Genomic DNA, 72,089 nt, shown 5'->3' with positions numbered 1-72,089 from the left:
TCAGAATCAGTTTGGTTCGTCACAACACCAATAAGACCGTAGAGAAAACCATAAAAATGAATATTGGTATCGGAACCGATGTTATAGATGGTGTAGGCTCAGTTTGTCACGATAAAGAACAAAAAAATCAATTATATTTTACATGTATGGTTTTGAGCAAAACTTTTATCGAAACACGACAGTATATTCAGAATTCTACAAAACATTACATTATATTATTAGAATAACAAAAACGGTAAACGACATCACTTTATAGAAAATAAACTAAATGTGATGTAACTTTGGTAACATGTATTTTCTGTTTTAATTACTTGTACATTACCACTTACAACTCGGTTTCAAAATAGAACTATATCAAGACGTAGATAAAAAATGGGCACGTCGTAACGATATACACGGAATTTTATAGAATATTGTATGTTGAAAGTTATAATAGAAAACAATATACACTTAAAGTTGAGGGAATGACTGGTAACGACAAAGTCAAACTGATATGGGATGAGTAGATGATGCATGATTTGTTAGAATTTCATCTGTAAGAAGATATGGTCGAAGATAGAAGTTGAATAAACTTTTAGTGGAAGGTAAAGATTTTATCATAGGTTTGTCTTTGGACTCTAGTTTTTGCCTACAGTTAGGTTTACTTATAGTTTTGTTTGTCTTAGCCTTCGTTTTGCTTTGGATAATATAGTTTTTTTTTTTTTTTTTTTTGTAATTTTTATTTTATTGATAATTACTACTAAATTAATCGACAAAATCGATCTGAAAAAACCGAAAGTAGCAGGTCGGTTAATTGTTTTTTGAAAATCAAAAGTAGCAGGTCGGTTATGGTTACCAAAGTTTCCATACTCACCATAATCGAACCAACATGTTGTAAAATCGTTGTCGGATTTTCGACTTTTCACCATCTTTTAATAGTTGATGCTTTTGGTTAAATGTTTGTTAGAATTTACGAGTTATATCATATCATTTTGGTTGAATTTGTTTGAATTTATTATTTATATTATATTTTTTTGTTTGAATATTCGGTATTAATATTATAGATTATAGTATATTTTTTAATACTATGTAATACATTAATATATACAAAAGTGTAATAATAATTTATTTCTTAGTCAAAATTTTCTTTGAATTATTTTTAGCTAGTCGTAAATTTATTGTTAACCACTCGTTATAAACATCAAAACCGATTAACCATAACTACCATAACCGACCGGTTATGGTTATGATTATCAATTAACCAACATCATGGTTATGGTTATGGTTTTTGGCTAAAACCTACCCATGTATATCCCTAAGTAGTATTGTCATTTGTTTGTTTTGATTTCCCTTAGCCAAATTTTGTGTTATTTGGTTTAATACACTATACATGAAAAAAAAAAAATTGGTTTTTAGAATGGTAGGTCTTGATGCAAGAAACCTCTCTGCCTAGATGTCTGCCTTTGTCTCACATTCCTTGTATCTTATGTAGTTTTTTCATTGAGATTTTACCGGATATGTTTATTTTTTTTTATGAACAAGAAAATATGTTAGTAAAACGAAAAACCATTGAAATTCTGGGACTGTTTAGTGTTTATGTACCAATTTCTGGGAAAAAAAAGGAGCTGCTCAACTCGGGAGTCCAGCGTATAGACTTTGAAAGTGGTCAAACCTGGTTGGTCAAATTATTCATAATTTTCAAAATTCGGACTTAATATCCGTACTTCATTTTTGAGCCTTAACTAAAGTAAACAAATTTTATATTTTTAAGCCTTAACTATTTTACAAACACAATAATATTTAACATCACAGATCATTTTTTATGATAGTATCTAAAATATGTGTGTTGAAATCACATTATAAACCTACTTTTCGTCGGATAAGTATTTTTGATATTCACATAAAACAAAAGAAAATTGATCTTTCAAGAAGACCGACCAAATTTGTTCAACATATGACCCGTTCATAAATGCAAGACATTTTCAAAAACCATAGCTTCACACGTTGCCTTGAAATAGGAAAAAAAAAAAAAAAAAAGAAAGAAAGAGAGAGAGAGGTGTTTACATAAAAGGAGATAGCAACAACTCTCAAAAAGAAAGGGACTAGGTTCACAAGCCTTTAAAATAGGATCATGCTAATTACACACGGCCAAAATAATTTTCACACCCTTAAGCGTCGCGCTATGGCCAAAGCGGGGCGCTTAGGGCGACAAAAGTTGATACGAGGTTTCGAATGACTGATTGACTGACAGACTGACAGACATAAAGGTGATACGAGGTTTCAGTCGCCCCGTGAACCCTAAGCGCCGCGCTTTGGCCATAGCGCGGCGCTTCGACCGCAAATGTTGCCTTTAAATCCCTGGACAGACTCGACATTCATAATTCGGATTGTTTTTTGTCGATCTTCTTTGCTCTATTAGTTACATGTTTTGAAAAAACGATGTCGTGGTTAAGTAATTATCTTTTCGGTCAATATTCTGACGAGTCAGTTGTTCCTGATTCTTACGAGGGGACCGCTATTTCTGACTCGTTTGAGAAACCGGTGTCGTCCAACTTGAGGGAGACAGAGGTTGTATCTGGCATTCATTATCGTGATAACACGGTGCAGCTGGATTTGAATACCCCTGTGGAGGACCCTTACGCACAACAAGGTTATTCGAATTTCGGTTACGGTGGCGACTATAGCTTTGTACAGCAGGAGTGTTATCCAAACGACAGTTACGGTTGCCAACAGAGCTTACAAGGTTATTCGAATTTCGGTTACGGTGGCGAGCAAAGCTTTGTACAGCAGGAGTGTTATCCAAACCAGAGTTACGGTTGTGAACAGAGCTTTGTACATCAAGTCTATTCGAACCTCGGTGACGATGGTGAGCCGGAGGATGTGTCTGTTGACGAGGAAGGTTGTTACCCGGTTACATTTTCGTTTGATACAACGCAGACCTTTTCGTCACGTAAAGAGTTGGTGCGTTGGGTACAAGACACGGCAAAAGACAATGGTTACCTCATTGTGACTAAGAGGTCGAATAAAAGAGGAGAGAATTACAAGATTTGGTTTCAATGTACTTTTGGTGGGGAGCATAAGAGTGTAGCTACACAGAGGAAAACGGGTAGCAAGAAAATAGGCTGCCCGTTCGAGATGATCGGGTTTTCGGAATCATCCGGAAGTGTTTGGAGGATCGAGGTGACGAAGGCGAAGCATAACCACACTCCTATTGAAAACTTCGAGGGTCACGCGTATGCGAGAAGGCTTTCTTCGGAGGATAAAAAACTGGTTAAGGAGTTGGCAGAGCAAGATATTCCCAACCAAAGTATCTGGCGAACGCTGACAAAAAACAATCCGGCTAGAAAGCTTATTCCGAAAGATATACACAACGTTGTTCAGAAGATCAACGCCGAAAAAAATGTCGGTAAGTCTCCGATGCAAAAACTTGAAAACATTCTTATCGAAAAAAATTACACTTATTACATGCGCACGAATGAGATATCGAACGAAGTTGAAGACGTCTTCTTTGTTCACGAAAAATCATTCACTATGTGGTGTGCCTTCCCGCATGTGCTATTGATTGACGCCACATACAAAACGAACATGTACAACCTGCCATTTGTTCAGGTCGTAGGCATGACGTCGACAAACAAATCGTTTACGGCTGCTTGTGCGGTAATTTCCGCTGAGAAGTCAGAGAACTACCTATGGGTGTTGCAGAGGATCAAGTCTATGCTGGCAGGATGTATGGAACCGCGCGTGATTTTAACAGACAGGGATTTTGCGCTAATGAACGCGTGTGAACAAGTTTTTCCAAAAGCGCATAAGTATCTTTGTCCGTTCCATATTCAACAAAATATTAATAAGAACAGCAAGAAGAAATTCTCTGACAAGGAGTGGAAAGAATTCGTACGTACATTTTGGACATTGTGCGAGTCTACGACCGAGGAAATATACAGGTATAACTTGGAAAACCTTGAAGCACAGTTGAAAGAAGCTGACCGTGAACGTGAGTATTTCTTACATAATTATGTTCAAATTTTATATAATAACAAAAACTGACTATTTACGTTTTTTAATTGTAGAGGTTTTTGATTATTTGAAGAAATCCTGGTTGGATCCGTACCGTGAAAAGTTTGTATCTTGCTGGATTAACCAAACTATCAACTTTCACCAAACTACGACCAACAGGGTTGAGGGCATGCATGCAACATTAAAAAGTCACTTTCCAAGTCATCGCAACACACTGGATAAACTTGTACTGTATGTTGATCATGTTGTTGATAGACAATACGCCGAGATTAGAAGTAGCTTTGAAACAAGCCTCCGAAAAGTGATGACGCACCACAAGAAGCAACCCATGCTTGCATATATTCTCAGAAAGGTTTCAATATATGCGATTGAGCTTTTGAGTATGGAACTAAAACGTAAGGAAGACGGGTTGAGAGCCTACGGTGCAAGCTGTGGTTGCCAACTTTTTACCAGCTGTGGTTTGCCATGTGCCTGTCGTTTGGAAAAGTTGGAAAATAAAGGTAATTAATATTTTTGACCTTTCTCGTTATGATTTTGCCACCTAATTTGTTTTCATCCACAGGTCAGCAAATCCGGATCACACACATAGACGTGTTTTGGAAGAAGCTTGACTTCAAGCCTGCAAGGAATAACATAGAGGATATCGATGTAGACGCGGAATTTGAAAAATTGAAAAAACAGATCGATCCAACACCCCCTCAAGTGAAAAGGAGCTTCTTTGAAAAGTTTCAGCAAATCCTCAATCCAGGGAACAATAACAAAAAACCTCCTGCTGTTCTGAAGAAAACTCGTGGTCGCCCGACATTGAAAACGCAGGAAGAAAGAAAGGTTGAAACCGCTAGACAAAGCTCTTACATTTCGTCAGAAGAAACTTGGGTCGATGCCTCAGACGATCTTCCCCGTCACAGCTCGTACATATCAGCCGAAGATTCTAGAAGAGAAAAGAATACCAAACCGCTCAACCTACACCCTGATTTCCCGAATATCAAGCTCGGTCCTAAGACGGATATAGCGATCCGCAACTACGCATCTCAGATTCCCAAAGTGATCCATCCATACATCGTTAGAATAAAGGACGTGAAACCAGATGGTCATTGTGGATTTCGATCGGTGGCTGTTGGGTTAGGAGTGAAACAAAATTCATATTTGAAGATCCGGGAACAACTTCTAAAGGAGTTACGTATGAACGAATCGCTTTGGAGGCAGGTTTTCGATCCGGAAAACATAGGACATTATGATGCGCTGGTTAAACGGATCGATTTCAAGGGGGTGGGACGAGCAGGTATCGAAAATTACATGTCAATGCCTGAGACGAGGTTTCTTATTGCCCAACGATACGGTGTGATTGTTCACAACTTCGACATTCGTGGGAGCGATACAATTTTCCCTCTGTTGGGCGGGCCAAACGAAGCTGAGGAACCTCACCTGGTAGTTGCGGTTGTGTTCGTCGACAATGGGCATTTCATACATGTAGAGCTTGGAGGTTGTTATCCAATGCCTCCCCCAAACCTACTCTGGACAGCGAACAGAACAGAGCGCGCAGCAGCCTGGCATACATTATACAGGGATCAGATCAACACGTACGAAATGCTTACGTATCGTGCCCCTGACCTTAATGTAACCCCATATGTTCACGATGTATCTTAAATGTGTTTAATAATAATCACGTTTGTGTTTGTTCAATATACGCGTTACATCACGTTAAAAACCGAATGTCACCGACACGACCCAATCAGATTCAATACGCACTTGTACGACCTGAAATAACAATATACATCATAATACTACAATTAATGAAAAAATACGTCATGTTCATGTACGGTAGGCGGCTGATACACATAAAACTTCTCACAGGAGTACTTGTGCTTTCAAACCTAAATGATACGAGATAACGGAATAAGACATCACACGTAACCGATTTGATTCGGAACTTACAGTATAGTCCATATATATTAAAAAATGATGTATAATGGAAAAAACGGAAAATTTAGACTATTTATCGACGCGTTTGTGAATTAAAAACAATTTTAAAAAATTTTAAAAATGCCCAAAACGCCCCGCTATGGTCATAACGCAGCGTTTTGGGTCCAAAGTGCCGCGCTATGGCCATAGCGGGGAGCTTTGGTCCCTCGTTATACACTGAAGCGGGGTGTCTTCTCCCCCACTTCACCCAAACACAAAAAACACACACTAAGGTGCGATCTCACACACTCGAGCCGTTTTCGAAGATTTTTCGAGCTTTTCAACCGCTAAAAGGTGCGAGGTAAAACCCTTAATCTTTGCTTTCACACATGTTGATTGTTGATTTGTGTTGATAGTTGGGCTCGATCGGTGGCTGTTTGGGTTCTGTTCTTCAGAATGAAGAACCAAAGCGCCGCGCCGAGGCCAAAGCGGGGCGCTTTGGTTCATGTTTATTTTTTTTTTGTTATTTGTTTAATTATTATTAATTGTTTATTAATATTTGTTTAATAATTATTATTTCTTTAATATTAATTGTTTATTAATATTTGTTTAATAATTATTATTTTAATTATTATTAATTGTTTATTGATATTTGTTTAATATTATTATTTGTTTATTAATATTTGTTTAATATTATTATTTATTTAATATTATTATTTATTTAATATTATTTATTTTATATTATTAATTGTTTATTAATAGTTGTTTAATAATTATTATTTGTTTAATATTAATTGTTTATTAATATTTGTTTAATATTAATTGTTTATTAATATTTGTTTAATAATTATTATTTTAATTATTATTAATTGTTTATTAATATTTGTTTAATATTATTATTTGTTTATTAATATTTGTTTAATATTATTATTTATTTAACATTATTTTTTTAATATTATTATTTATTTAATATTATTATTTATTTAATATTATTTATTTAATATTATTAATTGTTTATTAATATTTGTTTAATAATTATTATTTGTTTAGTATTAATTGTTTATTAATATTTGTTTAATAATTATTATTTTAATTATTATTAATTGTTTATTAATATTTGTTTAATATTATTATTTGTTTATTAATATTTGTTTAATATTATTATTTATTTAATATTATTATTTATTTAATATTATTTATTTAATATTATTATTTGTTTAATATTATTATTTATTTAATATTATTTGTTTAATATTATTGTTTATTTAATATTATTTATTTAATATTATTTGTTTAATATAATTTATTTAATATTATTTATTTAATATTATTATTTATTTAACATTATTTGTTTAATTAATATTATTATTTGATCAACGTGCAGGGATGGATTTATCCGATGAGGAGATTGAGCATATGGAGGCTGAGGGATTGGTGGGGGACGAGGAGGAGCCGGCATGTCCGTATCTTCAGTTTCCGATGGGGTCACGGGCGAGGGGGAGATGCGCTAGGTTGCGCACCATAGAGATTGGGGAGCATGTAGGCATAGACTTGGAGCTGCTGACTACCCTGGGAGAGGTCGAGCGGGCGCGTGAGATAGTTGGGCTAGATACTCCTTGGTCGCGCCTATTTGAGTTAGCGATTGAGGACTTGTACCCTGAGCTTACGGTCGAGTTTTGCTCTACGTTTACATACGCGCCGCATCCGGCGGATTACGTGGAGGACCCTGATTTTCCAGTCCACGAGGTTACATTCCGTCTCGCCGGTCAGCAGTTTGAGATGAGTGTGCGGGAGTTTGCTGTCCACACAGGTTTGTACATTGAGCCTGAGCTGGATACTGATTTATATACGCAGGCGGTTACGATGATGGACAGGCAGACGCTTATCAGTTTCTGGAGGGTCATTTCCAGGGCTCCCTTTGGGAAATCCTGGCAAAAGGCCACCACCATTAGAGACCCCTTGTACCGATACCTGCACCATGTTATCGCGTCGACTATTGTGCCGCGGGGTTCCAGCAAGGAGAAGGTCAACCTCAGTGACCTTTTCTTTCTATACTGCCTACTACGCCGCCAGCCCTGCGATCTAGCAGCCAGCCTGGTAGAGTACTTTTCTACTGCATACCACCGGCAGCTCCGCGGGTTTCTTCACATTGGCTCATTTATCACCGCCATTGCACGCTCGCTAGGGATCGTGCCCGAGCATGATCCGCTGTTGTCCGATCCGGTCCCGTCATCGAGGTTGGGCCGCGCGTCAGTAGTCGCTATGCAGATCACCCGTACCTTTGATGTCGGTCTGAGGTTCAGGGGTGCTGACGGGCTGATTTGGCAGCCGAGGGTGTTGCCGGAGGTCATCCCGGTTGTTATTGAGGCGAGGCCTGGAGTGTTAGCCCCTCCTGATGTTCAGCGGGCCGCTCGGCGGGCTCAGCTACAGGCTCTGGGCATCGATGAGCCTGAGGCTCAGGCTCAGGAGGATCCGGCGCAGGAGGAGCGGGTCGAGGAGGTCCCGGTACCACCAGTTCAGCCAGCTCCTGAGCCGCCACAGTACCCGCAGCACGTTTACGCTGACCTGCCTCCGGCAGCACGTGAGGTGGCTCGGGACTTCGACCGGCGCCTCAGACGTCAGGGCGCACGCATTGACTGGATCGTCCAGACGCTCGTTGATCTACGAGAGCTCGCTGGGTTGCCTCCACTTCCCCTCCCACCGTCCCCACCGCACGAGGATTAGTACATTACTTTGTTTGTTCAGTGTTTTGTTATATATTATGTACTTAGTTGTACCTTTTTGTTGTGTATTGTATGTACAAACTGATATATATATATATATATATATATATATATATATATTGCAGTTAATCTTCTATTTACATCACGTTGGTTCTGGATTGTTTACGTTTAATTCTTATGGCTTTCTGTACATTTTATTTAACGTGTTCGTTTTAATTTAACAAAATAAACAACGTTAAGAACTTATATTATACACATTCTATAAAAATAATGACGTAATGACGTAATTATAAAACAATGTTAATTTAACAAAATAAACAACGTTTTAATTCAAAAAGGCAACATTCAATCATTCAAAAACAAATTCCCATTCACAACGGCAACTCTCACATAAAAATAAACAACGTTAATTTAACAAAATAAACAATGTTTTAATTCAAAAAGGCAACATTCAACCAAAAATCCCTACCAAACTAACCCACATCAACCCCAAATCAACCCCAACCAATCTGTTTAAAAATGCACATCCAAAGCGCCTCGCTATGGCCAAAGCGGGGCGCTTTGGCTTTGGTCAACAGACAAGGACTGACTGCGGGGCGCTTTGGCTTGGTCAACAGACAAGGACTGACTTCTGTCAGTCCTTGTCTGTTGACCAAAGCCAAAGCGCCCCGCTTTGGCCATAGCGAGGCGCTTTGGATGTGCAAAAAGACAACAGCCGTGTGCGAATAGACCAAGCCTTAAAATATGAAGGTGGTTTTTATTTCAATAAAATAATTTTACCCTTATTAAATTTATACTTTTACCTTCCTTTTGTATGTTACTAGTTTTTGCCTCGTCTGCGTTGCAGATGCTAAACTGATATAAAAATACACATAGAAATTAGTTTTTTTAAGTAAAAGTATGTAAAGGGGTAACTTTAGAACTTTAAAAACTTGAGGGGATCAAAATGAGATTTTACAAAAAAATAGCGAACGAATGGAAACTTATTATATTTTATGTTAATTAAGAGATATAATAAAAAGATGAACATATAAAAAATAGAAATGTAATATTTATTTAAACTTAAATAAAATTAGATGTTAGTACCCAAATTTGTTACATTGATAAAACTAAAAAGAATGGAAGCGTATTTTAGTCATTATATTGATAATTTTGGTGTTGGTACCAAAAGGTGTTACAAAATTAAAACCATAAAACCTAAACCTGTTAAAAAAAGTTAATACCTAAAAGACGAAACTAACTATAAACCACATAATTAATTTGTGTAATTAAGGGGCTGTTTGGTAGCCTCTTGATGACCATTCAGATGCTACATTTTAATGGTTTAAAACCTCTGAATGAATAAGAGATAACCTCAAGTCTGAATGGTAATGGTTAAGAGGTAACATCTGAATGGTAAATCATCACATGTCACATTCTTCTATATTCTCAATGGTAAAATTCATAATGGTTCCATTAAGAGGTAGCCCTTAATAACCATTTAGAGGCTAGCAAAGAGCCCTAACTCTAAAATTCAAAGAATGAAGAATTCGAGTTTAACTGTATTTGGGTGGGGGAGCAATTATGGGAGGTGTGTTAAGAGTGTTGATTTTTATTTATTTTTAATTAATAAATTAATAAATAACCTACTCATATAAACCCATCTCAACCTTGGGTTCCTCCACCATTGATCTAATGTTTTGCAGTTTATCATGTTTAGCCAATGCCGACTTTTTTGGTTCCAGCAATGATTTGTTCAGAGATGAAAATGGGTGGGGTTGTCTCAAACGAAGATCGGTGATGTAGTTTAAGTGGTTTTGTTTGTTTTAATTTCAAAATAAAGAATAATTTTATTGTAACAAAAAGACACCAATTTTGATAAACATTTTATAAAACATTCAGTTTGATAAATATTTTTCTTCACAACACCTATTTGGAAGAAAAAAAACTCCGTTTTCATATCGATCATAAACTGATTATCTCAAAAAAAAAAAAAAAAAGCAAATCATCAATTGACCCATTTGGCCATTTTGACCGTATTTTGGAGACCCATTTTACAAAGAATAGTTACAAATTATAAATTATAAAGAGTAATAATATATCTTTTTACTAAACTATTATTTTATTAAAAGATTATTACACCTGATAAAATCAAAAGTCATAAGAATAATTAGATCTTTATTATAAAAACACCTGATAAAATCAAAAGTCATAAGAATAATTAGATCTTTATTATAAAAACTTCAATAGTAAATGCTAAGTAACAATATCATTATTTCTAGCGAAACAGGAGAAAGAAGGACAAACGATATCAATTAGAAGACATTTATCATCGGGGTTGGTGGTCCTTTGGTAAGACAAAGCCTATTAAAACACATAAGTATGAACTCTTGAGTTCAAGTCTCATAAAAACAAAAAAATCGATCGTTAAAAAAAACTAGAAGACATTTAACTACAATTAAATATATGTTTTGTTTAAAAGGAAACAATTATTATTGAGCAAGCCAAAATTATTAAGAGCTCAAAAGACAAAAGGTATGAAAGAACAATATATAATCAAGTACTTTGAGCCCACTTTAGTTAGGGTAGTAACGCATGGCATGACTGGGTCCGGTCTACGAAAGCGTATTTGGTTACCCTTTTCATATCTTCTCGAACCTTTTATTTTCTGTAATTTCCCTAAAATTATATATGAAATTAAGAAGGTATATATTGTAAAATAAAAAAAAATGTATTATGATTTCTTGTAAAAATTAAAAAACCATTTGAACTTGATAATGATATATTTTATACCGCTAAGTAAAAGTCAGAACGTACTAACATATTAAGTCAGAAAAGAAATTTCCTAAGGATTTGAATGTTTAAACTTTAAATATATAGACTTGGAATATAACATTAAAAAAAAACTTATTCTTTTCATAAATACAGAATAATTGGTTGACCCTAAATCAGGACTAATTGCATAGTTTGGTATAAATTAAGGGCCTTGTTGGTAGACTGTTCTGCCAAGAATCGATCAATCCTGTGTATGTTCGCTTGTGTCAAGTGTCAACAAGTGATTAGTGTTGCAGTTAAAAATTTTAGAGCATCTCACATGTAGTGGAAGAAATAAATAATGTCTACACCCTTGCGCGTTTTGTGTTATGTGGCAGTTCAGTCAATAATGGGGCATTATGTGGCGTTTTTCTATAATGAGTGTAGTGGAAATGTAGACATTGTGGGGCATTATGTTAAAAAGGGTGTAATAAAATCAAATAAAAAAAACCATCAAAAAATGTTATTGGACAAACAAAAAGATCATGGTGATTGGCCAAAACCATTGAAGCAAGACGCGGAAAAAAGCATGCCAAAAACATTTTTTTTATAAAAAAACACCCCCGGGGACGGAAGATGGGCGTTGTGGGACGTTTTTTTAGGGAAAAAACGCTCAAAACCCCCCATTGGGGGTGTTCTTACAAACTCAATTAGTCAAAGTGATTTCAAAGATTTGTATTTAATAATTGACTAGAATTGTTTTAAACTAGTGTTTAAAACCCGCGTTGCTGGCACGTGAGTCGTAAAACGCTAAGTAGCAAGCAAACGAAGGTCAAAATTGGAGAAAATTATAAAACAAAAACATTAATCTATACTGGCATGTGAATTTATACCGTTACGTGCCATAAAACGTAGACAAATATAAACACAAACTTATACTGCGAGTTGGAATAAAATGTAGAGAAACTCGAATATATATAAAAAAAGCTTTAACCTGAAGAAAAAAAAAGATAAAACTTGAAGACTATATAAACCACTTTAACTAAATTAACTAAAAAACAATTAAAATAAACTTTGTTACATGATAAAAACCATTAAAAACAAAAGAGGCACTGTTCCTGTTGGTGCACTTGTGTCTGTACTTTGTCTGTATTTTGTAATGTATAAAACGATGTCTTTTGTCTGTTGTGTTTACGTCTTTTGTTATGTTGTTTATGTGTTGGAATGTGTGTTTGACCAAGTCAACCATCCTCCTGGTTTGACTTGGCCAAACAGTCAACACTTAGTGTGTAAAACTTGTATGCTTCGAAAGATGTCATCGAAGGATGGATTGTATCCTTCGATGACCTCGAAAGATGATCTTTCGATGGATACTTATGGACCTCGAAGGATATACCATCCTTCGAGGTATGTTTGGATCCTTCGATATCTTTCGATAGTAATTCTGGTCGATAGATGATCCTTCGACCAGAATGCCTGATCCTTCGTGCATGTCTGTCTGATATGGGTATATATATCACATGAGGCTTTTCACTTCATAGTGAGTTCTTGGCAGACACTTAGAAAGATATTGAGAGCATTTGTGAGTGAACCCAAGGTCTTGTAAGAGAGCATTTCAGTTTGGTCAAGGTCTGTAACCGTGTCCACTGAAATACAAGAGAAAACTTTGATACTTTGCTTGTCTACTCTTTCTCTTTGTAATCTTTGCTTTCATCTAAACTACGGTTTGCACTCTAGCTTGGATTCCGCACTTGCTAGAGTGTTAAACATAACAAGGAATAGGTTTATCCTCAACCTTCGAGGGACCTACAAGTGGTATCAGAGCCGTGGCTCTTTTCCTTGTTAAAACCGGGTTTGTGCAAGACTTTGGTTGTGTTTGGACAAAAACTTTCTTGGTTTAGCACCCGTTTTTAGTGTGTTTCTTGCATTTTTTACCATAAAAACGTGTTCTAAACTAACCGGGTGTGTTACGGGAAGGTTTGGGTAACTTAAAATCTTGTTTTGAAAGGGTTGCTATTTTTCCGGCCAAAATTCCGGTTGAATTCCGGTACTGGTTGTGGATAAGAAGCTTCCTTTTTGGGCAACTTTTTCAAAGTTGGTGAAAAGTTGGTGCAGAAACATCCCTTCTGCCGAAAGTTGGCTCACCAACCACATCAACCTGTCACCAACTTGTCAACGTCTGTGTCAGTGTGTCAGACGTAGTCGAAAGATACCTTTCGAACTCGAAAGATCATCCTTCGATCAAGGAGGTTCGATAGATAACCATCCTTCGAGCATCCTTCGAAGTCAGTGAGTTGTCTTTCGAGCCAAGGAATCTTTTCGAAAGATATATCCTTCGAGTTACTGTTTTCCTTCGAAAGATAAGGATCCTTCGTGTAGGAGGATCTTTCGAAGTGATTGTTCGAAACTCAACAGTGATCCTTCGAACACTGTTGATCCTTCGAACAAGTGTCATCTTTCGAGCATCTTTCGAGTCTTATCTGTTTAGACTTAACAGTTTGTGATTTTCAGGTCCTTCGATCCTAGATCCTTCGACAGTTTGTTATCCTTCAAAGTTTTAACATAGTTTGTGAAAATTTATTTTTTTTTAAATCAATTTTCACCTAATATATTAAATATAAAATGGGAACAAACGGTCAATGGGATCCATCTGCGTGGACTACAACAACTTTGACTCCACAGTCATCATCTACGCAATCATCAACCACGCAATCTGCGCCAGAGTTCAACAAAACTGCATGGATGCAAGCTATTGCCCCAACTCAAGCTGCAATGATAACTGCAAATCAATGGGCATTGGTCACTAATCAAAGCAGCAGCATTCAAGCAATGATGCAGAACGATAGTGAAACTGGTACAAGCACAAAACCGCCAAAACTTAATCACATCAATGATTGGGGATGGTGGAAAGAAAGGCTGAGAACTTATGTTCAGGGGCAAGGTCAAGATCTATGGATGTGTTTCTTCACTCCATTTGAAAATGAGTTGGAAGTTGCAGGATCAAATCCAGAAACTTACAGCACAATGTCTGACGAAGATAAGAAGAAGTTTGAATTGGAAAAGAAAGCATTTATGATTCTCACGCAGGCTCTTCACAGAGACATATACCACCAGTTCGTCTACTGTACGACTACCAAAAATTTGTGGGATATGCTCACGTTAAGGTGTGAAGGAAATGCTCAATCAAGGAAGATCAAGCAGGAGCTGCTAAAGAAAGAGTTTGAAGGTTTTACCTGCATGGAGAATGAAGGTCTAGCAGAGTTGTCTACAAGATTTCACCATCTGTTGAGTGAAATGTTTGCCTTCAGAGTCTCTGCCACTCCACAAGAAATGGTGAAGAGATTTGCTGATGGCTTACCAGCAAAGTGGAGCAGTTATCTTGAAATCCTAAAGGAAAACGGTGTTCTGGACACAATCACCGTTTATGAGCTAATACAGAAATTGGAAAACAAAGATGTGGAAGAAAAGCTCAAGGCGAAAAGAACAATCACTCCTCAGAATCCAGAGATGTATTTTGGGATTGCAGGTGGTATTACTGGAGAAAAGCCAGCTTCTCAGCATGCTAAGCTTCAAACAACGTTCATCTCCAACACCGGACCTTCAACAGCAAATCAATTTGATCCTTCAGCATACACAATGATGTATTCAAGACCAGATTCATCTTCTCAACAACAACAACAACAGACAGCTCAACAATTCACTCCACCGCCTTTCCTGGATCCTAACAGAGCTCAACAGCAACAACCACAACAGCAGGGATTTTATGGAAGTTCTTCAAGCTTTCAAGCTACTTCCAATCCGAACACTGTCAGATTGGATACTTCCAATTTTTCAAAAGTCAGTGTTGAGATAGCCAAGGAACATATGGAGATGTTGAACACCTTGGTTAGCGCCTACTGTGGGTTGGTTGCGGGTCAGATTGGAAATATCAACCTAACCAACGAAGATTATCAGCAGGTTGATAAAGAAGAGTTTGAGATGATGGATATAAAGTGGGCTCTTGCTAGTGCTATCCGTAGAGCTAAAGAGTTTATGGAGAGAACGGGGAGAACCAACTTGGAAAGCAACAACAACACCAAGTATGGTTTTGATAAGAATGCTGTCACCTGCTTCAACTGTGGTGAAAAGGGTCATTTCAAGCGGGAATGTCAGAAACCACCCAAGCAAGGCAATCAGAATCCTTTCAGGAATCAAAGACAGCCTCAGCAACAACAGAACAATTCTGACAGACAAATAGTTCCCGTGGGAGGAAATACATCTGGAACCACAAACTCTAACTCTAATCCCCACAGAGGATTAGTTGTTCAAGCTGATGAGATTTGCAACTGGAATCTTCAGCTTGGTGAAGGAGGAAATGGTGGAACAGCATGTTATGCTAAGGTGGTTGAAAAGGTTGAAGAACCCGTGTCTGCTGGTGAATCTTCAGAAGATGAAGATAGCTCGGGTTACAGTGGAAGTATGGATGGAGAATCACTTGATGCTGGTGATTTATCAAGTGAGGCTTTAGATCTGGAGGTTGATGAGCTATTGGCTGATGCTGAAGCTTTATGCAAGAGAAGATCTATTCTTTGCCAGAAAGCTGCTGGAACTTCTGAGAAGCTTTCTCAATTTTTCTCTGAAGATGGATCTTTTTCTTTTCATACAGCCTTCATGGCTCATGTTGAAGGACAAACCTCTCAGGTATGTGATTCTAAACCTGACTCTATTTCTGCTGCTGTTGAATGTGCTAAATGTCTTGAATATGCAGAAAAGGAAAGTCTTTTTGAAATCACACACAAACACAATCAAGAATTGATTGTTGATCTTTCTAAAGCAACTGAGGCTAACTTGTTTTTAACAAGAAATGAAAAAGAGTTTAAAGCAACAATTGCGTCATTAAAACATGATGTTTCTGAACTTCAAAAGGCTGTTTTGAGAAAACAACATGCTAATAATAATTGGATTGACACAATTGAAAAACAAATGGTAGAGTTAGCTACAGCTCGATGCGAATGTGAAACAATCAAGCAGAAATTGGAAAGCTATTCCAATTCCCGCTATGTTTTGGATCACATTATTGATGTTCAAAGGAAAAAGGGGGATGCAAAATGTATTGGTTACAAATCATGCCCTCCCCCGATGAATCACAATTATTCCAAATTGCCTAATGACGAGGATATGCCCCGTTTTGAACCTACTGTGCCACTCGGTCTAGATGACTTTGCAGCAGGCCTCGGGTTCACAACTGGTACATCATCCTCGGGGCAATCTGAATCTGAGAATGTGAAAAATTCATCGTCTGTTAAGGAACAGAGTTCTCCGATTATTGAGGATGCTGATTCTTCGGACGATGAATCTGAAGAAAATGAGAAACCACAGTCTAACTCAGTTACACCAGACATTCCAATTGAGAATCACATCCTGTGTGATCTACCAGTGAAACCGAGTAAGGCTGAAACACCAAAGGCAATGAAGCCCAGGGTACCTAGCATTGAAAAGAATAACTTGTTGTATACGCTCAAGGGAGACAGCAAAATTTATTCTGACAGAGATTTTCCAATCAAAAATGTAAATCAAGATTTAATTGAGAAAATTTTTGAAGGACGAACTGATAAGTTTTTGGGAAACAAAGGTAACAAAGTGACGGTCACTCAATGTGAACCAATTCCGTGTGAGCTAATTAGAAAACAATACGGAAACCAAAAACTGCCAGTTGAGCGAAAACAACAAGTGAATTCTGGAAAGGGTAAGGGCCAGGTACAGGAAAAGAGGGCTCAAAACAAGAATGCTCAAGCACCAAAGGCTCAGCAGCCTAAGACTGAACAACCAAGGGTTCAACAACCTAAAGTTGAGCAGTCTAAGGCTCCTCAACCTAAGGCTGCACAACCTAAAATTCAACAATCTAAGGTTGAGCAACCTAAGGTTCAAAGGGTGCAAAACAAAAGAGCTCCAGCTAAGAAAAGAGAACAGAAAGTGAACTTTGTTGGATCAAAGGGTACGGACAAACTTGAAACATTTCAAAATAAATCTAACATTGATTTTGTAAAACAAGTTAGAATTTTAAAGAGAAATGATGAGAACAATTATACCCAACACACCAATGGATGTGACTTAGGTCCAAGCACATCTAGATCACAAAGTTCAGTATCTGGTTTTTCGTCTGGTCATCAACACGTTTCTCCGAGGTTTGTAGAGCGGAGAATGTGTTTTGAATGTGGAACAGTTGGGCACATTGTAAGATATTGCCCATACTTGCAAAAATTGAAGGGAAAAACAAGTGCTCCCCAAGAAACCAATTACCAAAAACAACCGATTTCCCCGAAACAAGACCCACGTGTCTTGAAAGAAAGGGAAAAGAAGGTAAAACAAAAGGACAAAAAGGTAATTGAGAAGGCCTTAAAATCAGAGGTCAAGGATGAAAAACCTGTACAAGCCAAACCTACAAGTGTAAAACCAGTAAATGCAAAAACAATTAAATCAAATACTGGTAAGGGACAACAAGCTTGGAAACAAAAACAGGTAATTCAGTCAGGGGGAGCACCAGAGGTTTTATTTCCTAATCATCAAGTGATTGAGATCACTTTCCTTGATGATCAAGGACGACCCAAGTCAACAAAGGCTTGGGTCCCCCTCTCAAACTGATGTGTTAATTGCATGTGCAGGCGGCTCCAGGAGGAACTATTAATAGTCTTTGGATTGTTGATAGTGGGGCTTCCAGGCACATGACTGGCGACTATTGTCTTCTTTTCGATGTGCGAAGTATAAGAGGAGGATATGTTGCGTTTGCTGGAGACAAAGGAGGGTATATCACCGGCGAGGGAATGATCTCAAATGGAATTGTGAGTTTCGACAAAATCAATTATGTGCAACAGTTGGATCACAATCTCCTGAGTGTTTCTCAAATCTGCGACAAGAAGTTCACCGTGCATTTTGATGATGCCGGTTGTTATGTGCTGAAGCCAGGATTCAAGATTCCCGCTGAATGGATTCTCTTATCAGCACCAAGAGTTAATGATTTGTATGTTCTTGATATGAGCCAAGCAATAACTCAGTCAAAACAAGTTACTTGCTTTATTTCAAAAGCCACTGAAAAGGAGACGATCTCTTGGCACAGACGAATGGGTCATATTCACCTCAGAAAAATGAATCACCTTGTCAAAAACAACTTGGTGAGAGGTGTCAATGTGAAGAACTTTCAACTTCAAGATGTCTGTGTGCCATGTCAGAAAGGGAAGCAGACCAAGAAATCACATCCATTGAAGAAGGTTAACACTGTCAACATGCCACTCGAGCGTTTGCATATGGACCTTTTCGGCCCAGTCAAACACAAGAGTGTGCACGGAGAAGTTTTCTGCTTGGTAGTTACTGATGACTATTCAAGATTTTCATGGGTTGACTTCATGGTTCACAAGAGCGAGACTCCAGAAATTCTGAAGAATTTGATCACCTTGTTGGAAAATCTGTATAATCTAAAGGTGAGGCGAATTCGAATCGACAACGGTACCGAGTTCAAAAACAGGGTTATGGATGAGTTTTGCACTGCAAAAGGAATCCTTCATGAATACAGCTCTCGGTACACGCCACAACAAAATGGAGTCGCTGAAAGAAAGAACAGAACCTTAATTGAGACTGCAAGAACCATGTTGGTTGAGTCTCAGCTTCCAGTTCGATTCTAGACTGAAGCTGTTGCCTCGGCTTGCTACACGTTAAACATGGTTCTAACAGTGAAAAGACATGGAAAAACGTGCTTCGAACTCCTACACAAGAAGACTCCTGACTTGGAATATCTAGAACCTTTTGGTGCACCATGTACCATGATTGAACCTGATGGGAAGTTTGGTGCCAAGGCTATCGAAGGTTACTTCCTTGGGTATGCTACTCCTAATCTGCGAGTATGGAACCTGACTACCAAAAGGATTGAAGAATGGGGTGAAGTAAGAGTTCAAAGATATTCTAATCCTCCGAAGCCTTCTGGAGATCCATGGATGTTCGATTATGATGGTCTTTTCGACTCATTTAATCTGCCGACATTTGATGATGATAATGCAATTGCTCAAATGTTGTCTGAAAGCGAGAATGCGACTGGCTCTCAGTTAGCTCGTCCAATCATTGTTGACTCACAAGCGTCTTCTTCTGTCAACAATCTCGTTTCAAATGAGGTGTTTAATGATGCTGTCGATTACAATTTGTCATCGGAAGATGAGGAGTATGTTGATACAAATGATGGTGAAGCACTGCGTCCAGTTCAAGGTACTTCAGAAGCAACGGATCCAGTGTCTGCGCCAATTATCCAAGAAGAAAATGCATCATCTTCTACAACTCACCAGCTTCAGAATGATATCGGGAATTTAAATATCACTAACTTGAGGTCAAATGTTGACGTTCCTCCAGTTACTGAAACCCGAATTCATAACATTCATCCTCAGCAGAATATAATAGGTGATGTTCTCAGTGGTGTAAGGACAAGAAATCAAATCAGAAACAACGAAAATGCTGGCTTGTATGCTGAGATACGAGAATCGGGACAACAAAATGATTGGTCTTTCGCCTGCTATGTTAGCCAAGAAGAGCCTAAATCTTGGAAGGAGGCATTGAAAGATGATTCCTGGGTGGAAGCAATGCAAGAAGAACTTCAGCAGTTCGAGAAGTTGGGCGTATGGAAATTGGTTGATAGGCCCGACAACTACAAGAAGATCGGAACTCGCTGGGTGTTTAAGTGCAAAAAGGACGACCGTGGGATTGTTGAGCAAGGTTAGTGGTTCAAGGCTTCAGTCAGATTGAAGGTATTGACTACAATGAAGTGTATGCACCTGTTGCTCGTCTGGAGGCTATTAGAATCTTTCTAGCCTACGCATCCTTCAAGAAATTCAAGGTGTACCAGATGGACGTTAAAAGTGCTTTTCTACACGGAGTAGTCGAAGAGGAAGTATATGTCAAGCAACCGCCGGGGTTTGAAGATCCATTACATCCTGACAGGGTTTTACTTCTTAACAAGGCATTATATGGTCTTCATCAAGCACCTCGGGCTTGGTATGAAACGTTGTCTACCTACCTACTAAGCAATGGTTTTAGACGGGGTTTGATCGACTGTACCCTCTTCATCAAAGAAAAAGGTGAAGATCTTCTGTTGGTACAAGTGTATGTCGATGACATTATTTTTGGTTCTACCGATGATAAGTTATGCAAGGAATTTGAAAAGGTGATGCAAGATCGATTCGAGATGAGTGCGACGGGTGAAATGACGTTCTTCTTGGGTTTGCAAGTTAATCAGTCCGAATCTGGAATTTTTATCCATCAAACCAAGTACGTCGGAGACATCTTGAGCCGATTCCAGATGTCCGATACGAAGCCAATTTCTATTCCTCTACCGCAGAATCACGGGCTTACTCCGGATGAAGAAGGGGATGCTGTGGATTCTTCACTTTATCGTGCTATGATTGGATCTTTAATGTATCTCACTGCATCAAGACCCGACATTATGTATCCAACTTGTCTTCTCGCTAGGTATCAAGCGAATCCGAAGGTCTCTCACTATGCTGCTGTCAAAAGGATCTTTCGTTATCTGAAGAGTTACCCTGACACCGGGTTATGGTACCCTAAGGATGATAACTTCGATCTTAAAGCTTTCAGTGATTCTGATTTCGGCGGCTGCAAGAAAGATGGAAAATCAACTACAGCAGGATGTCAGTTCTTAGGCAATCGCCTAGTCACTTGGCAATGCAAGAAGCAGACATGTGTGGCTACGTCTACATGTGAAGCAGAATACATTGCTGCGTCTAGTTGCTGCTCCCAGGTTCTATGGATCCAACAACAGATGCGGGACTACGGTTTTGAATTCCTAACTACTCCTATTTATGTTGATAATGAGGCTGCCTTACAGATCACTAGAAATCCTGTACAGCACTCGAAAACGAAGCACATCGATATTAAATATCACTTCATACGTGATTGCTTTGAAAAGAGACTTATCGATGTGGTTCATATTCATACCGACCACCAACGTGCCGACCTTTTTACCAAAGCATTTGATAAATCACGATTTGATTATTTACTTTTGGTAAACGGCATTAAGGTGAAGCAAGAGTAACCGATATCAGGAAATCGTTTTTGTAAATATTTTTCTAAAAACCAAAAATCCAAAAATATTTTTACTTCACTTTATTTTTGAATTTTAGGGGGAGAAAATTCAGAAAAACACAAAAACAATAGAAAAACAAAAATGAGTTTCTTGGTAATATAAGAGAAAGTGATATTACATCAGAGGTCGGTTGAAACATGTTTCTAAAAATCAAAAGAAAAAGAAAATGATAAGTAGCTCTACTAATGAAAAACCACAAAAATACAAAAATATGTCTTTAATTTATTTACTTTCTGCATTTAAGGGGGAGAAAATTCAGAAAAACACAAAAACAATAGAAAAACAAAAATGAGTTTCTTGGTAATATAAGAGAAAGTGATATTACATCAGAGGTCGGTTGAAACATGTTTCTAAAAATCAAAAGAAAAAGAAAATGATAAGTAGCTCTACTAATGATGTACCGGTAGACTCACGATCATTTTAAAGTATGCAGGAGATATAAACATAACAGACTGAAAACCGCGTGGGAACCGTTCATTGGCATATGGTCTTGGTACCGAAATTTCGTTTGATAGATTGCCGAGGTTCTGAGATATTCGGGGTTTATGCTGTTTATCATCTGGGTATCATGGTTGTTTCTATAAAAGACAAAGTCTAAGTTCTTCCATGATACCATACATACGTGTACATATCTCATACTGCATTCGACCTCAATAAGTGATAAACAATCACATGTCCATCAAAATAAGTGATAATATATCACATTTATCCGGGAGTCAAGTTCGTCTCTCTGCTGTACGGAAGTACTGACCTGTTCACGGACTTGCTCCTGTGCCCTCATGCATTGAAACTCAAGTTCCTCATCAATAAGTGATTCTATCACATAGGGCTTGTTTTCAAATTCAAATAATTGACTTGTTCACATTGTAAATACATACGTTAAAAACGGATGATAAATGGTATACTCCCCAGTATGATGAACTCTCGTGCATACCTTGATACGGGAATGTGTCGTGAGTGGATGAACACCGGTCGGTAAGTATAAATCATACCTTAAACGTATCTCATTGTATTATGATTACACTTGATCGCTGAGTTTAAGTGGACAACAATATCGGTAATTGTGGTAGAATACTTATCCACCTCTGTAAAAGAATTTTAAAAGGAAATGTGTTTTGACAAAAGACCGCAAGCTGATATGATTCTCTTCGCCAGAAACTCGCAAAAATATTGTTGTGTTTGTACATATTTACTTACTGCTTTATTTACTGCTTTATTTTTTAAACAGTTTTTGTCGTTTGGTGCATATCAGCACGACATTAGCGGTGATGTCGTTTGATAACATTCAAAGGATTTTAAAATTGTTGCCTTTTATTTTATCAAACCACAAAATCCAAAAAGATTTTCAATTTAACTTTATTTTTGATTGAATGATGTTGGTGCTCGATCCGATACCTGACAAGCCGAAATACTTCATAAAATTAACCTTGCAGAACTTCATAACGGACAACTTTTCAAAATGGTCATTTCTGAAAAACCTCCAAAATTTAAAGGGTGTAAATTGGAATTTCCCAAAAATCCAAAGTGTTGGTGGGAAATCTGATCCTTCGACGAAGCAATGGCCCTCGAAAGATCAGATGGTCAAGAAAGTCAATGAAAGTCAGCTGTTTAGGTCGAAAGATACTTTGGTCAACGAAGGATTTGACCAGTTGATCCTTCGAGTTGACCAGACCCTTTGAAAGATGATTTAGATCGAAGGATAGCTTTCGAAGAATTCCAAAATATCTGGTATCCTTCGATCCAGATCCTTCAAATATCTGGATCCTTCGAGCCACATATGGATCTTTCGAGATAAAGATCATCCTTCGAGACAACTATTCATCTTTCGAATGGTCTTGAGTCCTTCGAGGCGGTTGGACTTTCGAGGTCAGGGTATAAAAGGCATCTTCTTCTTCATTTGTTCATTATCAGTTTCAAAAAGTTCATCAAAAACCTCTCATCCTTCCGAAACTCTGCCGAAATTTCTAACAAACTTAAAGTATCAGAATTTGTAGAAATTACTCGGTAGGATTGATGATCATGCTTATCAGAACAAACCTTAATACAATCTAGAACTTTATAAAATCTTCATTTGATCATGTTTTTGTTCATATTTTCAGTTTGTGAAATCATGTATGAAATGAGATTTTGTATACAAGTGCATTGAAAATGAGTAGTTTTAGGTTGTTGATCATTGTTTGTTAAAATGAAACAGGTTTTTGTTTGGAATCTTGTTGTTAAGTGTTGGGTTTGGGTAAAACAGGGGTTTGATTAGGGTTTATGGTCAAAAATTTGATGCATGTGTTCTTGTTTGAGTCCGGGTTGGGTCAAAATCATGATGTGTTTGAAATAATGAATGATGTTGTTTTTGACATAAAACTCACTTGAACAAAATGTAAAACAAACCACCGGAAAAACAAATCACCGGAAAACACTTAAAATCATACCGGAAAAATATGCCGTTGAACAGTAGCCGGAGCGAAGGATGATGATGACTCATCACCTCGATAGATGTGATGAACAACATCCTTCGAGGTGATTCTCGAAAGATGTTAGATTTCACGAAGGATCATCCTTCGATTTGATCAACCTTCGAAGGATCAAGACATCTTTCAAATTTCTTGATTCTTCGAAAGATGATCTTTCGATATGGTTGTTATCCTTCGGAGAAAGTGACATCCTTCGAACCATTTTTCATCTTTCAAACCATGCCATCCTTCGTGCCATGATTCAATCTTTCGATGGATATATTGGATCCTTCGAAGAGTTCAACACTTAGAATTTTTCAAGAAATTGAAAATTTTCTAAGTGTGGAATTCCAATGTTGACCGTTTGACCTTTTCTTATTACGTGTCAATGTGATGTGCAGAAATGGCACCGAAAGCGAAAAAGGAGCGGGCAAAGCCAACAAAGAAGGAGAAATCGGAAGTTGAAGCTATGTCTGAATCTAGACATAATATGGCTGCATATTTACAACCGGAAGGCAGTATCAGTCCGGAGTTTGCTGGCATCATGGAGTACCTTCACCGCTCGCGCATCAATTATGCTATCACAACGCAATACATTGCCTATCAGTCGCACATCAAGGCATTCTGGAGTTCTGCTGGGATTGAAACGGTAGATAATAAGGAAGTGATCAGGGCTACTGTTGCTGAAAAACCTGTGGTTATTACTGAAAACACTATCAGAGAACGTCTACGACTTGGAGATCAACCGGAAGATCCTACTTCTATCGATCTACAATGTCAACGGGGGTTACTGATGAGGCTGCGGTACAGCGACGATGTTCTGGCTAATCAAATCAACAAGAAGTATATGCCACTTCGGTATAAGTTCTTGCTGCATATTCTTATTCATTGCCTGAGCAACAAGCGTTCTGGGTATGACTTGTCACCGATCGATTTGACTGGATTGTTTACAGCGTTGATTCTGAACAAGCCGTTTAACATATCTCGCTATATCTTCGACAACCTAAAGGAAAACGCTCGAAGGCCACTTTCGTCTGCAACACAGCGAACATCCACCAAGTTCTGGTTATATCCCAGGTTTCTGCAGATGATGATAGATGATCAGATTCCTGATCTTGCTAAAGCCGAGGCAGATGTTCTTCCTGTGAATCCAATGAACGAACGCACTCTGCTGATCTTCAAATCTATGGCCGCTTATAAGGAATCCGACCCAATTAGGAAACTGATTGGTCATCTTAATATTCCTAACTATGAGGCACCGCAACACCACAAATGGCGACATGACGCAAGTGATTCTGACGATGAAGAACCAAGGTTGATTGCTTTGGCTGACACTCAGCTTGGAGCTAAACATGGAATCAAGGCAACTAGAAGGTCTGCTGGTAGTTCTAGTGCTGCAGCACAAGTTGAGGTTGACGTAAATGTTGCTGCTGAAGAGGTTCAGGAAATGTCTGTAGATCCTGATGTTCGTGTTAGTACTGGTGGTGATGGTGGTGCTGTAGTTGTTGAAACGGGTGGTAGTGCTGGTGGTACTGGTGGTGATGCTGGTCAGTCTGTTACTGTTGCGACTGACAATGGAAAAGGCAAGATAGATGAGGCGAGGAAGGTAGTTGATGAAAGCAGTTCACCTTCTGAAGAGGAAGGAGGTTCTGATGATGGTGGTTCTTCGTCTGAGGATGATAATCCTCCTCCTCCAGGGATGATGAAAGTCTTTGATAAACGCGGGAATCCTCGATTTGTGCGTATCAAGAAGACGGGTGATTCTGGAGACTCTGACACGGATGAAGATTATACGCTTACTTCTCCGGGTTTTATCAGAAAGAGGAAAGCTAAACGACAAGGTACTCATGCGTCAAAGAAAGCTGCTGGTGATTCCTCTGTTCCTGTCTCTGTCCAGCCTTCATCTGCTCCTGAGCAGCAGGTTCCTTCCTCTGGTGATCAATTTACTGAAAAAGAGACGCTGGAGTTAATGTCTTCTCCTCAGAGGTCTTCTGGGACACGACAGGTGACTGTTGATCAACAGCCACCTGAAACTCCCACCTCAGGTACACATGCTCGACCCCCTCTCACTATTACTGGTCCTACAGGTGCCTCGGGTCTGGCTGGTCAGTCTGGTTCTTCAAGACCTGAGCCTTCAAGGCCAACTCTGGCAGAAACCTTGTCTGGATTTTCTGAAGCTGACAAGATACAATTCCTGATTGAACAAGTCAGTGAATTGGGATCTATAGTTGGTCGACACACAAGAACTATTGAAGAATATCGTGTCCAGCGTAAACAGGATGCAATGGCACACAATCATCTGTGTAAAATTGTTGAAGCTCAGAATATTAAGATCAAGGAACAGGCTGATGAAATCGAAAGGTTAAAAGAGGCAAACAGGGCACGAGATAGGGAGGTGGAAATTATGAAGAGGCATAGTACTAACTTGGAGACTCAGGCGAAGGCGTTAAGGGAAAAGGTTAGTAGTCGTGATGATAGACTGATGGAAGCCTTCAAACCCATGTATACAAACTTCAATAAGGTTCATTCGATGGTTGGTACATTGTGGAATGAAAGGTGCAAAACCTTAGGGATAGTTCCCTCAAGGCGTGAGGATGATCAAGATGATGATGCAGCTAATCCAGATCAAACAACTGCCTCAGGCTCCGGTGCAACTGCATCCGGTGCTGCAGGCGGATCTGGTACTCCTCAAGATACTCCGTCTGCTCCTCCTACAGCTTCTACAGGCCCAACTGAGCAGACTGAAACACTGGAAATGTCTGTAGGCCCTGAACAGATTAGCCTGGAACCGGAAACATTTACTACAGATCTCCCTGAATCTTCAAGTGCCCAGAAACATCATCCTGTGACGGGTGAACTGCTGGAAGAGGGAGAGTTTATTTCTGAGATGACTGATGAACAGATTTCGATTTTGACTGATTTGGATGAAGTTGCTGTGTGTATGATTGATGCTACTCCGCTGGTACAGGATCAAACTGATTTCTCCTCAATTGAAGAAATCTTCATCAGTTCTGATTCTGAACGTCCTGTGTATGTTGGAAAGGACAATGCGGAGGTGAATGCCCTTGATGATGACTTTGTTGCTGAAAAGACTGCAGAGTTCGCCAATCTTTCTTCTGATTCGCCATCAGCTCAGGAAAGCCGTGAGAAAACAGTTAATGAATGGCGAGCGGATTTCCTTGCTAGGAATCCTCCTCCGCTCGCTCCGTTGGAACAGGCTAACTATATGATGCTGGAGAAAAATCAGGCTCGGGGTCGCATCATTAGCTGGATGTTTGTCAAAGATCTTCACTGCATGGTCGTGAAAAGAGAAACGGGTCTTCAGTATTTCAGAACTCTCCTTAGTATTCTCACACTTCCATATTATGATGTTGCAGTGTTAGCCCAGCTAGATGTAATCAATCGAGCTAAAGAACAGATGGTGGATCTATTCGCTAAGAAAATCAGGTTAGAAAGGAGATTGGGTTGGAAGGATCCTCTGTACAAGCCTCAGTTTCCAAGATACGAGCAGATCAGGTTTACACTTGATCCAGAGACAAACACAGCTCGTTATCGTTTGGTATACGATCCTCCCAAGGTGATGAAGAAGATTCCGTTACTGAAGATGAAGACCGACTTTCTTGAAAACTTCCGTTGCTGGGTTTACGATGCTGATACTGGAGAAGCGGTGATCCTTTTCAGGGATAATCAAGAGAACTTCAGGATAATAGATCCGATGTGGATTACAGATATGTCCAGATCGGATATTATTGTTTTGAAAGATCATGAGATAAACTACTTAGTTCAGGATCGAGATCAAGCTATGAAGTTTCAAAGGATGGCCCGATATTGCTTCAATCTGCTGGTCAACGCAGGAAGTGCATGGTCATCACATCATTTGACCGTGGAAAAGACGTCCGAGACTTAAGACACGAAGACCAAGACAAAGCTACAGCCAAGGGGGAGTTTGTTGGTGCACTTGTGTCTGTACTTTGTCTGTATTTTGTAATGTATAAAACGATGTCTTTTGTCTGTTGTGTTTACGTCTTTTGTTATGTTGTTTATGTGTTGGAATGTGTGTTTGACCAAGTCAACCATCCTCCTGGTTTGACTTGGCCAAACAGTCAACACTTAGTGTGTAAAACTTGTATGCTTCGAAAGATGTCATCGAAGGATGGATTGTATCCTTCGATGACCTCGAAAGATGATCTTTCGATGGATACTTATGGACCTCGAAGGATATACCATCCTTCGAGGTATGTTTGGATCCTTCGATATCTTTCGATGGTAATTCTGGTCGATAGATGATCCTTCGACCAGAATGCCTGATCCTTCGTGCATGTCTGTCTGATATGGGTATATATATCACATGAGGGTTTTCACTTCATAGTGAGTTCTTGGCAGACACTTAGAAAGATATTGAGAGCATTTGTGAGTGAACCCAAGGTCTTGTAAGAGAGCATTTCAGTTTGGTCAAGGTCTGTAACCGTGTCCACTGAAATACAAGAGAAAACTTTGATACTTTGCTTGTCTACTCTTTCTCTTTGTAATCTTTGCTTTCATCTAAACTACGGTTTGCACTCTAGCTTGGATTCCACACTTGCTAGAGTGTTAAACATAACAAGGAATAGGTTTATCCTCAACCTCCGAGGGACCTACAGTTCCTAAGAACATATCTCAATTGTTATTATATAATAATTTTAGGATTAATTTCATATATGACCTTACAAACTTAAAAATTTCCATATATTTATTAAACTGTTTTTAAAGAATTGAGTGTGTGTGTGTGTGTGTATATATATATATAGGGTAAGGTTCTAGCGTGAACAACCTCCCAAGAGTGAACTGCGTGAATAAATCTTGACCGCTGATTAATATGATCTTGATTATTTAGAGGGGTGGTATGATTGTAATTAATAAGTTTGATTTTATTGTTTTATTAAAATTAAAAGGGTAGAAATGTAATTATATTATTTTGCTTATTTAAAACTAGGAAAGAAAATTATTTCCAATAATAAGAGAGTAAATCCTGTAAATATACCATGTATTATACACATGTGTATTATCGTGTTGGAATGTATAGAACAGTAGAACATAGCAGTACACATGTGTACTACGGAGGTAAGACAACAATGTTGCGGGTCACATGTGTACTATACCATGTATTATACACATGTGTACTATCATGTTGGAATGTATAGAACACAGCAGTACACATGTGTACTACGGAGCTAAGAGTTATACACATTAAAAAAGATGACTGAAAACTCTAGTTCAACCAAAAAAAGACTAAAACTATAATTCGAATCTTGCTACTATGACCAAAAACAATGACAATATTAAAATAAGTTAAGATTATCCTAACATATTTAAAATAAGTAACTGTTTTGTGGATGTCGAAAATGGTGGTAACTGATGATGATTTAAATATGTTAGGATTTTGAAATTAATAAGGCAATAATTTAAATTCAATATTTATATAAAGTTACAATCTTACCCTTGTTAAATGTATATTGAATCAATGGTTCAGATCAGTTCACGCGGTTCACTCTTGGAAATTTGTTCACGTTTGAACCTAATCCTATATATATATATATATATATATATATATATATATATATATATATATATATATATATATGATATTTCAGCGATTTTATAATGATATATATGATATTGAAATTGTTCGTAAACTATTTTTTGTTTTAGTTAATTTAAATAAATATAACATTTTTAAGTGTTGTAGCCTGTAGGGGTGGGGGTGGTCATTATACATCACTCACTCATCACTCAGAACATCCAATCAAGTTCTGCCATTTATCAACCATTATTCCATCACTCATAACCTTTTTTAGACTAGTGGGTATGCAGAGCCTCATCCCTAAGGGGATGGGCCGCCACGTTGGCGCCACGTAGGAGTTGTTTGGAGGGGATGGACCTAGGGGGTGGGGGATGAACCCCTCTATGTATATATATATATATATATGTATGTATGTATAGGTATATGTGAGAGAAGGGAGGAGAAGGGAGGCCCATCGAGATCGTCTAGAGGGAGCCGGAAAGGACGGGGCGAGGGGGCGGTGTGGGGGACCAGCGGTGGGCCTCGCCGGGTCTAAGCCGGCCCCCATACCGCTTGGTCTTAGTGGGGGTGGTCATCACTCACAATACCCAACAATACCCATCACTCACAACACTCAACAACCCATCACTCACAACCCTTCAACGCGTGAAGAAATCAACGCATGAAGAAATCCACGAGTGATAGTATATGGTGGCGTCGGTGTGCAAATTGCCATCACGCGTGATGGGCTTCCATCACGGATCCACCCCGCCTCCCCTTATATGTAGTTATAGTGTAGCTTGTCCATTAGTAGCATATGCGTGAACATCTATTTCAATAGTAACAATAATAATAACAACAAAATCTCCATTGCAATCACTAACTACTTGTGGCTACCCAAAATTGTCTTCCTTTCCCTTTTCAATATTCTCCTCCCTTACCTCCAATACACGACGGTTTGTGTTGGTTGTATAATAGTGGTTTAAGGGAAGGATATGGTGGTGGTGGGAAGAGGGAGCTGGCCGGAGGGGTGATGGTATATGAATCTTACGTAGGATGTCACACAAGAGTGGAAGGGGAAGTATATGGTTTAGTTTTAATAATAATGATTAATTAAATTTTATCATGTTTATAAATATATATACTTTCAGTAAATAAAATGAATAGAAATGCAAAAATATGCATCTCACTAATTAATTGAGAAAAGGAATAAAACCATTAGTATAAATAGTTGAGTTTGAAGTAAAACTACTACAGACAAAGTTTAAATAATTAGAAAACGAGTATGGCATTTAGTTGACATTTAGACTATGATATTATTGTTATGATTTGGGTTAAACTAAAAAATAAATAATCTGTATTTTCGAATACTAAATCCCCCCCCACCCCCCTACACACACACACACACACAAAAAAAAAAAAAAAAAAGAAAAAAAAACAAACAAACAAACCTTAAATGTCATTTTCTATTGGATATATACAAGCGTACATACAGTTTGGTTAAAAGACTAGTTTATCTTATACTAAATATATTTATCAAACTAATTTATTAAAAATTTCTGATTGTAAATTAATCCATTTAAAGATACACATACTTTTTACACGTTATCCAAATTAAAAGAGGTATAAAAGGGGTGCTCGTGCTCGAAATTGTTTATTTTTTCAGTCCATTCGCACCTTAATGTTTTGTTAAAATATTATTGTTTGGATGGAGAAAACACTTTATCCTTATTTGTTAAATGGCTTTTTGAGATTTTCGACTTTTCATATTGTATTTATCTCACTTATTATATAACAAACTTTACGACACATATGAGTTAAAAATTCGAAAAAAAGAAACATTGCATCCAAGCTCATTATTCCATAATCATCATTGAAGATGCTTAATATTCCAATTAACAACCTTATATAATATGTGTAAGCAGTGAAAAACTATTATAAAAACAATCTCAAACCGACTTTAATTTCCCAATGTAGAAATATTATTAGAAACCGTATTAGTTTACTTAAAAAAATATTAACATGCTATAACCTTTTTAACTATAGTGTAAAGATCAAACACAAATGGCTCTTAAGATATAACTACACTTAACGTAAGAAGTGAAGGAGATAATTTTTTTTTTTTGAATTTTTTTTCCTGCTGTTTAAGAATGTTGTTTAATTGAAAAATGTAAAATAATCGTGATTTTAAAGTAATAGAGTAATTATTGTAGGGTAATTATAATTACTCTATAAAATTACATAATAACTCTACTTGTGAAAAATCAAGAATTTATTACTATTATTTTTTGAATTATAGAACTAAAATACGTGCTTAATAAGATGACAAAAAAATTCAAACTTTTTTTCTCTTTCACTTTTTACGTTAAGAGTATTTTATATATTAAGATTCATTTTTACAATAATTTAACCCAAACTCTATAATATCAAACAACCGATGTTAGTTCAAAGGCGATGGGATATAATATTTAAACAAGATAACAAACCAACAATATCATTATGTTGCGAGCTGGTGCTTATGTAAAGTGAGGAATGAAAAGGCTTTTTTTTTCTTTTTTTCTAACAAAGAATGGAAAGTCGAAGACAGTTTAGATAGTATTAAAGCGTTAGATTTCTTGTGGTTGAAAGATAAACAGAAATTCAAATCCATTTTTTAGGATAATTGGTGTAATTTTGATTTCTTTCAAGTATGTTGTGGTCAGTTTGTTGTTGTGGACCCTTTCGGGTGTCAGCGGTTTTGTGAATGAAGTTCATCTTTCGAAAAAAGATATCTTACTAAACCAACCAATGTATATGAATTCGGTGACAAGTATGTACATAGTACACTACACACGACAAAGTATGAATAGTCATAACTCCTCATGTCATGGGCACAACACGCTCTCTCGATGTTTCGAACTACGTACGTCTTTGACGGTTGCATCGCTTTCCACATGTTCCTCGTCTTTCCCACACTATATATACATACACCTTTCAATTCCACCAACCATATCACCCTTTCCTTTCTAACGGACAAACTCACAATTAACCAATAAAGAGTTTTTCTTTCAGACAACACGGCTCCGCCATTGGAGAGAAGCTTTTCTTTCAAGAATCTTGTTCTTGATCAAGAAAGCATGTCAAGAACCAATGGCTACAAGGGTTTCTACGAGTTCGTTGGCAATCCAAGGCCGTTTACCGAGCTGGATGCTGCAGCTCTTACGATTCAGAAATTCTACAAGAGCTATCGAACTCGAAGAAATCTTGCAGATTGCGCAGTCGTTGTTGAAGAATTATGGTTCGTTTTTATCATCATAATCGTATAACTATATAATGTAAAATACAACAAATAATAACGTTTTATAAAGATGTTTCTTCAATAGTTAAGCTTTAGCAATGACTAGATCACAAAATAAGCGTACATACATACTCTTTTTAAGTTTTGACACGCCTGCTGTCGCAAATATTAGGGTTAGTAAATAAGTTGCAGTAGGCATTTAGAAATTACATTTCATGATGTATTTTTTTTTGAATAATAAGGTTACAAGCAGATGAAACTATTGATATGAATAACAAGGTTACAAGCAGTTTAATATTTCATTTGCATAAATGGAAATAGGGAAGATATATATATATTTTTTTAATATAATCTTGTCATACAGGTGGAAAGCTTTAGATTTCGCAGCTTTAAAGCGGAGTTCTGTATCGTTTTTCAGCACCGACAAGCCGGAGACTGCCGTATCCAGGTGGGGGCGAGCGTGTACCAGGCTTGCAAAGGTACGACAATTGCGTACCATAAGATCAAGATCGACTGACCTCGTCAAACTTTCAGTCACATATATATAAGTAGTAATATATTTTAAGATTATAAGTTGAACTGCCATGGGCCACGTGTTATATATTTCTTTCATTAAAAAATAAGAATAATGACTTGACAATTTCCTACAAGCATGACCATGACCACTCACCTTCAAAGCAATTGATGTTAATATGTTTGAATATTGACCTATAGAATCAATCAAATGATCCAAGTACATATAATTTACATTTCACTACCCTTATCTTTCATTTATACTAAATTTAGTTTAAATTTTGTTTGATTGTATTAATTATTTCTAGGTTGGAAAAGGCCTATGCAAAGACCAAAAAGCTCAAAAACTAGCCATTTGCCATTGGCTCGAAGCCGTAAGTTAACCACCAATATTCATAGATAAAACGTACTCTTTGATCATAGCAGATATAATTAACTTACTGTTTTTTTGTTCTTTCGATTCGTTTTCACAGATTGATCCGCGCCATCGTTATGGACATAACCTACAATTATACTACAATGTTTGGTTTACAAGTCAAAGTTCACAACCCTTCTTTTACTGGTAATTATATCTTATAAAATAGAGATTGTAAAATTGATTATTTTCAAAATCATTGCAAATTAAACCAAACCATTTCGTGATGAATCTAAGGCGATGCGTGCATTCATACATACATATTATTTTGTGATATTTTCAGGCTCGACGTTGGAGATGGTAAAGAAATAAGCGTCGAAAAATGCCCAAGAAATATACTACAACACCAGTGCATTAAATATCTTGGACCTGTATGGCTTATTCATAACTTTATACACTATTTATTATTCATTTTATAAAGAACTAACTGATATATGTTTATGATTTTATGTTTAAAAAACTAATTTTCATGCTTTCCAAATGTAGAAAGAGAGGGAAGAATATGAAGTGACTATCGAGAATGGAAAATTATTATACAAACAAAGTCGAAGATTTGTGAAAACCGTAGAGGGAACTAAATGGATCTTTGTACTTAGCACGTCAAGAATCTTGTATGTTGGCCAAAAGAAAAAGGGGTTGTTCCAACACTCTAGTTTTCTGGCCGGTGCAGCTACCACAGCGGCCGGGCGAATGGTTGTTCATGATGGAGTCCTCCAGGTACATACGCATGCGCACGTTTTAGTTACAACATATAATACTTAACTGTCTTCAACTGGCAAGAATATAACTAAGCAAGTTAATTAAAATGATAAATCTCATTCAACACAAAGTTTTTTATATATGTTCATATGCATGTGATGACAGGCAATATGGCCATATAGTGGTCATTATCACCCAACCGAAGAAAACTTCAAGGAGTTCGTGTGTTATCTTGAGGAGCATCGCGTTGATTTGACTAATGTTAAGGTAAGATACAACTTATTTCATAATGTATAATCATAGTTGCATGTTTCTTTTATTAAGTTTTTTTTATTTAACTACACAATGTGCAGAAATGTCCATTAGATGACGATGATCCATTTCTCAATGTTACATGTCATGAGAAACCCAAGCTCAATTCAACAAAGGGAAAACTGTCAATAAAAGAAGTACAACCTATAATCGAAGATGTATTGTCGTCCAATAATATCCAGGGTGAGATAAAAGCAAAGCGGGATACTGGAAACATGAAGTCTCCACGATGGACATCCGGGGCGGGTCCTAGGATTGGTTGTGTGCGAGATTACCCAACAAAGTTACAGTTTCAAGCACTTAAACAACTAAATTTGTCACCTAGACAAGTTACAATGGTTAGCAATGGGCCAATCCCTTCACCTAGACCAAGTCCTTGTGTGCACCTTTCTCCGAGACTTGCTAACATGAGCTGGAATAACGAACGCAAAGCCTGAAATCAAACCGATAATCGCTGATTCGTAGTCATTATATAATTGACGTTAGATAGAATTATTCTTTTGGTTGTTGAGTGGGTTCTCTACATATGAATAAGTAGAAGGACCTTTAGTATCATTAATAAATTCTTTGGGGGAGCTTAATGCTGCTTGGATGGGATTAACATATAGTATGGGGGAATAAGAGTAACTATTTTCGACGTAAATGTGCGTGTCTTTGGGTGTCATAAAATCTCCATAAGTCGTCGCTAGCTACAACTCCCTGAGATATTTTATTATTTAAATTAGGGAAATTGGCCTGTAATAATCCCACCTAGACCTTGTTGGCCATTAATAATCCCACCTCAGAATATTCCCCCCACCAGTCCCACCTTTCACATATTTTTCCTACAATGGTCCCCCGTTAAAAAAACTTAACGGAGTTTAGCTTTTTTCCAAATGACAAACAGATTTTTTAGGGCTTTTGATCAGAACGATGATACGAGTCCATTGATGTAAAACTTACTTCAAAATGGTGCTCCAAGTGAATTGATTTTGGTTAATTGGAAATTTAAACACCCGAATTGAAGCGCCGTTTTCATCATTTGGAGCACAGTTTCGAGGCAAGTTTTACATCAATGGACTCGTATCGTCGTTCTAATCAAAAGCCCTAAAAAATCTGTTTGTAATTTGGAAAAAAGCTTAACTCCGTTAAGTTTTTTTAACGAGGGACCATTGTAGGAAAAATAAGTGAAAGGTGGGACCGGTGGGAGGAATATTCTGAGATGGGATTATTAATGGCCAATAAGGTCTAGGTGGGATTATTACAAGCTAATTTCCCTTTAAATTACTTCATTTTTGCTTTCAGGAGAAAATGTCTACTTTTATTTCCTTTCATTTATGATTAGAACATTATGTGTATTCGTATCCATGTATATGTATACACTCCCCTCGATCCTTGCTCCCCTTCAATAAATTCGCTGATATTAACAATTTAACAGCGGTTTAAATGTTGAAGATGACTTACGTAACCAAATGCATTTTTTTACACATCCATGCATACACACTTATATTAGAGCACATTACAATATCCACATCATGAAAAAACTATATTATATTAATTTTATAACCTCGAATGATTTTTATTTGTTGATTATTATACTGACAATTTTTCGTTTTGAATAGAATCTGATTAAAAAACTAACGTGAAATTAATCACATGATTCTTTCAAACTACAAGAGAACTCGACAATCTTTTGTATACTGCACATAAAAATTATAATCATGATGTAAAATTAAGTATATATTAGATATTTTTGTGGAACCAGTTATGAAATTAAAGTATATTGTGGATATTTTTGTGGAACCAGTTATGAAATTAAAGTATATAGTGGATATTTTTGTGGAAACCAGTTATTATTTTTTAATTTAGTTGTATTGATCACAATATTACGCTTAAGATATATATAAATAAGTTTAAATTACCTTAAATTTTAACTTAAATTAGGTGATGTTTATAAATGGTATTGAAAATAAGTGTATATTTAAACAGTAGTAGAGAGAAAAATACGTTTGTTTAACAAAGTTATGTGTTTTATAAGTTTACTTTGAAATTGGAATTGGTATTTAAAATTATTGTATGGTTATAGATGACTTTTCATTAAAAGCTAAAATTATATAAATTTGCCATTCATATTTTAAAATTATTTATTCCTCATCAAACGATATAACTTATGCGTGTAAATTGAGTAATTGAAACACCCCAAATTCCGAGTCAAAATTTTCAAGTTGTAAATGTTGTGGGATTGAAGTGAAAGGTGTTTAGTGTAATAATTTACCTAAACTTGGGAGAAGAGAGGAGAGGAAGTTAAAAACCCTAGTAGCCCTCAAAATAGTCCGTTACATATTTTGTTTTGTTCGGAGTTTTTAGCCTGAGAAAGCACAAATTACCATTAGGGGTGAGCAAGTTTAGGTCCGGACCGAAATAACCGAGAACCGAAAATATACCCAACCCGACCCGAACCCAAGTACCAGGTATTTAGATTGGTTTCAATTTTTCATATAAAATCGGGTCGGGTCGGTTCTCGGTTCTTTTCATGGTGAAACACGACTTGGATCTATGGACCGGAACCGACCCTATATTTAGGGTAGTGAATCGGTTCTGTATTTTATGTTTGATCGGTTCTCAAGTCGGGTCGGGTCGGGTAATGGTCGGGTTTTTCCTTTTGCTCACCCCTAATTACCATCACATCACGTGGGTTCGATAAGGTAAGTCTAGAGAATGTTTTTTTTTTTTTTATTTATTATTATTATTATTACTATTTTTTTTTATCTGAGGATCGATCATGGGGAAGGGGCAACCGCATGAGAGACTGGGCAAGGTGGTGATTCTTGGTCAAAACGATTGACTTGGGAGTGCAGATGGTGATGGTGACAAGGTGATTAGATGATGATTAGGATCCATAGCAACGTCAGCGATCAAGATGATCACCGATAGAGGTCAAGACCATTGACGATGGTCGAATGGTTGTTTTAGACTACAAAAATAACCTTGGTAGGACCGAGGTGTTGATCAGAGTCGAGTGTGAATAACTTTTTGATATATTTCGTTAGTGGGTATCAGATTAAACCAAGTACCCGTGCGAAATGAATTTATTGTTCTTATATATTTTATAAAGTTAATTGAAAACAAAGATTTGAAAGTAAAATGCGGCACGTGTCTAGTTAAAACGTAAAGTTTGGGTTTCGATAGCGAGCCTTGTGATCCGAGTTTCAGTACTAGATGATAACGTAGTGTAAAAATGTTATAATGATAGGTTTGTTGTTTTGGTTAGTAAAAGATAGAAGTCAAGAACGAGTTAGTTTTATACAAGCGTGCTTGCGTGTGCCCATTGAGATTCTTTTTTCGCTAAAAGACTCGCTAAAGTTTTATGTGAAAGTATGATGAAATGAATTGTGATTAGTATTACTTTCATGACATTGGAAAGATATCAAAATATGATTTTGTTATATAGTCATATCCACTACTTGTGTGTATATGTGTTTACTTGTCAATCTGGCAATGGGGGGAGTGTGGCTTTAAGAAGAAAGTAACCTTTGGGCAAAAAGCTTGACATGGTCAGTGTGCTTAGAAAATTGGTGATGTATTCTAGAAAGTGTAGTGTTTGCTGTGGTGACCTAGGCGAGACATGTAGAATCAGGAAACTTTTAATGGCATGAATGTTGAAAGAATGTTTTGAAAGTATCAGCTTAAGCTAACTTATTTAAGCATGTATTTCAGTGGTGGCCTCAACTAGTTAGGACAAGGGTCGTGAGTGACCAGTGGCGCAGGATCAACTTTAGTAATTGGTGAACAGTTAGAATATGATATATGTTTTTAGGGGTCAAGTTATTCTACAAAGGCTTCTAATTGTAAGAAGTGTAAGAAGGATTTATAGAGTGACAAGTGTCCAATGACCTAAAACTAAACCCACTACATCATCACCAAAAACCTAAACACCCACCCCCACCCCACCACCACCCAAAAACCTAACCCCCCCCCCCCCACCCAAAAACCTAAACCCCCTCCCCCCACCCCCCAAAAACCTAAAAAAAAAAACTAAAGCCCCACCCCCACCCAAAAACCTAAACCCCCACCCCTCGGCAAAAAAAAAAAAAAAAAAAAAAAAATTTTTTTTTTTTTAGGGTGGGTGATGTGGGGGGGGGGGGGGGTTTAGTTTTTTGGTGGTGGTGGATGTTTAAAGTTTTTTTTTTGTAGTGGGGTTTTTTTGTGTAGTGGGTTTTTTTAGGTTATTTGACACTTGTCACTCTAAAAATCCTTCTTACACTTCTTACAATTAGGATCCTTTGTATTTGATCCTAATCCATGTTTTTAGACATTTATTTGGTTCTTGGTTTAGATACATGTGTTTGGTTTGCATTTCTAATAAGACATGCATTGTTAGGGTTGTCATTAGGTGTTTCCTCTTTAGCCAGATCCGGTCATGATTTGTGGGGCTCCTCCCGAGATTCCTTAATATTCAACCAAGCCTTGATCTCTGCAGTATCCTTCTGGATAGCTATTAACGAATTTAATATAGCTGCAATTGATGCCAATTGAGAAGCAAGCGCAAATTGATCAGTTGATGGTAGAATTAGACTGGTTGGGGTGGCTAATTAGGTAGCGATTTGGTTAGGGATAGTGTTGCTACCCCCAATTGCATCCTTTAATGACTCCCTTGTTTCTAATTTTGTAGTCAATTGTGTTGTGTTGTGATCTCTGGCACCACCTTTGAAATTCTCGTCTATGAAACCACTAATAGATACTGGAAATCATCGAAAGTTTAGATTTAGGATAAACAACATGATTCGAGATAGGTTAAATCTCTAATTTCAAAGGTAAAAACTAAATTAATAAACAAAACATCCATATCTCAAAACAAATACAAAAAATATATACTTAAAAAGTTAGTGAAAGTAGTTATCGGGACTTCTTCCTGGTATGGTGGACCAGCCCAATCCCCTAAACTTTTGAACATTTTTTTTTCCAATTAATTTCCTCACAAGTTCCTATCAAAAACCCATCAATTTGATGGGGTTTCACAAACGACACAGCTTGCTTTTGCTTTTGAGTTATGACACTTATTACTTATTTTAATAAACAAAACACCAACTATCACTTTATGTTTATTTGTTTATTGTTTTATTTTCAAAATCTTCGAAACCAACATCCTTAGTTTTTCTTTGATGATAGCCGTCTCGTGTAAATGCTGCTAAAAACACATCCTTTCACATCTATTTTTTTTCGTGAAACAGTTTTCCCACATTTTTTGTTCGTTAACAGATTAATATTTTTCTTTAAATATGTAATCATTATAAAAAGCTCCAAAGTAATTATAAATCTTTAAATATGTAATCATTATAAAAAGCTCCAAAGTAATTATAAATTATGGATGATAAATAATCATTATAAAAAGCTCCAAAGTAATTATAAATTAACTTTAGAATATATAATGTGCCCGAAAAAGATATCAAAGATATGTGACCAATTGTTTTCCTACTCAAAAAATAACTTTAAAAAACTAGTTTAGATTTTGTTGTGGTTATCCGTAAAAAGGTAATTAGTATTAGGTAAAACTTAAAAGATCAAATACAAATAGCATTATTGTACAGAACGTACGAAATACGTGAAAAGGTAAAAAAACACGATGACATTTTCGTAATTATTTTACTTGTAGGGTAATTATTAAAATTACTCTACAAATGATCTTGTAGGGTAATTTTGATCTTCTAGGGTAATTACGAGTAAAATAATTACGAAAATGCCACCGTGTTTTTTTTAATCTTTTCATGGCTTTCGTACGTTTTGTGCGATAAGGCTATTTGTACGAATTTTTTTCACAATTAGTGTAATACTAGAAAACTGAGTATTAACGATGATACTAACTTGGTGATACTAACTACTAACCCGGTTAGTGACACCTTAACCGTACGCCCGCTCAAAAAAAAAAGTATTAACGATGATAGATCAACCATATGCTTTGCTAAAATATGAGCGACTTGTATAGTTGTATGTGACATCCAAAACTCATTTATCTTATCAATCTATAAGGTTATGTGGGGAGTGCATGGTTTTGCATGCCCTTAGTAGGGGTGCAAGCATGGTGATGAGATGGTGTCTTTTGCTCCAATCTCGGGGGACGTGGACGATTTCATTGTTGGGATTAGGAAGCAATGACAAGTGGTTTCCGACACTTTTACACTCTCCCCGGAAGGGGTGATAACCGATGTTGCCCTTCTCGAGCGTTTTTCACTCCGTTTTCAAACCGTTAAATGCATCCCCCCTAGTTGTCGACTAGCGTTCGCTCAGGTTTTAACGGGTGCCTTACGTAAAGTGGTGGCGTCTCCAGGCTCGGTTGAAAATTGGGTTCAGTTGCTTTTGTTACACTGAGGGTTGTCAGGCCTTCTTCCAGGCAAGAGCGGAGATCAGGAAATAGAAAATCCCTGCAGTGCAGCAGCATTTTGCAGGCGCTTGCATTGTGGAAAGATAGGTCTGGTTTCACAGATCTGATCTCTTCTCTCTTGAGTAGTGTGGGGGGGGGGGGACGCTGAGGTGCCTAGGAGGGTTTCCGGAAGGGGCGAAGACAATAAAAAGGATCCCAATATCAAGCAATGCCTGCGGAAGGTCAGGGATGGGCATTTTACGGCGGCGGTCAAAGTTTTATGTTCCAGTGGGGTTGCCCCCTTTGGAGAATCAACCATGAAAGCTCTTATTGATAAACACCCGGTGGTGCCACCCCCATCACTGCCTTCCAACCCTATTGTCCAACCCACTATTATTGCAGCAGAGGATTGCGTGCTTAAATGTATCCAATCCTACCCTAGAGGGACATCTTGTGGCAGAGATGGGATGCGGGCCCAACACTTGTTGGACGCTATTGGTTGTGAGGGTTTGGTAAGTTCTGCGGGTCTGCTCACATCTATTACTAGAGTCGCCAACCTATGGCTTGAGGGGCTTTACCCTAAGGTGTTGGCAGAGTTTGTGGCCTCAGCCCCCCCTCACCCCCTTATTGAAACCTGATAATGGTATTAGGCCTATCGCCGTGGGTGTCCTCTGGCGTAGGTTGGTCTCTAAGGTGGCTATGAAGAAGGTTGGAAATGACATGGCTCAGTATTTGGGGGATTTTCAATTCGGGGTTGGTACACCAAATGGGGCGGGGGCGGTGCTTCATAGTGCGAATAGGTTCCTGAACTCTTTTCATGAAGATGGGTCCATGGCCTTGCTTACGGTAGACTTCACCAATGCTTGTACCTGGTTGACCGCTCAGCGTTCTTCCAACAGGCCCACCAACGTTGCCCATCTATCTATCGGTGGGTCCAGTTCCTTTACGCCCAACCCGCTAGGTTGTATGTTGGCAGCGAGTGTATTGGGGCCACCACTGGAGTGCAACAGGGAGATCCCTTGGGGCCCCTTCTCTTTGCCCTAGCCTTACACCCCCTTATTCTCCGTGTCCAGGAGCACTGTAACCTCCCTTTCATGCTTGGTATTTGGATAATGGCACGATTATAGGTAATGCAATGGAAGTTGCTAAAGCCTTGGACATCAACAACACGGAGGGACAATCCATAGGGCTCCATATCAATATTAAGAAAATGGAAGTGTATTGGCCATCGTGTGACGGTCTCAAGGTGCAGGACGACCTTTTCCCGATAGGGATAGGTAGACCTGTGAGGGGGGTTAAGCTCATTGGGGGGGGGGGGGGGGCGGTTAGCCGAGATTCTACTTTTATCAGGGAATTAGCAGGGTGGCGGGCATGGACAGCGGTTGACCTTATGAAACTCTTGCCCTGCCTACAGGACCCCCAGTGCGAGCTTCTTCTTTTAAGGTCATGTATGGGGGTAGCTAAGTTACTGTTTGGGCTGCGGACTTGCCAACCCCACTTGATGGCAAATGCGGTATCCTGTTTTGACGATGGTCTCCGAGAGGCTATTGAAGACATTTTTGTTTGCGGGGGGTCCTACTTTGGTGACCTTCAATGGCGTTTGGCATCTTTGCCGATGCGTCTGGGTGGTTTGGGCCTCATCTCAGCTCGGGATGTTGGAGTTTATGCTTTTGTGGCGTCTAGAGCTCAGTCGTGCGTATTGCAAGACCATATCTTTCGGTACAGTGGGGTTGTTAAGCTTGACGTAGACTACCAACAGGCCCTTGAGTATTTAAGTGTCTCTCTTCCAGACTTTGACATTGGCGGTTTCTCTAATATGGACACCGCCCTCCCCCAAGCCACAAAAAACTTTGGCGAATGCTCTATTTGACAAAATCGCTCGGAGTCTGGGAGACACATTTGATCTGTCTCCCTGCCAGAAGGCGGTGATTGAGTGCTTGAAAGGCCCCCATGCGCAAGAGTTTTTGACTGTTATCCCGATCGAGGGGCTGGGGCAATGCATGTCGGTTGTTGAGTATAGGGCTTTCCTTAAATACCGGCTGATGATCCTATGTATCCAGAAGACGAAACATGCCCAATCTGCCGTAAAGCCTGCATGGATAAATACGGGGAGCATGTTGTTCATTGCAAAGAGCTCCCTGGTTTCAAATATCGGCATGACTGGGTGAGGGATGTTTTGGGGGACATCTTGAGGAGAGCTGGGATTTCTGCAAAGAAGGAGGCCCCTGTGAATTTCCTTACAGACCTCATGGAAGGGAGATCTACATTGAGACCAGCGGATCTGCTCGTCTTTGGCTGGGCGGAAGGGAAACATGCTTGTGTGGATCTCACAGGAGTCTCTCCCTTAGCTGGTTTAAGGGAAAGCGGGTTTGTAGCAGGACAAGCTATAAGGAAAGCAGAATAAAAAAAGGTGGATAAACACGCTAAAGCATGTGCTGATAACCAACATGCATTTGTCCCCTTCGCCTTCGACACCTTTGAATCCCTAGTTTCAGAAGCTATCCGTTTGTTGACTAGGATCCAACAGGTTGTCCACAGCAGTGGCTCATCAACATCAACAGGGGGGGGGTAGGGGTTTGTATTTAATAGGCTAAGGTTTGCTATTCAGAAAGGGGTAGCGGCGCAACTTATTGCTCGCTTACCTGCGATATTGATGTAAAGTGCATTTAGATGTGAATAAAAGCTAAAATCCATTATAATTAAAAAAAAATCTATAATCTATTTGTCTCAATGTACAAACAAAAAAAATCTAGTTTCAAACACGTATGTGTATCTTTCTCCATATACATGTTACACACATAAATATGTGTGTATATATATATATATAGGAAAATGTTTAAATTTGAACTATTCTTCTTTGTTTGAAGACCAGGACTGAGTCTTCAAGACCGAACTCATACCCACTAATCCACTATACGTATTCTTTAGCTCTAAACAAGTTTGAAAACTAAGTTGGTTTGGTGCCCAGAAATTGCCTCTTAATTCCAAGTCTTGTGGGAGGTACATGGAATAATAAACAAATGTGGCTAACTTTATAATTTTCAAAGATGTCAAAGTTATGTTAAGAAATTAGTTATATTAACAAAATTAAATAATAATTAGTATTTCTGTTTAACGAAATGGGAATATAGTTAAAATAACTTCAATGAAGTTATTATCTGATTATCTAAAAATCTATCATAATAGCTATTTTATATATATAGTTTTCGAAGGATTATAAATAGTAATTTTAAATTTAAATTTTATATATATAGTTTTCGAAGGATCATAAATAGTAATTTTAAATTTAAAATAACATATAGCTTTTTTAATATTCTATTATATCAATATATTATTTTTAATATTTACTTTTAACATATTTTTATTTTTTCCTATTTACTTTTAATTTTTAACGTATTTTCATTTTTTCCTTTTCTAAAACCATATTTACTTTATTATTTATTTTTGTTTTTAATAATTTTTTTCTTTTTTTAAATCATCTTTACTTTATCAATTAATTTGATATTTTTTAATAACTTATGTTCGTTAATTTTTTTTTTCCTAAAAGTTAAGTACGTAATTGTACTTAATTTTTACCCTCGATCAATATAAGCAGATTACTAAAAAAGAATTTATATTTAAAAATAAAAGTATTTATTTGGTATCGTAAAATGATACGATGATAAACTAAACCGATTATAACGGTTTGGCTTTCTAAACAGCATGCTACATTTTCAAATAAGGTTTGTTTTACATTATCATTTGCTCTGTTTCGCCGCAACGCGTGACGAAAAAAAACCTAGTTTTTATAATTTACAGAAAACAAATTGTCATCTTTGAGCAATAAATAATCTTTTTATTATGTTTAGCTTGTATTAAGATGATGAAATCACTTTTATTATTAAAGTCTCCATGTACTAAAATATCCGTTATTGATTTACGTTTTGTTTTTAAAATTTAATAAGTTTTACTATAAGCTACTTAAACAAAAACTTAATTATTATGTCATTATTCATTCTATTTATTATTTTAATTCTTTATCACCTATATACACATATAGACACGGTGGAGAGTTCAAATGAAAAAAAATTTTTTGTAAGAATAAAAAAGAAGAAATTTCAAACAATAAAAATCCTTTATTTTACTTCATTTATTTTTTGTATTTAATATTAGTGTAAGAGTATATTGGTAAACTAAAATGGATCATTAATTGATAGTCTTTATTTTTATTAGCTAACAATATTAAATTTGTAACTTATTTTAAAAAAAAACATACTTTTCAAAAAAAGAAAAAAATATATAATTTAAACCGTATCGTAAATTACGATGTGTGTAGGATGAATTATGAGCTGTGTAGGATAAATTTCAATATGTGTAGGATAAATTTCAAAACGTGTAGGATAAATTTTGATGTGTGTAAACAAAAATTTAAGTGTGGAGGATGATAATGTTTATCACTAATTAATTAGTCAAAGATAATAATAAATGAGTTGAGAGAAAACTATTTAATGTTTTACATTTGTATCCTTTGTTCTTTTTATTTTTAACTTAATTTTCTTCTCAAATGAACCTTCTCCTATAGACACGCATCTATCTATCGTGATGTATAAATACACACACACATATATTAGTTTAATTGGAGAAAATGATGCAAGCTATGGTATTGTCTAAGTTGTGGTTTATTTGGAGAGCGCGAAACGACAATTCAAAAAGGTGAAATTAAATACGGAAAAAACGTTGAAGACATTAAGGAGGACCTATAACGTGAAATTGAATACGAAAAGAAACGTTGAAGACATTAAGGAGGACCTATGCATTCCTTTGGATAAAGGGTAGAGCAATTTTTTTTTGATTGACAATGTTTACACCCATAAATTACATCAAATAAATCCTAAACTACTCCTTGTTTAGGATTGAACCCAAAACTTCCTTTCTAAGAGGCATAAGCCGTGGGCTACCCCACATTGATGCAAACTTTTATTTGCTCGATTGAAATGGGTATGTAACTTTGACATTTTTGTTTAGCTTTGCATGCTCTCTAATTAATGGCTAGAGGTGCATATTTTTCTATGTGAGCACATTTTTGTCTTTTGTTGCTGGTAAAAGTTAATTTCCGAACATTGAAGAACTAGCAAGACCAAATTTACTATTCAAAAAGGGTTACGACACAACTTGTTATCCGTTTACTTGTCATTCTACTGTAAATTTCTTATCATACCGAGTAAAAATGATGTGGCTTTCCTCATAAAGTAAAATATGTGTTAGTTTAATAAATTTAACAAATTACATCTTACATCATTTTTACGATTTTTATACAATTCATATTAATAATAATTTTCTAAAAATACAAACATTGCAATTTGGGCTGGTTCGAAATTCTATTTTTCAAGCCCAAGAAAACTTTGGCCCTTTGTGGCCCCTTGGGATCCAAAAGGAATTAAAGCCCCCATAAAACATGGAAACGTATTCACGCCGTTACGCGCCCATTAATTACAACACAATTTTCTATATTTATTACTACCAAAAATAAAATAAAAACTATCCGTTACTTTCTTTTCTCCTTTGCTTTCCACTTTTCCTTTCAAATTTCAAACGTCTCTCCCCCTTCCTTCCTTCAAACCCTAACTTTAGTTTCTCAAAACCTTAAAAACAACCCACAACACACAAATCCCAGCTTTCAGTTCTCTCAAATGGGAGGCTCTGCAAGGTGGATTAAATCATTAATTGGGTTTCAAAAGTCCAATTCCAGTACCTCTGATCAAGTAAGCCTGATTGAATTTTTTCATATTGTTTTTAATTTTTTTTTATGGATTATTTTGTTTGATTTAATTTAATTTGGTGTTTGTTTTTGTAGGAGAAGATTGGGGGTAACAAGAGTAGAACATGGAAGCTATGGAGGAGCCCCTCAGCCGGGTGTTCTTCGTCTTCCACGAGTTCATCTTCTAAGGCGATGAAAGGCGTGGGACGGTTGTCGACTTCGGAAGCTTCTCGTTTGGATGAGGTGTCGTTTTCGGCTGCTGTGGCGACTGTGGTTAGAGCTCCGCCTAAAGATTTTATGTTCGTTAGGCAAGAATGGGCTGCGATTCGAATTCAGTCGGTTTTTCGCTCTTTCTTGGTAATTTCTAAACCTTTTATTTTAATTTTAACGTTGTATACTTCTGGGAAAGAAAATTTTTTTGTCTTATTTAGTCTTTTGATATAAAACTTGAGCTTTGTCTCTTGATCTTGAACTAAAATGGCCAAATGGGTCATGGTGCTGTTAGGTTGACCGGTCAATTCCTGTACATTTTTTGAATCACTTGTATAATTCGTCTTAAATAAAAAGATTCAACATATTGTAAGATTTTGAGTTCTTTTGAGCAACTTTATATCCATTCTGACATATTTTTAATCACTTTTTTTATAAATATTTTAACCCATTTGACATATGCTACAGACAGAAATGGATGTCGAAATAACTGTTTTTTTTAATAAAGATTCCAAGTTTAAATCTGGAATTTTGATCATTTTTATTAACCTAACCTTTGTATCTGTTAATATGCCTTAAGGCAAGACGAGCTTTACGGGCGCTAAAATCGTTGGTCAGGCTCCAAGCAATAGTACGGGGGCGGCTAGTTAGAAAACAAGCCGATGTGACGCTTAGGTGCATGCAGGCTCTTGTTCGGGCCCAGGCTCGAGCCAGAGCTAAAGCTGCCGGGACCACAGAATGTCCTGTGGCGTCTAGAAACCAAGTTGGCACCGGTAAAAAGTCCGAGGTACAACGAAATCATTTTCTAAACATTCTTGTATCGCGTCGATAACAGTAAATTTTACTTATTAGTTAGTTACCAAGCTAATGTTTTTTTAATTTTGCCGAATAGGGTGGATGGTGCGATAGTCGTAGAACAGCAGAAGAATTGAGAACAAAAGAACAAATGAAGCAAGATGGCGCCACTAAGAGGGATAGAGCTAAGGCTTATGCCCTTTATCAACAGGTGATCATTTTGTCATTTTGGAATGTTTATATTGTGGGTCCACTTGCTTAGTAACATGGCTCATTTGTTCGTGTTTTCGTTTGGTTTTTAGCGTCAAAGAGCAAATCCTAACAAGACCGGTTCTCCAAGGTCAGGCAAAGAAAATTCTGAATGGAGTTGGCTTAATGGCTGGATGGCTGCTAAATCTTGGGAAAGCAGCGATTCGCATAAAGTTTCATCTGAAAAGAATCTCGATGAACGTAGTGTTAAATCTTGCTCGTACTCTACCGAACATGACTCACTAAAGATTAGAAAGAATCTCGTTTCAACCCGCGTTTCTGCAAAACCGTTTATCTCGAGCCCACTAACGCATTCATCGTCAACAAACCCGTGTTCTGGCTCAGTGTTTGACGACACTGCATCATCAACCAATTCTTCAACTTCAACTTCGGAGACTCGTTTATCAAGCAAAAGTGGCGGTAAAGAGGGAAGTGTAAGTGTAAGCAAGCCGAGTTACATGAGTCTCACCGAGTCCATCAAAGCTAAAAGGGTATCTCATGGTAGAAAACCGAGTCCCCTTTCGAAGGGGGTAACTGCAAGAAGAAGTGACACTGATCTTTACTCAGCGGAATTAGGTAAAGATTTGTATCCACCTATGTTTATTGATAGATATGATGAAGTCAGAAGCCGAAGGGGTTAAAAGAAAGAACAAAGTACTTAGCATGATTGCAGATTTGGTTAGTGTTTTTTATGGTTAGAGTTCAACAACTTGTTGTGTCACTTGTTTCACATGAAAGTCAGTTGAGATATGGTTTGTTGAGATATTGTTTTTATTTTATTCTTGATCTTTAAAGAAACCTGTTGGTGCATTTCTTATCTTATGTTATGTTGAAATTTTAACTTAATTAATCAAAAGTTATGTCATTATCACAATATATTATGATGGTGAATTGGCGAACTGGTAAGTGTAGCTGAAGTATTATCACAACTGAATGTATGACTATGGCAATGGGTCGGGTATAACTAACCCGATACCCATACCCGGGCAAATTACATAAGGATAGCAGGTAGACGAGCAACAAACTGCGCCGCCATCCCTTTTTGAATAGAAAACCCTAATCTACTAAAAACAAAGCCTCGCCCCTAAGGGGTCGAAAAGTTGCTGTGGACCACACGCTGAACTCTAGAAAGGAACCGAACTGCCTCCGGCGCCAAGGAGCCGAACGTGTCAAACGCCAGGGGGACAAAGGCATGTTGATTATCCTCACAAGCTTTCGCGTGCTTTTCCACCTTCTTCGACTCTGCTTTCAATACTGCTTGCCCCGCCACAAACCCATTTTCACGGAACCCGGCTAGGGGGATACACCTGTGAGATCGACACAAGCATGTTTCCCACCCTCCCAACCAAAAACTAGCACGTCAGCCGGGCGTAGGGTGGATCTCCCCTCCGACGGGTCTGTAAGAAAATTAACCGGTGCCTCTTTCTTTGCCGAGATCCCTGCTCGTCTGAGAATATCCATTAACGCGTCTCGAACAAAGTCATGGCGATACTTAAACCTCGGCAACTCTCTACAGTGTAACGCATGCTCCCCGTATTTATCCAGGCATGCTTTACGGCAGACTGGGCAAGTTTCATCATTCGGGAACATGGGGATCATCAAACGGTATTTATGTATTGGTTAAGCAATTATAAGAGTGCAGTAAACAATTTTCTTTTCATCCTTTGTCCCTTTCAACGCAAACCTGCTGTTGAGTTTTGTGCTCTTGAGTTTTACTTAAGGCTCTTGATATTCATTATGATGGTTAGATTAGGCGTACTGGAGGTGTTGGCTCATGGTGGTGGTTAGGTCACGTTGTGGTGGGGGTGGTGCACTGGTGCAGTTAGGTCAGATGGGTGGTTTTAGAGATGGTGGTGGTGGTTAATAGAATAGTAAAAAGACTAAATTACCCTTATATGAGGAAAGATTAAGTTTTAAATATTGTTTTTTTTTTGTATATATTAAACTATTTTATAATTTATAATAGAATAGTAAAAAGACTAAATTACTCTTATATGACCTGACTTAACCGAAAAATTTAACTAGGTTAGTGTTAAACGACATAGAGTGTAATTGTTTTCCAAATAAAGGATCGTGACTGTAATTATTAAAGTTAAAGGTCATCCATTGCAATCCGATACAAACATAAAGGACGAAAAGTGTAATTTATCCTATATTTTTTCAATACCAATACCCAGTCCCATACTCGTCGGGTATCGGGTATATCCGTCCCAAAAGCTTCGGGTTTCGGGTATACTCATCGGGCTCGGGTGTTTTTGGCATCCCTAGGTATGACGTTTGGAGTCGTTGCATTGGCGACTCCTTTGTATTTTGCCTTGGCACATAATTTGGATATCGTCGGTCGTTTCAAAGACCATGAAACTAAGTTGTCATCGAGGAAGACACAATACCCGAAAGTAGATCCTCTGGAGTCGGGACACCCCCTCCCCCAATTAGTGTTAGAATACGTGGTGAGTGTAACTGATTTGGAAGGGGTTATATGTAACTCGTGATCGTCTGTACCCCTTAGATATCAGAGATTTGTTTCAAGAAACCAAAATGCGGTTCACATGGAGCATGCGTGAATAGACACACTCGATTGACGGCGTAAGCAATGTCTGACCTAGTGATAGTGTGATACCGATGTGCCCCGAAAGACCCGTCTAGTTTTGAACATGAACATCGTTTGTTGAAATTGGTTTGCAATAATGCATCTTAGCTCAAGCAAGAATGTCCGTCACATAGGATTCTTGAGACATGAATAAAACCAGGGTCGGACCTATAGTATAAGTAACCCAGGTTTGGGCCTAGGGCCTCTAATCAAAAGAAAATTTATATGCTAAGTATTAATATTAGTGCAAATTTATCGTTTTAGATTTGTTTTAATTTCTTATACAACTCTGTATTATAGATGTGCTAGATTTTTGCTAGGTTCCAAACACAGATAAAGGAGTACAGTTTATAATAATAAAAAATGGAAAAGGGCCTTAAAATTTCATTTCGCCTTATGCCTCCAAAACGATTGGAACGCGCAGAATAAAACTCTAATTTTATGTTGTGACTGTATAGCATGAATATCTTGGACCAACTTCAATATTAAAACAACATAATATAAAAATTAACATAGTAACTAGGGTTAAGGCCCGCCCGCGTTGCGGCGCGGGTACATCGTAAACATTGAATGGATTAGTCCAAATGTTATATGATGCATTAATCATATAAAAACACACATTTCGACGTATCCAGTTGAACTCAATGTAACCTGTATAAGAATTGTGATTGGATCAAACGTAAAGTAAATGGAATTCATATCGAACAATCATAACGTATTATATGTGACCCAACTTATACAAAGAAAGCGTAACGGGTATGAAGGAAAATATGCACATGTAATCCAAAGGGATTAATTAGAGCTTTCGAAAAAAGGGGAGAAAAAGAAACCACAATTTTACTCCATTCGGTTCGAAACAAACTTTACGAAACGTACATAAAATAAGCACGAAAACATATTATATTTGACCTGAATCATTTCCCAAAAAAATTTACGTCGAAACGTAGAACAACTTGAATTTATACGAAAACATACATAGAAATATGCACGTAAAAATGGTTTCTTTAAACGAAAACGTATTATATTTAACCTGACTCGTCTATAAAAAAAGTTTACGTCGAAATGTAGAAGAAATCATATTTGCACATACCCGTACATAAAATATGCACGTAAAAAATAGTTTTTAAGTAAAGGAAGTATAGGGGTAAACCGAAACAAAAAAAATAGCACCAATGCAACAACCACATCGACTCTCAACATCGTAAAAATAAAATAGATAAAATGGTAAAAATTACACTGAACGAAAAGTAGACTAAAATCGTTGAACCACACACACCCGTTACAATGTCTTAATACGAAGAAATTAACCAGAAACGTAAAACGTAGAAAATAATAACTTAGTCGATCTACGACCCGCCCGTTGCGACGAACTTTTTAAAAGGGGAAAATGGACGCGTTGCGACGTGTCAGTCAAATATGGAAAAATAGAGCAAAAACGTTGAACCTCATATGCACGCTACGACATGTTAACTCGTAAAATTTAGAACGACACGAAAGATAAAAAGTATGAGGTACGAAAGTCGTAGATAATAAAGTGTTGTGTTAAATTATAAAAGATGGAAAACTTTAGGTTAAAAGTAAAAAAATGAAAAGGGGTTAAAATGTAAAATATGAAATATTTGGGTTAGAAGTGGAAAAATCAAGTTTTTTTTGAAGCACTCCCTAAGCCAAAGGTACAAGTGATGATGCATATATAATTTGCTTATTAATATATGGAATAATAACTAAATCAACTGTAAAAAAAAAACAATGTTTAATTAGAATGAGTGCATTCCCGATCTCTATTTAAACCTCATTGTTCTTGGCTGTGATGTATATTCTTCATCCAGATAATTTGTGCCGTCTCTAGTTCAATTCTTTGGATGTTGATGAAGAATCATGATGGAGAAAGAAAACTAGAATGTTTTTGTAGAATAAAATAAGAAAATTGGGGAGAAGTTGTATACATTATGTAAAAAATAGACTAGATTGATCAACCATTTTATTCTTGTAAAGTATTTAATCTTTATTGTTACAAAGTATTTGTCCACTTAAATCCGTTGCCTCTAACATGAGACGGAGAATAACGTTGTGAACCTCATCACAAGGGTCGTTAAATTTTGTACCAAACAATGACATTCTAGTAAGTTTGGTGTTCTAGTGTAGATCAAAAAAAGAGAATTGTGCAGATGTATGTGTGTATGTGTATATATATAGAGAGAGAGAGATGATAATGTAGTGATTAGACGTTGTAATGTAACAACCATGTGTTGTCGAGTGGGAGATGATTCAAGGCAATATATTTTTGGTATATAAACACTACCACTTATGTGTTGTCAAGATACATATATTAATTAATGCTTGGTCTTTTAAACTAACACGTACCTTTGGACCACAGATATACCGGCTGATAGTTGTCGAAACAATGGTGATCGATCTGGTCGAGACCTCAAGTGGTCCTGACGAGGGATTGCCCCATCAACCTCCAACTTTCGTACCAAAGTAGCAATGAAAGTATAATTAGTTTATTTTTAAATATAATAATGTTTAACTAACTACTACTATTTATTACTACATGATCATCTCATTGTTAAATAATCAATACACACGATTGCGAGTTAGTCTTTTTCGCTAACTAGGTACAACTAAAAGTTACAATTGGAATTATAATTAGTACTTTAGACACCACCAAATATCCATTTAACCTTTATACTTTTTAGTTTTGTTTTATCTATCTAAGAGCTGGTGTGTTCTTTTTTTTTTTTTTTACTTTTATTTTGTCTTGAGTTTCCAAATGGAACTTATAGAGGCAATCAACAAACACAAGTCAGAAAATGCTACAAAATTTATAACTTTTTTTTTATCTTTATTTGTTTACTAGGTTAGTTCCCCGTGTGTTACACGGGTTGAACAATTTAAACTATATAATAAATATTTCTTGTAAATGCAAATTAAAGACGGAGACATTTATATATATTGGATAAATAATGAAACTAATAATAATAGTAAAAAATCTCATACATGTGTACAGAGTCGTCTGTAAGAATTCATGTACCCTGTTTGAGCTCGAAAAAATATGTTCTTTCGTAATGTTTTAATATTATTATTTAATTTTAAAATAAAATGAGTATTGGGCTTAGTAAGAGCATGTTTGGTTATGTTTTTTGAAACAACTTATAGACTTATTGGGGTTTTGGAAAAGTCAGTATGAAGTGACTTATTGACTTATTGGTTTTTTCCTCTCACATACACCCATATTGTCAAACATCATTTTGTAGATGCCAATGGGTATTGGGCTCACTAAGAGCATGTTTGGTATGCTATTTAAAAAAATTAACATAGATATCGGGGTTTTTTTTATAAAAAACACGTGCCCCTCGAAATCACAGACCCTGTGCGGTGGTCTTCCCCGCACACCCTTATCACCGCCCATGCATGTGTATACTCATTTAAGTAATCGATATGCATTTGATGATATCCTATATTTTTTTTGTATTCAATTAACATTTTTCTATTTAGTATTATTTGCAATTATTAACATTTTTCTAAATGTATATATAGAGTATGGATGTTACTGAATTTTTGAAGAATAATTTTTAATTTTGACACATATATTCAAACTTATAATTATATAATGTAGTCATGAATTTTAATAAAATCTAAAAAAGCGTGAAACCCTTTTCAAATTTCAATAAAAGAGTTATAATTATCAGATAAACATTTTTCTATTTAATATTATCTACAAATTAGAAGATAAATTATTAAAAAATAAATATGAAAGAAAGGCGGGAAAACCCAAAAATAGGTGCATCCAATGAATGACACGTGTCACACATTGGTTTACTTTATTATATGTATAGATTATCTGGTTATAGAAGTCAACAAACTAATTGAAATATTGATAAAAATAGTAAACTCTTATACAAAATTAATATTCGGATTATATAAATTGCACCTTACAAATTATATTTATCCACTGAAGTGCATGCTAAACTTTCGAAGCCTTCGTTAGTTAAAGGGGCGCAAATTCACAATTATATTTTTACTAGGTTATAACCTCGTGTATTACATGAGTTAAGCAAATAAAATATCAAATAGTTAATAACGAAGATTTAACAATTATAAAACGATATTTTAAGACACTTTTCTGATATCCGAACAAAATTTTGTTTTATGTGTGATCAAAACTTGTGATGTTTGTCAAGTTTATAAATATGAAAACATTTGAACCATCAATTAGAAGACAAACTGTATCATCGACTTTCTCACGGCGTGAACCCAAATTTATTTAAATAATAGTGGTCTTAATTTATTAGTTCTAAAATTATTGTTGAAATGTTTAGATTAGGTATATAGCAATTAGCCAATTAGATAAACTTATAACTATAAAATAATATTTAAATTAATTAGATAAGTATAAATTATCAATAATTATTATGCATGTATCAAATCGTGAAAAGAAATATGTTTATCATATTACATAGTGATTTTACTAATAATAACAAGTTGGAACTAATAGAAGTTTTTTTTGATGTATTGTATTATAAAAATATAAAACTTTAGTCATTTTGATATATGATATTGAGATAGTCTTATATTCATGACCAAACTTCCGATATATTTATATATTTATAGAACTTTATCTTTAATTTCTTAAATGTTTGAAACATATATTAAAATTAATAATTTAAATTAATTAAATAATAATTATCTATAGTTAAGTAATAGTAAATGGTCTAGAATAATGACAAGTGTCCTTTTATTGGTTTCTTTTATTATATAGTATAGATATAGATGTATATGTGCATTTAGAAAAACAATTAAGAAGTTATCTATATTACTATATAAAGCACTTCCTATGTATAAGATGGTAAATTCTCATTAAAGAAGTTATCTATATTGCTATATAAAGCACTTCCTATGTATAAGATGGTAAATTCTCATCAAATTTTAAGATGACATATGAAGGGTTAAGTTAAAATGCCTATTTTTTTTGTCATTTTCTTTCATTCATACCCTTCTTCCATTGATCAATGACATTTATATCTAATAAATCTATACTATGAATAAACTGAATGTGGATGTTTCCGTTGAAGTCCTCAATACTGTTTTACAACTTCGTGACGATCCTGATGCTCCGTATTCTGTTCCAATTATGTGCCAACGTGGATGCTTATTGCGCATGAAGTGTGTGAAGGACATCTTGGGAGGTCAGATCAACAAAGCGTGGTTGCCGCTACGATACAAGTTCCTGTTGCATATTCTTATTCAATGTTTGAGCAATCGACGAAGTGGTTATGATATGGCAAGTAACGACTTGGTAGGAATGATGGTTGCTTTGGTATTGAACAAACAGTTCAGTATCTCAAATATCTTCGCAAACATGAAGGAGAATCTAGGAAGAACCGGTGTTAGTGGCAACAAGTTTTGGATGTATCTGAGGTTTCTACAGATGATCATGAACGTGCAACATCCTAATCTTCTAAAGGCTGACAATGATGTTCTAAAGATTGATGCGATGATGGAGCATTCGTTGAAGATATTCAAGGGTGTAGCTTTTAAACGATACACAGAAAGTACACCTCCTAGGAAGATGTTTGGTGCATTAGCGAATAAGGAATACGTTGCTCCGGCGAATGATAAGTGGTGTCATGTTGACAACTAATCCGACGATGAAGAACCTAAGTTGAAGAAAATGATTGAAGATAAATTTGGTCGGAAGAAGTTGAAGATTTTTGGCGATACTCACGATGAAAGTGATAACGACGACGGTGATGATGAAGGTGGTGATGGTGGTGCAAGTGGCGCAAGTGTTTCTGGCGGTGATAATGATGAATCTGATTCAGACGATAATCCACCTAAACCAGGATATGAACACTACTTTGATGATCGTGGTGTTAAGAAAGTTCGACAAATTTGTATGGAACAAGATGCTGATTATGTTCAATCTGACACAGAGGCAGAACGATTGAAAAAGAAGAAAGCTGTTGTTCGTAGGAAGAAAAGAAGTAGGAAGTAGATTGGAACATCGTCAAATCAGCCAACAGTGACACAACATGAAACCACAACGGAACCTATTCTCGAAGCTGACGTCAATCCTCAGTTTGCGTTCACAGAGGCAGAAACTGTAGCAATGATGGCCTCTCCCTCAGCAGCAACTGAACCACCCCCTATGGATACAACTGCAGCTGAAACACTTGTTGTGACTTCTCCAGCTGAACCACAACATGCAACTTCCTCTATTCATCAATATCGATCTGCAACTCATCAGCAAAGTTCAGAGCGTCGTAGCTTATTGTAATTGCGTAACTTACCTTTCTTACCAAATCGCATCACTCCCTTTGTAATATACATATCTATATATATATATAAATATATATATATATATATCAATTAAGAGTAGAAATAACAATAAAAAAATCTATATGTTTTACATATGCATGTGTTGTACATAAATGAGAAAAAATATATATACCTTTATAATAATAAAAGGAAGCATAATAAAAGGACGCATATTTCAGCAAAGAGTTCTTATCCCCATCGCTCCCTTCTTTTTTTAAACACTATCAAATAAAACAAATTCACCGAAGATCTTGGGATATGATTTTGAGATCAGTGTTCCTTATAAACCATTCTCGTAATCACTTATGAATTCCGTTTACCCCGTTGCCGCACACCATCATAGCACCACCGGTCACCGTTTACCATCCGCCGCCTTAACCACCGTGTTGTCGGAGCTTTTCATCGTACCATCGGTTCCGTTACTTTAGTTTTCCGATCACGATCACGAACTGCCGCTATACGGTCATTGTGCCGCACTCTGCCTGTTTTATCATTAATATAACTTGGTAATTAATGTAAGAACATGTCTAAACATGTTCAACCCGACAATTTTCAGTTTAAGCTCGGTTCGGAACCGAAAATCGCAAAAGTAGACTTTTGCTTTGACTTTCAGTTCTGACCCATTAGAGCATGGTTTAGAAATGCCTTAGAGCTTTATTAGGACTAGGTTTCATGTTAGCATAACCCTCTGTGATTATACAACTTGATTCATTAATTATCCGATTCACATGCATGTTTCCGTTAATTGCTTAAATGTTGACTATTATGCCCATATAACCTTAAAATGTGATTTTTGAAAATGTAAAAGAAGAGAAACCTTAGTTACTAATTTATAAACTTGTACCTAAAATTTTACATCAGTTTGAGGTCTAGATTAAGAGTTATGCTCATTAGCGTAATTAGAAAGCTTTTTAGTAATTAATCGGCGTAATTAGCATACAGCCCATATAAACCCAATTTTTGATATCAAACTTTTTACCCACTGATATAAAATAATATTTTGAGATTTTTGTAGATTTTTATTAATTTTTAGGCTGAGCATAACCTAGAGTTCTAAGCTTAATTCGGTAGTTGTCGGTTTTGCCCTTTTAGGCTATAAAATGAGTTTTACAAATCCTTTTGATACCAAACCTTTTTCTACTGATCCATATGATAAATAGAATATATTAAGCCTTCTAGAATAATAAAAATAACAGCTTTTCTTATAAAACCCGGAAATCGTTTAAAACCGTCTTTTTACACATTTTAAGCACATAGTATGTATTAAAACCATTTTAGATATATAAGACTTGATACCTACTGATATTTTAAGTAAATTTTTATACTTTAGCAGTAAGCAAAAGTTTTAAACTCAGATTTCCAGATTTGACCTTTAAACCTTAGATGAAATTACCAAAATGCCCCTTCGGTGCATAGTATGGTTAGAAATGATCACATATAGGTTATACCCTACTGATATAAATTAGTAAATTAAGTATTTTTACTGATTACATCAGACATGTAACTCAGATTATTATTTAAACTCTTTTATAACCTCTAAAATGACCAAAATGCCCATACGGGGCATAGTTTGAGTTTAAATTCGTTTAGGGCATAATAGAAGATATCTTACTGATGTCACAACATATTTAAGGCATATTAACTTAGAAAACCTGTATATGACTCTTATGGTTACCCGTTACGCACTTTTCGCGTTCGGATCGGCTTATGTAACTAGTTTGCATAAATTAGCCGAAACGGGTCAAACCTTACCATCTTTGTCTCAAAATCCAGAATGTGTTTAGTATACCCATATTAAACAAGTATACAATCTTGTTGGGTCAAACCCACATTCTAAACCGGTCTTCGCTTTATCATGCGTTTGAACCGTATCTTCCTTTTTAAAACTAACCGGTCTAAGTCTAGGCTTAATTAAAGACCCGTTAGGATTCTAATAGGTTATTAAAAACCTTTGTTCTAGATTAGGAGCCCAGTAAAAGATACGTGCACTTGCTGATTTTGAATATTACTTGCTGAGGTAAATACTCTTAACTTGTTTTCCCTATACGGGCTTGGGATACGGTATTATAATAATACCGCTTGGTCGGGTATGTAGTCATTTAAATTGGATTGTGATTAATGTGTTTACATAACTCGTTTTAATCTGTATTATTTGGTGTATGGCCTTTGGGGGTTAAATGACCATGTCCCGGATATCCTTGGCATCATTCAAAGAAATGACCACGACCTAAGCACGGGGTGTAGGCGTACACCTGACAGTTGCATTATGTAAAAACTGGTAACCCACTTAAAGGAATCAACCTTGTGAGCATTATACCTGTGGCGTGTCAGTTAATCTTGTCCGGCCCTACAAACCGGCCCTAACGGACGACAAATAAGTAAAACTGGATACAAGATTATTTTTAAATAATTGTCCCAAGTTATAAAAGATATTTTTGCCTAAGTGCATTCAAATTAATTTTCAAACTCTTTTCAAAATGAGTCTGTTAAGTTGTATTTACCAGTGTAAACTGACGTATTTTCCAAAAAGGCTAAGTGCAGGTACTATACGAAATAGGTTGGCTACTCCAGGCATCAATAATCAAGTCTCGCAAGCTCTAGATGCTAAAGTCTGTTGAACAATTTCCTTTTTCTTTCGATCCGCCTGTGGATCATTTTCAACTATCTTGTGATACTTAATATTACAATTTATTCGGTTGAAATGAATCTATCTTTTGCTTCCGCTGTGCATTTAAATTTGTGTTGTTTGACTATAATGATATCAACTACGTCACGATACTCCCTACCGGGCCCACCGGTAATACGTGGAAATATCGGGGTGTGACAGTACAACAACAGAAATACCACATTGGTGGAGGGTTTTACTTCCATTAAGGATGCCTTTGAGATAAGCAGGAAGAGGGTTAACATCTTAAGGTCTGAAAGGTGCAAAGAACAAGAAATTCTATGCAAACGTGATCATGATAGTGAAGACCCAGGAAATCCTGATACATCAGCTTCCTCTAGACAACCGGGAGCCTCCGCGTCAACTCAGATTGTGGTATATAAGCCTCTGCAGATCGTAACCGCTCCAGCCACCTCAGGTGGATCTAAAGAGGAACTGGAGAAGCTGGATAGTGGTCATCTTGGTGAAAGCTCTACAGCTGGTGAGAATGTGGTGTTAAGTTCTTCTGATATTGCATTACAGGTGTGTCCTCCTGTTTCTGATGAAGATTTAGAAAAAGGAGAGTTCGTGTCTGATCTCTCAGATGAACAAATTTTGGCTTTAAAAGAAATGAAAGTAGTTGATGATGCTACTATTGACGAGATTCCCAGTGAACCTGAAGTAGCAAACTTAGATAATCTTGAAGAGATAGTGTTTGAAGGCGATGCGGAAAAGTCTAAATACATGCAAGAAGACGGTACAGAGTTTAATCCATTTGATGAAGATTGGTTAAAGGATAACTTGGATGAGATCGACGACAAGTTGAAGAATCGTAATTCATCAGATGTTCCAACTGATTCTTTCGAAGAATGGAGAAAGATGTTTCTGTCAAAGACTGCAAAGCCAGCTCCATCTGCAGTTCAAGTTGACTATATGAAGTACGAGAAAGTTTGTCCTCATGGAAGGATTCTAAGCTGGATTTTCGTAAAAGACATACATTGTGTGGCTGTGAAGCGCGAGTATGGAATCCAGTACTTCAAGTCGCTCCTTAGAATTCTAACGTTACCATTTTATGACGCTGTAGTGTTAGCGAAGCTGGATTTAATAAATAGATCAAATTACGAAGGTGCTAAGCTATTCGCTCGGAAGCTAAGGATTGAACGAAGAAAATGTTGGAAAGACGAGTTGTACAAGCCGCAGTTTCCGATGCATTAACAAATCAAGTATACATTGGATCTAGCAACCAACACTGCTCGTTACAAGCTTGTGTACAAGCCCGTGAAGGTTCTGGATAAGATTCCGCTTATGCCAATGAAACAAGACATTTCTGGGAACATGGCTCTATGGTGTTACGACACAGATACACATGAAGCAGTGATCGTGTTCAAAAATGATGAAGAAAATTTCCGCATGTTAGATCCGATGTGGATCGTCAACTTGTCCACTGCTAACATCGACAAGCTATTTCATCACGATATTATATATATATATATATATATATATATATATATATATATATATATATATATATATATATATATATATATATATATATATATATATATATATATATATATATATATGGAACCCATTAAGTCTAACCAACTTTCAAAACAATCTTGACCATTGAATCTTGCTGAGATTAAATCTCAGCCCTTTAAACTAAAAAAAAAACTGTTGTTGTGGCAGTTCTGGCCAGTTGTTTGCGGTTCCCTTAGCAGGTGGTTATTTCCATCTTTCTCTGCCCATTATCCCTACAACTCAGTCTCCTACAAACCTGGTAGTGCTCTCAAATTCAGTTAATGCTTGCAATCAGCACCATCCCACGTTTGAGCAGTTTTTCTGTTCATGTTTTTGGCAGTTCAGCACCTAAAAAAATGGGTAGTGGTGGATTTAACTGCTCAGTTCCTAAAAAAATGGGTAGTGGTGGTACCTGCTGCAGTTGTGTTCTTATATATAATGAGAACTTGAGAAGCAGTCTTCACTGTTCACTCATTTCTTGTCTGAAATAACCATAGCATGGATCACTCACCACCAAAGCCATCAGTTATGCCCAAAGACCAGCCTGCTGGACACTGTAACATGCAAATGAAGCAGGTTAACACGTTTATTTCCATTGGCTATTGTTTTTTTTAAATACTAAATTTTAGTAAACTGCAGAAGCTTCGAAATGGTGCTGAAATAATCAAAAGCGACCAGTTCAGATCAGACAAGGTTCTTTCTGTTCCATTTTAATATGTGATTAATACGTACCATACTTTCTGAATTCGTATTCTTCTTTGTGTAGGCACCAACTGGAGTCGAAGAGGTACAATATGGCGAAATGCCTAACCTGCAAGTGAAGGTTAAATTCATTATATATACAAACATTTATGCAATAATACGAGGGTTATTGACTTCTTTTTTGTTTTACTTTTTTGTAAGCTAAACCGATCCAGAAAAAGATCGATAGCGTTGCAGAACTGGAAATGGGACGAAGTCATCGACCTCTCCAGTTCTGACAATGATGAAGAAGAAGAAGATGAACTAGAAAATGATGATTGGATGAATGCTGATTGGGGTGACAATGATGACGTGGAGTCCTTCCTAAGATGCAGCAAAATCCGCCGTGTTTCAGCCACGAAACGGTTTTGAAGATTAAGTTTTGGTTCCATTACATCTGTCTTGCTGTCATGTTTTTAGATATTACTTTTAACATGTTTTTATCATGTCATCTGGATTTATTTTTTGCATCTTTTATATAATCCAGTTTTATTCTCAATTGGTTATGTTTAACATGTTGCTTGCTTTTAACATATTTTGAGATTTTTGTTTGCATCTTTTATACAACATGGTGATGCTAGGAAGGTCACATGTCATTGAGTGTTTTAACAAAATGACATGTCATTAAGTGTTTTAACAAAACAGTCATTATAATATACCTTCTCAACATAAGTTCGAACCATCTTTTCAATGTCTTCAACTATAGATTCAGGTTGTCCCTCTGCATAAGAAATCCCTCATTGTATCAGACTCAGATGAAGCTTAAAATTAATCCAAACAATAAGGAGAAAGGTGGAGAAAAGTACCAACTGCAACTTTGGTCAATCCTGGTAAGTCGATTAAAGTTAAAGAGACAACTGGAAGAATAAGAAAATCATGATATGATGTCAGCATTGTGTGAGAAATAAAGAACAAGAGCAGCTATTTCTTTAAATATTGCAGTCACAACAAACATTCCATTGGGGGAATAGATGCTGAGATGGATTGGAATTGGAGATATTTGTTTAGACTTCCCCGTGATTCTGTCTGTTTCATCTTGAATCTCCTTCCGTACCAAAGCTTTGTATCAAATCAAATATGTCAGTTAAACTTCACATTATTGTCACTAGAAATTGGAATTATGTTTTCAGCTTTTATGCTAAAAGAGTTAGTAGTAGCAGCCTACTTTTTTATTTATTATTATTATTATTATTTCTTATTATTATTTTTATTATTATTATTTTATTATTATTATTATTATTAAAATTTATTATTATTATTATTATTATTTATTATTTATTATTATTTTTATTTATTATTATTTATTTATTATTATTATTATTATTATTATGCCACCACTAATTAAATCCAATAGATTTGGAATTTTGAAGTGAAAATACATAATTGGAGATTGTAACACATCACTAATTTATTATCATCTGACCTATACTCCAGAGGGTTTAAATTGACCAACGGCTTTTGCAGCGCCTAACACCGTAGCAGAACAACCCATGTCAAACTTCGTCAGTCCTATAGAACAACCGGGGCCCGTCTTAATGTTGTAGCCACCACTGCAAACATAGTGAGATTCAAATGGCATATGTTATATAATAATTTATATGTTATATAATATATGGAATGCTTATGTTGTTAAAAATAAAAATTTATTATGGTGTTTTAAAACAACTGATAAATGTGGATGGTTTTTCAAAGTAACAAAAGTCACGAAATATGTGGAAGCTATTTTTCAGCAAATCCGTTTTTTTTATAGCTGGAAGTTACCTCTAAAATCTCTCTTATAAATGGGTTGTATCCAGTTTTTTTTTCAGTTTTATGTTACCTAAAAAAATGGCCATGTTCTCCAACTACAAAGCATTCTTATGTTACCTAAACCTTAGGAAGTGAGTGAGTGGGATTGTAACTACAAATATAACTACTAATTAGGACATGGTGATTGTGGGTAGAGTTAACCGCTCTTGTAAGTAAAAATAACTGCTCTGATTGAAGACTTTAAATATAGCTTCTATGTCATATTTCACTTTTACATTCATGCACTTCTCAAATCATTAATCCACGGTTAGTAAAGCTTCTTATTTTTATTGTTTATGTGTTTTAGATACATTGATATTTCTAATGCTAACTTTAATTCAGGATTACACGTATATAAAGATTCCTACATTCTTCCTACATTCTCTTTAAACACAGGTAAAGCTTCTCTTTTTTAATGTTTATTTATGTGTTTTAGATATATAGATATTTAAATCTTCTCTACTTTATTCATTATGCGTTTTAAATACATAAGTTTTTTATTTCTTGCTTAGGTTCTTTTATGTTTATATAATCTTAATGTTTATTTAAAAGTGCTTAAACAAACTCTTTATAATAGACATCTTAAAAGCTCAAAGGTTATCTAATACAAAACATAATACTTACATAAACTTTGGATACATCCTTCCTCCGATTTAAAAAAACCACTACCCGCAGTGAAAAATTACACTTTTTCCCTCGATTATTATTTTAAATATCGAAATTACAAATATGCCCTTAATTGTGAAATTGAGGCCAAACTAATTTACTGAAATATTTAAATAACTCCTATATTTATGGTTCAACCACCCATGATCACCTAAATTTTTGGTAATCAAAACTTTCATACATATTGTGTCTTATGTTGAATTCATTTAAGCACCAATTAATCAAGTTCAACAATACAATCTACAGTTTCATTCTTGCTAATCAACAGATATGTTAAAATCTATATGTGTTATCTATTCGTCAATGGTGATTTAAACTACTATGCATCTTTTTTTATCTTTAGTGTTGAACTATGTCTAAAGCAAAAGAGGGATTGTAGGTTACCTGCCATACGTGTTCCTTCTTGCTGCTTTGCGATGTCCATTTGTTAGGGACTCTAATAGAGGTTAAAAAAACCATTGTTTTGCCCTGCACCGATAGCATAAAAGCCCTTAATAACAGCTTACCACTTATCAAATAAAGTTGCATTATTGAATTACAAACGGGGTGTTTGGCCTAGCTTTTATTTTTTTGGCTTACGCTTATATTTTAAAGTAGCTTATGCTTATTTTCTTTCATTTGATAAGCTATTTTTAAGTGTTTGGATTATGAGTAAAAAACCATCTTCTTTAAATAAGCTTCTTCAAATAAGCTAAAAACCCATGTTCCCATAAGCTTCTTGGAATTAGCTTATATAAGCTAATAAGCATAAGCTTAAAAAGCTAAACCAAACACCCATTAATGCTTATTTTGTAAAAATAAGCTAAAAAGGCTATAATCTTAGATAAAAAAAAAGCTAGGCCAAACACCCCCAAAGGCCACTATAACATCCCAACTTATTTGTTTATAAAAGAACTAGGGGGTTACCCCGTATAAACCAGCACCCGAACGTATAAAGTAGGGCACTATGGTTCGAGCTCGGTTCGCAAATACTAAAAAAAATCTAAAGTAACGTAATAATGATAACTCGCTACACTAAAAACTTTCCCGGGTCTTTCGTTGACTGTTTTTTACCCGAACCAAGGCCGAGTTGACCGGAACTCGAACCAAACCGGCATCTGACTTTGATCCAGAGTTGACTAAAGTTGACCAAACCAGCACCCGAACTGGAATATGACCCGTACTGTAGACCGAGACTCGAAACTGGACCGTATCACGACCCGAGCGAAAACTAAAACAAGTCAAACCATTAAATGAGTTAACCTTGAACCCAAATAGAGACCCGAACCTGTAACGAAGCTACTTGACCCGAAACGAGACCCGAACCTGTAACGAAGCTACTTGACCCGAAACGAAACCTGAACAACCCACTGAAATGACACCCGAAACTGCTGATTTTGACCGGGTTAACTGTCCACCGTTCCTGAATCTGATCCGTAACACCCGAAGCCGTACCGAATAAAATCTGAAATCTGAATCTAAGCACTAGAACCAAATTTGAACTTGAACGAAGCTCTGGCAGCGGCCACCACCGCCGTCGGGTGTCTTCACTGCCACCATCATCGTCATCAGTCATCAACAGCCAAACATCAATCTAAAATAACAGAAACGGGGAGAGGGTTTTACCGGTGAACCTGTCGGAAGCCACGTCTGACGACCACCACCATCATCACTGCTGGTAAGTCAGTCCCCGGCTCCTCCGGTACGTTTTACCCGAAAACGGTTGTCGGAATCCATTGCCGCCGCCACTTGGTGCTTCTGTTGCCGTGACATAGGTGATCGGCCCCTCTCCTGTTCTCCGATCTCTCTCTCTCTCTCTCTCTCTCTCTTTGGACCGGGTAGCGGTGTGTGCGACGGGTTAAGATGAAGAGGTAGCGGTGGTTGCAACCTTTTCAAAAAAAGGATATGGAAAAGAAGAAAAGGAGAAGCGTTCCTGAACACCCTCAATATACATTATCTTTGTTTGTTACGTTGTTAGCGTAAGCCGTCCAACGGACGGGTATTAAACTAGTTTTCTATGAAGACAAGGACACCCATCGAGCTTTGCTATTTCAACGTGTCGCTTGTTTTTGCTACTACCACGGGATTCACGCTGGTAGCTTGTGGTCCGAAGCAGACCACTAGAAACGAAGACCAAAGACCAAGCAACTGCCAATTGGGAGTTTGTTGGTGTGGTTTTTGTGTCTGTCGCTTGTTCTTGTTACATCTGTAATTGTACGGTCTTTGTTTATCGTGTCTGTAATGTTTTGGTCGAGTCGACCAAGTCAAGATATCCTCCTATCTTGACTTGGTACGACATTGTCTTTGTAAGTATGTAAAACAATTGCTGCTTGTGCAGTCTGTTAGTGCTTGTTTTGTTGTTTTTGTTGTTCTACCTGTTATCTGTCATAACTGTCTGCATGCAGCCTACCCACGAAGAACCCATTCTTCGTGGGATAACACCTTCACGAAAGACTTCTTCGTAGGGGACAGTCTTTCGTTGGTTTAGTCAACGAAGAACCTAGTTCTTCGTGGGCTTGAGTCTTTTGTGAGCCCAGTAACATTCTTCGTAATGTTACTTGGTATGGGGCCTATATATAGACAGCTTATGTTCACAAAATAGTTAAGAGAGCATTCGGAGAGTCTGTCAAACATTGTGTGTATGCGTTTGTACTTGTTCTCTTCAGATTAATCAAGATAGTGAATCTTTGGTTACTTGTGTTTGTTATACTTTGCTTTGGTTGAATTCTTACGTGAATTCCGCACTCGTAAGTGTGTTGTGTAAACAGGGAGGTAGATTTCTTGATCCTCCAAGTGGATCTACACATAGCCTTAGACCTCATTCCATTCTTAAAATTTAATAAAACTATTAAAAGCTTCACTTTATCTCATTTCCGATAAAACTATTTAAAAGCTTCACTTAATTTATCTCATTTCTTATCGATCCATATTCTTTAAGCAAAATGAATTCTTATATTTAAGAAAAATTAAAGTAAATTCTTATATTTTTATGGAAAAGGAAAAAAATGTAAACCTGGTTTTTAAAAATAAAAGATAAAATTTCTGGAATAATACTTTTTAATTAAATTATTTGGATAAAAATATAGAATGAGATCCAACTCCTATAAGAAATATTTTGGATCTCAGTTTTCTCATTTTTATGTTGTTTAGTGTAAATTTCAGTATTTTAAAACAATTGGTAATAAAATCACATTTTTTATATCTTTCACATGATAACTTTTAATTTCTAAAATATTCATCTAAGCACAATAACCAAATTTCGAAACTTGACACGCATGTCCTAGTTATATACTTTCATCATGATCGTTTTAATTCTTTCGTACTGACTAGCTAGGCAACTTAAAATATTTATTTATAGTACAGAATCTTTGTTACTAAAATAATGATAAAAGGTTTGTGCGGTCGACTAACTATTGCCATAATTTTAAAAATTACTAAAAAGACATGTTCAGTGGCATGGACAGGCCCACGGCCGAAGTGACATTACTCGCAAAGTCACAATAGTGGAACAAAATTTACATGTTGTAAAAAAAAATTACATATATAAAAGTTTGAAACCTATATAAAAGAGTAAATTACGGTTTTAGCCCCTATGATGTTGTGTTTATTGTTATATTTTACAAAATCCAAAAGACTTGCAATTACATACCAAAGTTTCTATTTTATTGTAATTTAAGTCCACTAAAGTAACTCCATCCATATTCATGTTAAATCCAGATACATGAGTGACATATGTGGGGCATTTTAGTAACTAACCATCTCAATTGAAAGTAAACTTGAAACATCCACTTCATCATTACAACCTGCCCATCTCGGTACGGATTTAGTGAACCTAAAAATTCAGATTAAAGCCACTAAATCACTCGGGTTATCCGCCTTTGTGGATGATGAAACAATGGCTAACCGAAGTGGTTAACTCACTGGTCTCGTCAAGTAGGGTTAATCCCTTCTTCCCAAGGATCGTTGGCTGGATCGTCTGCTAGTTGGTCTCCTGCACAAGGAAACAAGTCGTGACTCGTAACAAGGAGGATGGGGTGGGCCAGTGGGGGGTGCTCCTTGTTACCACTCTCCGGCGTGAGAATCGGTAATTTACTTGGGAAGCAAAGTGTGATAGTAGTACTAGTGAGAGAGTTGTGAAGAGATACCTCAAACCTGGTTTGTGGTTGGTATTTATAGCTGAGGAGTGAAGGAAGGGATAGACTGACGACGTTCCGCCCTTATGCAGGTGTGTCAGTCTTGTCGGTTGTGGAGGTGAAGCCACGTCCTACTACAGTGTCAGTCTGCTGCTTACGTATGGACTGACAGGCAACTGCCAGTGGTGCCACTTGCTCTGTGGTGTCAGTCCCACTTGCCTTATGGGTAGGATGCGGTGCCAGGCTGCATCGCTACCTGCGGTAACCTTTGTCGTTCCTGCGTTTCTTGCTCTGATGAAGACATGTGTGGGATGCGGTGCCAATTAAGCCGCATCGCCGCTCGTGGTGACTGTTGCTGTTGCCCAGATCCCTTGTCGTGACGAAAATGTTCCTAGGATGCGGTGCCAGCCGCATCGCTATGTACACCCGTTTTCATACACAAGGTAAGGCTTCTTCTTATCACTGGACCGATTGGATTCGAAGGGTGCGTTCGTGCGTGCCCGCACGGACGCAGATAAGTTCTTGCTGGTGAGGGTTTTTGATAAGGGTAATGGTCAATCGCGGTCAGCTGGCGCGAAATCTAGGACCATACCCCTTTATTGGACAAACTGGTTCTAAATTTTAGTTTGTATTACACTGGAGTCGTATATGAAGTTGTTTTCAAAGGGACTACGTAAGTCTAGTTTTTTTATTACATTTTTTGTATTATATATTAGAGCTTTATTACGAAACTAGTTTTAACTTATCTTCGTGTTTATGTTTCATTTGTTACTGGTGGATGTTATGAGTCATGACAAGCTTATAGGCATGCTTACTAATAAAAGATGTATACGTAATTGTTGATGCAACAAATACAAGACCAAGGCCTGTAGCGATATCTCTGGGTAAAGGGGTTCAGGGGTTAGATTAGCCTAACGCAGGTCGTGGGGTCCCCCCACGTTTGCAAGACGTGGAGAGAGGTTCACTAGTATTGTTTTTATCCTCCTTAGATCTTGAGCTGATTAAAAATCAACCCAGAAAGCGATCGTTGGAGAAGATGAATTATTTAGTGTGAAGAAGAGAAGTAAGCATGAAGCTAGTTCTCAAGAGGGAGAAGGAGAATCAGGGAGTTAGGGTGATATCTGCTGATCCTGGGGTGTTTTGTATGGTGAAATGGCCTGCATTTTATAGGGGAAGGTGTTTCTCAAAGGAGAAACCCGTGACTAGTGAATCTGTGCTTGCAGTGAGGGGTTTGCCCATTTTGGGGGTTGAAGGGTTTGGACCTGCGGACAAAAGGGTGTGCTCTCCCACATGGTCTGGTTGCAGCTGGGCAGGAGGTTTCACACGTTAAGTGTTGATGTGACAGGACACTGTGCTTGTCCTTTTTACTGTTCATGACCGTTGGAACATTTCCGAACCTTTTAACCTTTTAACCTTTTAACCTTTTAAGCTGTTGTGTCTCTAATCAGTTTATTAAGGTTTGAGCTACCCCCGTCATCAGCCCCCCAAGTCAGAGGTGTTTGTGATGTAAGCTCAAATGCTTCTGACTTTTACACATTATTTTTTATTGCTTAAAGGCTTCAAGGCTTTAAGGCGTTTGAGTTTTGAGATTTGAATTTCAGAATGATAGTAGATGTGATAGGCTTCAAGGTTTTAAGGCTTGAAGGCTTTAAGGCTTGAAGGCTTAAAGGATTCAACTTGTCTCACTCAAGAGGAAGTTGAGGCTTTTTGTAAAGAATGGGGGATCGATCTAAAGTTTAATCCGGTGGCTCTGGGTTTTGGCAAATCGATCGATTAGTGTCCCGTTGGTTCCATTGCTTTTTATTGCTGAGTATTCCAACTTGCGTCATCCGTTTTCAGTCTTTGTTCTGAATGTTTTTGTGACAACCCGTACTCTAGACTTATCTTGTGCAACGTTATATGCTCACGTGAACTATGTTACTTGAACGAATACATGATATGTTATGTGTTACACGGTTGTGTGATTTCGTGATTATATTGAATGTTGCATGTTACGTGATTTAATGTGATTGCATATGTTATTACTTGAACGATTAGTGAAACATTTATAAGAACCCACTCGGTCCATATGGTTGGACTCGAGACCATGAGGAAACCCAAGTGGGGGTTTCGGCCCACTTCCCTTCACACGCATATATACACACATTACCTCTAGGGTTTTAGTTTTACACAACTTAGCAATCAAGAACACACACAAACTCTCCCTCTCTTCTTCGCAAACCGAAGGCAGCCAAGGACTTTCCCCCATCGGAGATCATTGTCCACGGATCAATCCTACTCTCCTTTCAATCGGTTAGTGGTTTGTGTTTTCTTGGTTGAATGATGTATGTTGTATGCTTTCGGATTGATTGGTTGTGATGATATTATGTGATAACTAGGGTTCTTGCTGTGATTATTAATGAAGGTTCTTGATGTCATAATATTCATACAATTCGGTTTGCATGATGTTAATCGGACACTATGTTCCTGTTATTGTTTTGATGCGTATATGATTAATCGGTCCAAGTATATGTTAGCCGGCTAGGTTGCATGCTAGTTCAATAATATGATTCATGTTTCGGTTTAGGTCTGTTTGATGATCTGATTACGTGTTCTTGAGGCTGTCATGAATATGTTAATGATGCTAATTTGAAGATGCTATGAAACTGTTATTTTCGGTATTTGATCTGTTTCCGAAACTGCTGAATATGTTTGCTGAAATCACGGATTAGTTGTTATTGTTATTTAAGGAATTCAGGAAAAGCTGTTACACGCATGGTTGCGACTCAGATTGCGAGTCGGGAACCCACAGTCTCGACTCGAGACCACAACGACATCAGCCGCAATCATGGTTGCGAGTCCCGTTGCGACTCGTAACCGGACCATGATGAACCGAGACCAGCCATTGCGACTCGCAACCTACTGTTGCGACTCGTAATCTCCTGATGTGACTCGTAACCCGGTTGCGACTCGAGATCCCCGTTGCGACTCGAGACCGGCTATTACACATACACTGTTTTGGGCCTACTTTGCCACGGGCCCAATCGTACGACTGTTATGCTTTTGGACTGCTTACCTGTTGGGCCGACATGCTAGTTGGGTGAATACTATTGGGCCGGGTTATGGTTGGGACGAATACTTAGATTGTTTATTGATACGTGTACGTGTTTACCATGAATCCTTGTATGCTTGCAACGTGGTAACTTATGTGATACATACGTGCGATACTTGAACCGAACCTGACTTACATAATAAACCATGATAGGACGTGGTTGATCATTTACTTGCTACCTGTACTCTTTGTGTATCTGCCGAGCAATCCAAGGTGAGTTCACACAGCCAAGGCATGGGGTTCCCAGGGTGGGAATGGGATTGAATAAACTATAAGTACATACTTAGTTAACAGAACATAATGATATGAGTCCTCAGGGTGAGGGTGGTGAATGATAAGATACGGCTAGACTAGTATACCAATTGAACTGATCTTCGCATACACGCCAGGGGTTGGCCGCGATATTATGACTGATCTTCGCACACATGCCTTGGAAAGGTCGCGAACTATATACTAAAACTTCGCACACATGCCAGGGTGGCCGCGATACAAATATACATAGTCTAGAATACTTGAGAACTTTCTTTAATCTTCGCATACATGCCGAAATGGCCCGCGATACGAACCGATACTATACATGAGCAATGAACGAACTAATACGATGCATGATTAGATAA

General features: G+C 37.0%; 2 protein-coding genes across 3 annotated transcripts; both read left to right on the top strand.

Moving 5' to 3' along the window:
- The first annotated feature begins 32,458 nt into the window (after positions 1-32,458).
- Positions 32,459-35,300, top strand: LOC110875145 (IQ domain-containing protein IQM1). The gene is made up of 8 exons (XM_022123352.2): positions 32,459-32,731; positions 33,096-33,210; positions 33,553-33,618; positions 33,718-33,806; positions 33,943-34,030; positions 34,146-34,376; positions 34,524-34,625; positions 34,712-35,300. Exons 1-8 carry the CDS (start codon positions 32,571-32,573, stop codon positions 35,105-35,107), a joined length of 1,248 nt encoding a protein of 415 aa, XP_021979044.1. The 5' UTR covers positions 32,459-32,570; the 3' UTR covers positions 35,108-35,300.
- Positions 35,301-46,514: 11,214 nt separating this feature from the next.
- Positions 46,515-48,818, top strand: LOC110880236 (protein IQ-DOMAIN 1). Of its 2 annotated transcripts, XM_022128822.2 has the most exons (5): positions 46,517-46,748; positions 46,841-47,101; positions 47,535-47,741; positions 47,847-47,960; positions 48,052-48,818. In XM_022128822.2, exons 1-5 carry the CDS (start codon positions 46,677-46,679, stop codon positions 48,637-48,639), a joined length of 1,242 nt encoding a protein of 413 aa, XP_021984514.1. In that variant the 5' UTR covers positions 46,517-46,676; the 3' UTR covers positions 48,640-48,818. The 2 variants fall into 2 exon arrangements, with proteins under 2 accessions (XP_021984515.1, XP_021984514.1); XM_022128823.2 differs by lacking the exon at positions 47,535-47,741 and having other exon boundaries at positions 46,515-46,748.
- The last annotated feature ends 23,271 nt before the right edge of the window (positions 48,819-72,089 follow it).

The sequence above is a fragment of the Helianthus annuus genome, chromosome 9 (genome assembly GCF_002127325.2).
Source record: "Helianthus annuus cultivar XRQ/B chromosome 9, HanXRQr2.0-SUNRISE, whole genome shotgun sequence".
In the NCBI taxonomy this organism is placed as follows: Eukaryota; Viridiplantae; Streptophyta; class Magnoliopsida; order Asterales; family Asteraceae; genus Helianthus; species Helianthus annuus.
Note: the sequence above shows the minus strand (reverse complement) of the source record. Positions and strands in the feature narration are given on the sequence as shown.

Excerpts from the sequence above, each read along its gene's own strand:
- LOC110875145 (XM_022123352.2), top strand. The coding sequence starts at position 32,571 with ATGTCAAGAACCAATGGCTACAAGGGTTTCTACGAGTTCGTTGGCAAT. Across the intron at positions 34,377-34,523 it reads TTCATGATGGAGTCCTCCAG|GCAATATGGCCATATAGTGG; the intron begins GTACATACGCAT and ends ATGTGATGACAG. Across the intron at positions 34,626-34,711 it reads TTGATTTGACTAATGTTAAG|AAATGTCCATTAGATGACGA; the intron begins GTAAGATACAAC and ends CACAATGTGCAG.
- LOC110880236 (XM_022128822.2), top strand. The coding sequence starts at position 46,677 with ATGGGAGGCTCTGCAAGGTGGATTAAATCATTAATTGGGTTTCAAAAG. Across the intron at positions 46,749-46,840 it reads ATTCCAGTACCTCTGATCAA|GAGAAGATTGGGGGTAACAA; the intron begins GTAAGCCTGATT and ends TTGTTTTTGTAG. Across the intron at positions 47,742-47,846 it reads GCACCGGTAAAAAGTCCGAG|GGTGGATGGTGCGATAGTCG; the intron begins GTACAACGAAAT and ends TTTGCCGAATAG.